Source organism: Triticum dicoccoides, chromosome 4B (assembly GCF_002162155.2).
Source record: "Triticum dicoccoides isolate Atlit2015 ecotype Zavitan chromosome 4B, WEW_v2.0, whole genome shotgun sequence".
Lineage (NCBI taxonomy): Eukaryota > Viridiplantae > Streptophyta > Magnoliopsida > Poales > Poaceae > Triticum > Triticum dicoccoides.
The window spans coordinates 571,312,335-571,384,423 of NC_041387.1; the positions used below are offsets into that span (position 1 = coordinate 571,312,335).

Here is a 72,089-nt window from a genome sequence, read left to right on the forward strand (position 1 = left end):
TCGTCGCCGAAGCAAAGGCGATGAACAACCTAAAAACCTAGACTACGGATGAGTAAAAACGATCCACATGCGCGGATCCGGCGACCCCCCTCATCATCGATGACCGAGGTCGCCGGCGGAGGGGAGCCGCCGGAGAATGGCCTTGGAAGATCGGCCTCTGGCGGCGGCTAGGGTCGCAGCCGCCAGATACGAGAAGAAAACGTATACACGCATTGGTTGGACCCCCACGCAAATATCGTCCCACTAATCATGAAACCAACGACACTGTAAAAAGGAAAATACCTGAACTTATACAAACTAGAGGACCTTTTCCCCGTAACAGATAAATCTGCACCCAATAATTTGCAAATCACTCACACTGATACACACTGTCGGTCAGTCGAAGAAACGCTAAACAAATAGAAACGTGTGCCACTCTGCTTAACACAAGTATTTTGATCCATACACAAGCTACCTATTAATCATCACAAGTCCAGCACACAAATATAACAAGTGACACTCAAGTCCATACACGGGAGGCAACGCCAGACCAGGTGACGTCCCATGTCTGTGGATCAATAGACCATTACAAGAGATACGTACTCGACTCGAATGAATCGCCTTTTTTTATTTTTCAGGGAAGGGAGCACTACGACAATAATATCCAGAGTTCCTGGTCTCCTGGACTCCAGATTGGGCGTACGATACGTGTTGAATCATGCCTGTCTCATCGTCTGAACTGATCATATCCAACCTGCAGTCGATCCAAGGTGTCCATCAAGGCACTGTGGAGCCATGGCTTCGTTGTTCAGCTGGTCCATGCTGGTCTGATGGTACCTTCACATAGCAAAAGAAATCACTTCAATTTTGGACCGATCGAACACTCAGGTTCTGAACAATTACAAATCGGAAGAAAAATAGTTTATGCTTGATTCGGTGGGTTAAACCGATGGCCATGTAGAAAGACACACCCAATTTGCCTGGAGGAATCATGTTCCAGGCGTTCCAGCAGTCCGGGATAAGTAGTCTCGATGGCATGCCACCCACTGGAGCTACCGTGCCCTCCATCTTGCCATGACATATGGAGCGCATTCTCGGCACAGCTGATGTCTTCCAACTGGCACTCCCAAGAAAACAGTCATGAGAAATTTTTTTTTTTGAAACGGAGGCATAAGATTTGCCTCATCTATTAAATAAGGAGATAATAGAGTTTAGAGAATTACAACACACCCATGCTTTCGGCATGACAATTACTCGCCCAGAAAAAAATTCCCTAATTTCTTTGCGCCCGCGGCCATCCAAAGCTTGGCCTCGTCGACGATGGCGGTGAGTAGGACGGTCGGTGGTGCACTTTTGTGGCGGAACACACGATGCATTTCTTTCATTCCAGATGGTCCAAGAGACGAGCATGGTGAGGGAGGCCATAGCTTGCCGGTTAGGTTTGTGGTTGTCGGTTCTCTTGTCCCACCACTGGTAGATGGAGTCGTCCATGAGCCAATCGGAAGTATCCATGTGCGCAAGACCTAGTTTCTCAATAAGAGACTTCCATAGCCGAAGGCACTTGAAGAAAAGGTGGGCTCCTGATTCTTGCTCCCTATTGCAGAGCTTGCAAAGGCCACAATTTGGCCAACCTCGACGCTCCAAGCGATCGGCGGTCCAAATACTATCTTGCAACGCCAACCAAGCAAAAAACTTAACCTTTGGAGGTGCCCATGCCTTCCAAACCATGCGATCCAAGGGGAAAAGAGTCATGCCTAGGAATTGAGCCTTGTATGCGGTGGCCGCCGTGTAGATCCCATCGTTCGCATGCTTCCAAATGATGAGGTCTTTGGTTTGCTCATGAAGGTGGACGTCATTAAGGAGCATCCAAAGAGTGAAGAACTCCCTAATGTGGGCGATGGAGACATCCGTGTCCGTGTTCAGATTGATCTTGAAGATCCAAGCGTTCCCCACGAGGGCCTCACGGACCTTCCAATTCTTCCTTCTCGAGGCCGCAAACAAGAGTGGCGCGATATCCTTGGGTTTGCGACCAAGAAGCCACGGGGAGCCCCAAAAAGGCGTTTTGGCGCCATCCCCTACAGTGATAGTCGTAGAGGCATAGAAAAACTCGAGGTCCTCCTCCGTGCACGGGTTTCCAAGGCCAACCCATAATCTTCGGGGCTCCGTCCATTCATACCATAGCCATCGGAGCCGCAAAGCACGTGCAAACTTGTCGGTGTCAAGCACCCCTAGGCCACCATATTCTTTTGGTCTACAAACCACCTTCCAGTTAACCTTGCATTTGGCTCCCGTTGTCTTGTCCGAGCCGGACCAAAGGAAAGCTCTCTCAATTTTGTTAAGGCTATGGAGAGAGCTCTGAGGCACGATGAGGGGCGTGATGGAGAATACTGCTTGGGAGGTAATGACCGACCTAACAAGTGTCGTACGACCGATCGTAGTGATGTTTTGACCCTCCCAAGTGACCAATTTGCCGGCCGCTTTGTCCTCAAGGTATTGGAAATCCACCTTCTTCAGTTGCCAAACAGATAGTGGTAGTCCTAGGTATTTGACCAGAAAAGAGGCACGTGCCGCCGGCATGCTCTGAAGAATTTGCTCAAGGTCAAGGTGATTGCAGTGAATAGGCACAACTGAGCTTTTTTGGAAGTTGGAACAAAGGCCTGTGACGTCCCCAAAGCCTCTGAGGATAGAGGCAAGATTGTCGATGTCCCGCTTGATGGGGGCCACAAAGACCGCCGCATCATCCGCATAGAGGGAGGTGCGCACCATGGCACCCCGACCACGGATCTTATGTAGGAGCCCTTTTCGCGTCGCCAAGTCTAGGATCTTATGCAAGGGGTGAATTGCCAAGACGAAGAGGAGTGGAGAGATGGGGTCCCCCTGCCTGAATCCGCGGCCATGCTTAATAGGAGGGCCGGGTAGCCCGTTTAGCATTATCCGAGATGAAGAAGAGGATAGAAGCGCATCAACCCAAGCTCGAAATTTTGGAGGGAAGCCCAACCGTTGGAGCAGCTCAAGAATGTATCCCCACTTGACTGAGTCGAAAGCCTTTTTTATATCAAGCTTGAAAAGGAGTGCGGGGTTCTTGCATTTGTGTAGACGCCGGGCAAAGTTCCGAACATACATGAAGTTGTCGTGGATACTTCTCCTTTTAATGAAAGCACTCTGGGCGTTGGACACGAGGTCATCCATGTGGGGCGCAAGGCGTAGCGATAGAACCTTGGCAATGATTTTAGCGATGGCATGTATGAGGCTAATGGGCCTATAATCAGAGATGCCTTCCGCGCTGTCCTTCTTAGGCAGCAGAACAACATTGGCAGAGTTTAGCCATTGCAGGTTGGAGGTGTGTAAGCAATCGAAGCGTTGAATGACCCCCATGATCGTATGCTTGCTGATTCCCCAACACTTCTTGAAGAAGATCCCCGTGAAACCATCAGGTCCCGGCGCCTTGTTACTAGGCATTTCTTTTATAGCCTCCCAAACCTCCTCCTCGGTGATGTCGGCGTCGAGGTCTTGCAAGGCATGGGCCTCAATGCCCAGTTCCTCCCAATTGAAATCCTTATTGCTCGTACTTCCCCGGCCCATGACCTCGGAGAAGTGATCATGGATGATCTTCTCTTTTTCCTTGTGGTCGGTCACCCAACCATGAGCATGCTTTAGCCGGTGAATATGGTTTTTTCTCCTACGGGCATTGATGCGACGGTGGAAGAATTTGGTGTTGGCATCACCCTCCCTCCGATTTGCTAGTCTAGCACATTGGCTCTTCCTAGCCCGCTCAAGGACCGCCAAACTAACCACTCTTCGCTTAAGTCTAGCACACAGATCCCTCTCCTTAGGTGAGAGGGCTCGTTCCTCTTGCGCCAAGTCCAACTGAAGGATCACCGAGAGGTCCGCATGGAGTTGGATCTTGGCCTCGGAGAAAAACTTCTTGCTCCATTCAGTGAGCCGGGTCGCGGTTTTCTTAAGCCTGTGATGAAGAATTTGGAAAGGCTCTGTGTGGTTCACACGCTCATTCCACGCCTTTAGGACGATGTCGTAGAATCCAGGCAAAGATACCCAAATTTTTTCAAATTTAAAGGACCGTGGACGTCTAGGTCCCTTGTCATCGGCAAGCAGGAGAGGGCAATGGTCGGAGAGGGAAGATGAAAGGGCATGCAACACATGTGTGTTGAAAGTTGTGTCCCACTCGGCGTTGCAAAAGAAAGAGTCAAGCTTGCAAAGGGTGGGGTTTTCTCGCTCATTGCTCCAAGTAAAGCGTCTATTTTGGAGATGAATTTCTTTGAGCTCACAAGATTGAAGGGTTGCACGGAAACGGTTTATCCTGCTCCGGTTTACATTTCTCTTGTTCTTGTCTCGTGCTCGGTATATTTGATTAAAATCCCCAAGGGCCAACCAAGCAACACCCGGCAAAGGCTTGTGGGCGACAATCTCGGTAAAGAAAGAATCTTTACTGGCGTGGTCAGTGGGACCGTAGACAGATGTTATCATGAAGCATACATCTGACGCCCGAATGCGAACCTTGCCGGAGAGGCAAAAGGCCGACGAAGAAATGTCGGAGACCTCGACAACGTTGTCATCCCATAGTAATAAGATCCCACCCCTAGTTCCCGTCGCCGGTCGCTGCGCAAAACTTTTCAGCCGGTTGCCACCAAGGAAGGCAGCCACATATTTGTCCACGCTATCTAGCTTCGTCTCTTGTAAACACACGATTTGGCACGAGGAGTTTGCAATCGTAGCACTGACGGTTGCCCTCTGGGTTGGGAAGTTTAGACCACGTACGTTCCAACTCAGGGTGTTTATAGGTTGTGGAGTCATGGAGCACACGAACATACACCTTGACCAGTCCAGGAGGGAGGACAACAACGAACAGACATCAGACTAACAATAGTACTGAACTGGGCTACAAACCCCATTGGGGCACATGAGTACTGGACGTAGCTTAACACATGGACGTAACCTAACACATGGCCGAGCCATGCGGCATTAGACTTACACATAGATGGAACTAAGGCAGCCAACAGGCTGACACACATTACAGTGCAGGGGAGAGCTAACATAATCAACTAAAACAGCCCTGAACGACGAACCGGACGAGCAAGTCGCCGCCTACTGTGCTTCCAGGCTCGGCTGAGCCACACTAGCATCCTGGGACATCTCCAAAGCTCCCTCACCACCGTTATCAATCAGAGCATCCTCGACATCGTTGACAGCCTTGTCGTCAAGGTGAAAAAAATCCCTCATGGCCATAATCAGCTCAGGAGCAAGTTGCTCTTTGAACTTGGCAGTGAAATCAGCAAGTGTAGCCTCTGTTACGTCTTCTCCATCTCTGACTATCCCAAAGGACCGGCAAACTAGCTTTTCCGCCGCCTTGGCTGCTGGGAGCACCATATGGGTGCGCTTGATTTTCTGTAGGGAGAGCCCCCCCTTGTTGGAGATCTTGACGCCGGCAATGGTCTTCCAGCGAGCCGTAGGAGGCCTGGGAGGGGGGGACTCGGGCGGAGCAAGGATGCCCATCTGGCGCTCCTCAAAAATAGGCGCCAGAACATCTTCAGGGCAAGCTAAGGCATGGCTTCGCACGGGGGAGGGCGTGCGCTGCAGAGGGCCGTCGCAGCACAGGGGCGGTGTAGGCGATGTCTGGAAACCGGGCGGCCTGGAGGGCGACCGCAGGGGCAGCACGAGAGACGCGGGCGCACAAAGCTCCAGCAAGGCTTGGCTAGGCGCGTGGCTCGCCAGGGGGGAAGTCGAGGGCACAACGCGCTTGGATATCAGGCATGGTGGCAGGACGGTTGTCGGAGACAGCGGAGGGGACACCGGGGGGGTCCGCTCCTCTTGAGAGCGGCGCCTGGAGGAGCATGGAGAGGTCTGGCGCATCGGACTGCGCCCCCGAGCGTCAATGCCGGCAGGGTCGTTGACGACCGCCAGCTCCAGGGCACGAACAGGCTCGGCACTGCCAGAGCCAGAGCCCCTAAGCACCAAGCCAGGGCACACACGGGGGCGGCCACAACAGCCTGGCTGTTGTCAGCGCGTCGACGGCCGCCGGAGCGGTCTCGTGTGCGGTCCTGGCCTCCCGCCGGGTGCCGATCCCGGGCGCTTCGGGAGAGAGAGCTCCGCACCCTGGCTCCCCAGCTCTCCCGTGCACGCTCACCACCACGGCCACGCCTGCCGTCACGGTCATCCTCATCATCCCGCCTATCATCGCGGCGTTCCGTGCGCCCCTGAGCAGGCCGACGCTCTCTTGGAGTGTAGGTGCCATCGACCATCTTCCTGTACCAGGTAAACTCGTTGACTTCCGGCGGCGGCGGGTTGTCGTCGTCGTCTGCAGCCTTGGAGTGGTCCTCATGTAGGTCGAGGTGGATGATGACGCGGTGACGGAGGCCACGGCGCCCGCGACGACGATGACCACGAGCCGGCAGGGTCAGCCATTTGACCTTGGGAATGGCATTGGGGTTGGAGGTCCATGCCCAGAGCGCCATGTCCCTCGTGTCCTCCTTGCGGAGCGATCGCGGCTCGATGTAGTCGAGGGAGCAGCCGCGGCTGATGAGAAAGGTGGCGATGTAGTGGTTCCAGCCGTGCAGTGGAACACCTTCTAGACAGAGGCGGACGTGGTGGAGCTGGTCTTGGTTGTCAGCATGGGCCTCAAGTCGCCATTCACGCACATAGATGCGATGAACAGAGCCGCGGAGATCACCACGAGACACTGCGTCAACGCAGTGGTGCTGATGCAAGAAGCGCACGAAGAACTGCTCAGGGTAGTGCTTGACGACCTCAACGTCGGCCGGCCTTGCACCCAGGGCCGTTGCGAGCTCGGCGGCCACCTGATGGTAGGGGAAGTCCTGCCTGGCACCCTCCAGCCAGGCCACTGCACAGTTGGAGGAGAGGATGGCCGCCTCCGCTTGCATCTTGGGCGTTGCCGGGACCATGACGAAGTCCTCCTCCGGCCTCAGCGCAGCGTCGCCCATACGCAGCATCACGGCAGGAGCAGCACCGGAACGAGGCATAGGGCGCTGAAGAGAGGTCTCCCAGCCACGGCCTAGGCGCGGGGGTGCTTGGAGGGCAGCAGGAGCCGCAGCAGGACGAGGAAGAGGCGGTGGAGGGACGGCGAGGTTGTCGAGTTCACTCAGAGGCTTCCACTTATTGTGGCAGCCGCGCGACTTGTGCCCATTTTGTAGGCAGCGGGAGCAGCGGATCGGGTCACGGCAAACCGCAGCTCGGTGCCCACGGAAGAGGCACCGACAGCAGCGCCCCAGAAGCCAGCGAGGGATGGGCGCCGGCTTGAATGTTGCAGCGGCCAAAGCCGGGCGGCGCAGGCTTTTACGAGACACGACGAGGTGCCAGTCGCCGGTCACCTCCGTCTCGCGCCCCGCGTCCGGCATTGAAGACGCGCCAGGAGCAGGAAGGGATGAGGAAGCCAGCTGCTCAGCATCGCCATAGTTAATGCCAGCGCCTGCCTGCCCATGAATGCGCGGAGATGCAGCGCCCGTCCGCCCTTGAATGCGCGGAGATGTAGCGCCATGTCCCGACCCAGCCAGGGCCTGACCCAAGCGCGTCGCGACAGCCCGCGAGATGGGCATGAACTCCTCGGAGGCCAGGGCGACAGATCTGCCGTGCCCCGCCAGAGGTGGATCTGGATCCGGCGAAGCAGAGAGCAGAGGCCCTCCCTGCAGCGCAGAAAGGCCAGAGGCGCCACCAGGACCGCGAGCAGGGGGAGGCGGGAGGGGCATGAACCAGGCGGCCGACGCGAGGTCGGGGCAGGGCGCGGCCGCCGCCGGGAGCGCAAGCGCAGGCGCGGGGCGGAGGAGCGTGGACGCGCTCATTTCTTGTACAGATGCAATTTTTCCATTTGTGAACTTTATTAAGTTGTTTCTTCATGAGAAATTTGATTGCCCACACTGGACTCATTCTTTTTATCAGAATGAATGTTTGTATTCCGTGTAGTTTACAAACTTCGTCCAGCAAAGGTATGCAATTTGTGTTGGCAACAAGGTGAAGGTTCAAAATTTGATAAATGACAGAAAGCGTAAGTTCTAAGCTCAGTGATAGTACCTTCTTCCTCAGGTCTTTGTTTTGATCCAGCAATTCTTGCTCCTGTAGAACATCATTTTGCCATTATATATTAACAGAAGGAGCATGAAATATAGGGTGAGGATTATCTGAAGTTCATGATTCATCATTACCTTACTTTTCAGGTCATATAACTCATGAAGTAATACTTTATTCTGCAAAAAATGTATGCTTTGTCATAAAGCAAGGCAAAACCACCTGACATAACTGCGATGTTTCAGCTAACGCTATAAAAATGCCTTAAAAGTTCAGCTGCATATTAACAATAATGGATACAACATCATTTAGATGCTCTGAAGCTAACATTTTTTTCACTAAGACAATTCGAAACTAATACATGCATCATCTTCAACTGATGAAGTATCTCCCTCCATCCCATCATATAAGAGCATTTTCGAAAATGTTCTAAATGAGAAACAACCACCGGAGAACTTTGAGCATAGAAAAAAAATCAGAATCTAGCATAAATGAGGTAGCATTTCAAAGGAAAATCTGAAAACCGTATAACAAAAAATCAATAAAAAGATGATGGTTTGTTATAGAGGGACCCTGAGCCAGAGCGGACCCATGGTGCAGCGGCCAACGCTGTTATATTATGGGACGAAGGGAGTAGAAAAATATCTGAAGTTGCTGAACCTGAGCTTATGTAACATACATTAAATATTCAAATTCTCTACCTTTCTTGTCCTGATATGCTTGAGAGATATGTCTATTTGGTTCTCAATTTGCTCAAGCTCCCTCATGCTAAGTGGGCCCAGATCCTCACCGAGAATATTTCTACAAAACGAGAACGAGGACTGATAAGGTAGAGCAACATTGCAATGTATATACAGCAAGTAACTTTTCACCCCAATCTCCAAAAACTACCTTTGTGAACTTTGAAGATATTCAAGTCTGGTCTTCAACTTCAGATATTCTTGGTAATTTATCTAGTTTCAAAAACAAAAAAGGATGCATGGTAGATGTCAGTTCAAGTGACACAATACTTGCCGTGGAAATGAGAAGCTAAATGTACATGACAACAGACCATGTTGGCCAAACAAACAAGACAGTTCAAACAAAATGTTGCCCCACCAAATGGAAGCTGGGAAAGATTGAAAACAACGACAGACTACAAGAGAGTGCAATGTTTAGCCTGGACCTAACCTTCGACAATCACCTGAATATGTTTCCAAAAACTGGAGTTGGTTAAGCTGTGACTATGTTTACCCGTAGGGCTTTTTGCTTAGTTTTTCTCTGTTTTTTTCCTTACCCTTTTGTAACATAGTTCCTGCGTCCGATAATACTTGTCATTAAAATTGATAAAAATTGATGTATCTAGAACTAAAATACATCTAGATACATCCCCTTTTATCCATTTTGATGACAAGTATTTTCGGATGGAGGGAGTACTGTTTATAGTAATGAAAATTAACCGTAGGTATGCGGCTAAAAAAAATCACCTGAATGTAATGGTTATTTACACACACAGCTGTTCTGACCGAATATAGTGGGCACTAGCGAGACGACTACTGACTATATTTGCTCGGCCGTGTACCCACCTTGCTGCGCCGACCCGACCCTCGCCGCCGCCGCCACAGTCACTGCCGTTGACACCGGTGCCATCCTACAGCCCTGCTGGCTTTTCCCGCAGCTTCCTGTGAGTGCAGGCCGCCAAAATCGTCATTTTCGTCGCTGCACCTCAGGCATTTCTAACCGATACTCTATAATCGGTTAGTGAAGTAGCTTTTTACTCCACTAATCGATACCTAGCCAATCCCCAATCCGACATAATGTAGTATTCCCTCCATCCGAAAATACTTGTCATTAAAATGGATGTATCTAGATGTATTTTAGTTATAGATACATCCATTTTCATCCATTTTGACGACAAGTATTTCCGGACGGAGAGAGTATTATTTTACTCCTCCTAAAATTTTTCCTATTTTTACTTCCTCTTTGCTCCCCTAAGTAAAACAGCGCGACTCTCCTCTGCTGTCTCTCCCGAGCCGCATCTTCGCCCCCGCCGACCCTCCTACCCCCCCTCCTCGCCGGCACCGGCAGGCCGCCAGGGGAGCCTTGCAGGCCTCCGCCGCTGTCCTCCACCACCTCCTCATCCCGCCGCCGACCAAAAATCAAGGGGATCTGCGGCTGCTGCCGCCGCCCCCGGATTTGGCGTTTCCGGCCACTGGCGGCTACGCCTTGTCAAAGGTTGGCCATGAAGCAGCCCACACAGCCCTGACAAAGCCTCTGCGCCGCATGTAGGTACCAGCTCTTCCTCTAGCCACTCTAATGCTCCAGTCGTCGGTTCGTCGGCAAATACACGATCGACCGTCGTCCGGGCTCGGCGCTCGTGCAGCGGCTCACCGGCTTGCAGCTGCCGATCATACAGTGCGAGGCTGCACACGACAAGTGGTACGCTGAGTTTTTACCATGTCGCAACATCCCGGATGGGTGTTCTTCAAATGCACAAACGATGGGGTATGTACTTGTTTTGATTCGGTTTTCATCGGATTTGGTTCAATTTCGGTAGCTAATTGATACTCATCTATGTGTGTAGGATGATGGATGCTCATTTTGGTATTGGGGAGAAGAGTACATCGATATATTGATAGCACGAAAATTAGTAGATGTTCGTGAACTCGTTGCTAGAATTGAGGCTAAACATGAGACTAGATGCTAGATTAAAGAAGAAATTAGAGGGGAAGCAACGTCTACATTTTTAGAATCAAAGAAGAAGAATGAAGTATGCAAGATCGAGAATCCGTAGATCAACAATGAAGGCATCAAGAAGATATTAATCCAACTAGTAGGAGCAGTTATGGAAGTTGGATATCTTCGAAAATATCTAATTGTGGTTCTTGTTTTCTTTGGCCTTACTCATCTAGCAAAGAATTGGTGAATTATTCTGTAATCCAATGTCGTTGAATGAAATAAATAAGCAGAGAAATGTGTTTCCATGGCTGAAATTGAAATGCAAATGAATTTTTTTACTCCGTTAAGTTTAGGGGATCGGCTAGGTACGGCCAAAACTTAGTGGAGTATATATAGTCCACTAAGCCTTTTACTCCATTAACTTTTAGGGGATCGGTTAGAATTAGCCTAAGGGCACCGTCAAATTCGGATTTCTTCTGGAATCGGACCGGCCGACCACGACGATGTGGTAGGAAGGTCGACCACAAGCCAGCGCCGACAGGCGCTGCCAGATCTAAAAAAGAAGCCATCCGATCTGGTTGCCGACGCAACCTTCATCCATGGCGTCATTTGTTACCTCCTTGCTGAAAAACCACGTGCGTGCCCAGCTACGTAGCATCGGCAGTCTCCTCTGCTTCCTTGATGCGCAAGTCAAAGGTCCGTCGTCAGCGCTGTCGCTAGGACCTCTACTACACATATGGTATTTGTCAAAATTCCCCTATGCATTTGTTTACATATTGCATAAAAACGTCTCAGATAGACCGTTACATTTCTCCGTGCTTAGATGGTCTCCTCCGCTATCATGACCTAACTGGTACTTTCAAACTCAAACAGTCCATGGTTCTCAGTTAGGCCGACGACTGTTTCTTTGAGACCAAGGCATGGGTCATGATGGTCTTGTCAAGGATTACTTTGCGTCGAATGCAGTCTAACCCCTATACTATTCTCGGCGCCTATTTAGAATGCATCGACTCTCTTCAACACCATTGAAAAGGCTGTGGAGAGACATGATCCTTGGTTTGTATTGAGAAGGAATGCAACAAAGTAGAAACTGCAAGTCCATTGTTGAAGATAATATCAATCATGCAAGTTCTTGCTTATGGATGCCCGTCTGATGCCATCCATGTCTATGTTCGCTTGGTGAAGATCTGTCCCTGAGTGTGTGAGACGATTCTGCACAACTGTTGTCGAGATCTATGGACCAAAGGACTTGAGGGTTCCCAATGAAGAATATACTCAAAGGCTCATGGTAGAAAATGAAGAGATAGGTTGCCCAGGTATGCTTGGATCCATTGACTGCATGCATTGGACTCGGAAGACTTGTCATGTTGCATGTCAAGGTCAGTATCGAAGGCATTGCCTCGATCCAACCATCATTCTTGAGGCAGATGCATCACATGATCTTTGGATTTGGCATCCATACATTGGTATGCTTGGCTCTCACAATCTTCTCTTTTTGAAAGGATTATTGATGGTGGCAGTCCAACTTGCGACTATGTTGTCGATCATCACAATGTGTACAACATGGGTTACTACCTTGCCGATGACATCCATCCTCCATGGGCCACAATTGTGAATACTATCCACAAACCAAATGGTAACAAGAGATCTCACTTTGCAACTTGTCAAGAATCTGCTAGAAAGGATGTTGAGAGAGCATTTAGTGTGCTTCAACGATGGTTTGCGATTGTCTATGACCCCGCTGAGCATTGGAAGCTCGAGACCCTATGGAAGATCATGGCATCATGTATTATCTTGCACAACATGATCATCGAGGATGAGAGAGAAGACCCAAAGGACTTTTGGCAACTATTCAACGCCCACCTGGTGCAGCTGGAGCATAATCCAAATAGGATCCAAGCCTTCATCCATGCACACCAACAGATCAACCATCGATCTCACAACCGACTTCACGAAGATCTTATTGAACATCATTGGTGCCTTCATAGCACTTGATTCTTGTGCTTTAATCATGTTTATTTTAATACTTAGTTTAGTTGGACCGTATGTTGTCACATCCCTAGCTTCTGGTAATGCTCTAGGCTAGCTTCATGTGTGCATCATGTCTATATTCCAAAAGTTGAAATGAGGAAATTGAAAGCCTCGGAAATCATTTTAATAAAGGGGCAAGAAACCCTAAAATTGCAATCAGTAAATCCAAAATGCCCTAGAAATAGCTCTGACAATTTTGGCAAGAGTTATAAATCAAACCAAAATTTTGGGACATTTCTAAGGAATTATTTGGGCTCTGATTTTAAATCAATATTTTATTTGAATTTGGAGTTATATTCATAATATATAATGAATATATTTTCAAATGCCCTGAGATATTTTATGTTTATGAGGAGTAGACCTTAAGTGACATAAAATTATCCACGGGAGTTTTGGCACTGTTTTCAAATTTGTTTGAATTTGAATTCAGTGGCAATTAAATAGAAAACAGAACAGAAATATAAAACAGAGCAACTTACCTGGCCTTACCTGGTAGCCCACCAGCAGCCCAGCCACTTACCTGGCGCTCACCTGCAGCAGAGCCGGCCCAGCACAGCCCAGCCCACCGCGGCTTTCCCCCCTGTCGTCTTCCTCCCTCGCCAGAAGGACAGAGGCGAGGCGTGGCGAGCGCCGACGCCGCCCCGGCCACCTCCTGCTTGCCGCTTCGCCCTAGCCTCTTCGGGTGAAGCCACGCAGCCCCCTCGCTCCTCTCTCTCACTCTCTCCCGACCCCTTCTCCCTTCTCTGCTCTCCCCCTCTCGCGCCCGAGCGCGCTCGTCGCCGCCGTCCACTGCCACCACGGCCACCGGGCCTCCCTCGCTTCCCCGACTAGCCCAGAAGCTCCGCCACTCCGTCCTCGACCCATCTCACCGAGCCACGCCCCTCCAGAAGCCCCCGAACGACCTCACCGGGCTCCTCTTCTACCTCGGACCCGCCGGCCATCACCGTCAAATTCGTCGGCTCCGGACCGTCCCCGACCTCGCCGAGCGTTCCGTCGTCATCGCCGTGAGCTCCTGCTCCTACCCCCCCTCTCCGCTCCCTCTCTCGCACGCTGTAGCTGCCGCACCACATCCAACCGCACACGCCGCCGCCCACACTCGTCGCCGGTGATGCTCCGGTGACCATTTGGTCCCGGGCATGCGCCCAACACGCTCCCCGCATCACGTAGAGCCTCCGAGGCACCTCGCCGCGCTCGTTTGCGCATCGCAGCCCCATCCCCACTTGCACCCGAGCTTCGGCCGCCGCCGAGCTCGTCGCCGGCGCCGATTCCGGCCGCCCCGACCCCAACCGACTCCACCAGAAGTTGCGGCATGTTCCCAGCTACCCATAGCCACCCTCCGCGGCTCGTTTGGTTGCCGAAATGGCCAAAACCACTCTCGCCGCCGCGTCGGGCTCGCCGTCGGCTAAACGCCGGCGACCGTTGACCCTTGACCGGCGTGGGTTGACCCCACTGCCCGGTTTGACTCTCCCCTCTCTCCCACTGACATGCGGGCCCCGCCCAGCTAACCAAGTTAGTTAGGGTTAATTCTAATTAGGTTACTTAGTCCAGACACTGACACGCAGGGCCCACAGGTCAGTTTGACCTGGACAGCGCCCGTTGACCTGCTGAGGTCAGCATGAGGTCATGCTGACGCAATAATTCCTTTCTGGAATTAAAATAAATTAGGAAATGATTTATAAATTCCAGAAAATTGTATAAACTTCTAAAATTCATAGAAATTCAACCGTAACTCCAAATTAAATAATTTATATATGAAAAATTATCAGAAAAATTCAAGGAATCCATCTGTACCATTTTCATGCATGTTTGAACAATGTTTGTCCTCTGTTTTGGACAAAACAAATAAAGGGCATTTAAATAATCATATATGGAGTTGGAATTTGAATCATGTATTCAAACAAACTTCATTTAAATCATAGCTAGGTGCATTAGCCCAAAACACATTCATTTTGCCATGTCATGATCATGCATCATATTGTGCATTGCATTGATTGTGTTCCCTTCTGTGTTGCCGGTATTTGTCCCCTCTCGATAGACGTGATACCGATGATGTGATCGTTGACACTGATGAAGACTCAATGTTATCTTCAGAAGTGCCAGGCAAGCAAAACCCCCTTGTTCATTCCGATAAAATCCCACTCTCTCGCTCTTGCTCTCTTTTACTGCATTAGGACAACAACGACATATTTGTTACTTGCTGCGGTGTGTGAACATGTCCTACTGTGTGTGAGCTAAGTGTGTGAACACGATTTGGTAAAGGTAGCAGTGAGAGGCCATGTAGGAGTACATGGTGGGTTGTCTCATTGCAGCCGTCCTCAGGAACTGAGTTCTGTGTTTGTGATCCATGATTCAGCTACTACCATACATTGGACCCTGAAATATGACCCCGCTCGACTTCTTATTCACCCTAGTCCTCTGTCCAGGAGTTGCAAGTAGTTTCTGGTGTTTGTAGCTTACTGGAGGCCGTGGACAGCGCTGACCGTAGGGGTGGGCTGTGATGCGGTAGGTACGTGGCACGGTGTACCGGATGCCCGTTTGGTATCTCGGGAACCCTGTTCACATCGTTTGGGGCTGTGAGCGAAACTCCGGCCGGATCTCCTCATGGATGGAACCCGAATAGGCGATAAACCTGGACTAGAGACTTGAGTGTTTAGGTAGGTCGTGGTCTACACCCACGTCGGCTTTCGCTTGAAGTCTGTCGAGCACATGTCGTTTGCAGACGCTAAGTGGTGGAAACATGTATGAAGAAGTACACCCCTGCAGGGTTAACATCATCTATTCGAATAGCCGTGTCCGCGGTAAAGGACTTCTGGGTTGCTTATATCAGTTCATAGACAAGTGAAAGTGGATACTTTAAAATACGCAAGATAAGCGTGAGTGCTATGGATGGCGTTCTCGTAGGGAGACGAGAGCGGTTCCATAGTGGTGTATTGGTTGGTGAATATGTGGATCGTGTGCGCCTCCTCAAAGAGTTGCTTGCAGTTGTAGTTTAGGATAGCCACCGAGTCAAAGCTGGCTTGCTGCAGTTAAACCCCACCATCCCCTTTGTTGATAATGATGCATATGTAGTTAGTTCTGATGTAAGTCTTGCTGGGTACATTTGTACTCACGTTTGCCTATTTTATGTTTTGCAGAGAGACTTCGGTCTCGCTAGTAGTTCCGCGTGGACTTCGACGTTTAGCTTGTTACCTCAGCTACGATCTTGTGCCCTCGGCAGGATCTGGTAGATAGTCAGGCTTCTCAGCCTTTTTCATTTATAGATGTCTGTACTCAGACATGATAGCTTCCGCTTGTGCTTTGATTTGTATGCTCTGGATGTTGGGTCATGAGACCCCTGTTTGTAATATCTCGCTCCTCGGAGCCTAATGAATAAATACTTGAGTTGTAGAGTCATGTTGTGATGCCATGTTGTATTTGCACATATCGAGCATATTGTGTGTATGTTATTGAAATGCTTGGTATGTGTGGGATCTGACTATCTAGTTGTTTATCCTTAGTAGCCTCTCTTACCGAGAAATGTCTCCTAGTGCTTCCACTGAGCCATGGTAGCTTGCTACTGCTCCGGAACACTTAGGCTGGCCGGCATGTGTCCTTCTTCGTTCCTGTGTCTGTCCCTTCGGGGAAATGTCACGCGATGAATACCGGAGTCCTGTTAGCCCGCTACAGCCCGGTTCACCGGAGTCCTGCTAGCCCAGTGCTATAGCCTGGATTCACTCGCTGATGACCGACACGTTCGATGCTGGGTCATGGATGCCTGTCCCTGTAAGTTAGTGCCGCTTTGGGTTCACGACTAGCCATGTCAGCCCGGGTTCTTTGTCATATGGATGCTAGCGACACTATCATATACGTGAGCCAAAAGGCGCAAACGGTCACGGGCCAGGTAAGGTGGCACCCGTGGAAATACCGTGCGTGAGGCCGCAAGGTGATATGATGTGTTACATGCTAGATCGATGTGGCATTGAGTCGGGGTCCTGATAGCGTTGGTATCAGAGCTTGACTGCCTGTAGGATTACCAAGCCAAACTGGTCGAAGTTGAGTCTAGAATTTTTTTAGTTATATAAGGGAATTGATTGTGGGATGGAACGTAAGGCTCTTTTTACTCCTTATACCTCATGGCTTTCTGATCTGAGTCATCATCTTCTCTTCTACGGGGATTAAGAACTAGGCTATCTCTTCTTTCCATCAGGATCACGTGTTACTAATCTGTAGAATTATAAGATTGTTGGATTAAGCCTCAGTTCAATTTCTACCTCTGTATGTTAATTATTGATCTCGAGACCTTGATATTGTGCTTCTGAGTGGCTATGCCACCATTTCTGTAGCATGTCTTAAATCTTTTCTGAGCATTTACAGCCGTTATGCTGTCCGAGTCATCCCAGGTTTCTAATTAGTCTGATGCATTTGCAAATCCTCTCTTTCCGTTCCCGATGTCCCTTATGGTCAGAATAAGCACACTAACCGGTGCGTTGAGGTAATTTATTGCCTTGACATATATGTTGGAGCTATTATTATGACCCTAGATGTTTTAGGGAGTCACCTAGTAAGCTAGCCATGATTTGTGTCCCAGTGTGATGATTCTGGCCTTTATTCTCGAAAGCATTCCGTGATGCTACTTAGTTAGTAGGCATTTCACTTCTGGGTTTTGAACCCGAGATTCACTCTACTTACTTCATGTTGATAGTGTTTGCTAGTTCCTTTAGGATATTAGTAACCTTTGCGATAGTCCTCGAGGTCCGTGGTATATCGTTCTTCCAAATAACATGAACCATTATGGCAGAAGTTTGTTGGATCAAAAGATCACAACAGGAGTGCCCTCGATGAGTTCTCCATGCTATATTGTGACTCTGCCAGTTCTACCTTTCTGCATGGGTTATCCGGAAGAAATATGTTGAACTCGTTCGACATGCTAGTCCATGCATCCACAACTCAAAAAAAAACATATGTTCCTTTGAGTTGTCCCTCTCTAGTTGTCTACTGACCTTCATCTATCAATTGCTAGTCAAGAGTATGCGTGTGTTTGTTTATCGATGCCTATTACTCTTGTGGTCCGTCAAGCCATTCTATCGCGGAATGACTAGGAGAAACAAACTCCAGTACCTCTTCCATATCCAGGATTGGGTCAAAGAAGTTGTGCTCCACAGAACAAATTGCTAATCCAGCTTTTGTTCTGCTCTACCTTGGAGTATTACCATCTTTATATCCGGATTGTTATAGGAATTGCACACCATCCTATGAACTCTTGGTACAGTGATACTTCTTGCCATCATTGTTCATTCCTCGGTTCCTGTGTTATTGTAACCGGAATGCCGACAAGTGAATCGTGGTGTGTGAAATCAATACTCATAGCAACCTTGTTGCTTGGTAGTTAAAGGACAATAATGTCATCCTTAGCGTGTTGGTTATTGAATCGTCACTCTAAGGTTGATTGTGCTACCTAGCCCCTATTTCCGGTGCACTCTTTCGGACGTTGAGTTAGGATTTTGCTAATTCCCCATTCATTTGATCATATCGTCTTGCCCTGAAAAGCAAGATTGTTCTCGAGCTTAGTAACATACCGGTGGCTCGTGATTTTCCGAAGATCTTCTCGGAAGTATTACCAGGTTGTCACCTGACCGCTATGTTGAGCTCGTGATCAAGTTGGGTTCTTGTGAACCACCTTCTCTCCAAGAATCGGTGTTAGATATCCCTGAGCTAGTTGGTTAAGCTAGACAACAACTTGGAGAGTTGGAAGATAAAAGCTTGCCTGACTTAGTTCGTTCCAAAGGGATATTCTTGTGTAGTGTGTGTTGAAGAAAGATGATATCTTCATCGATTGGTCCCTGTGATCAGTTGCTGGACTTATTATCTTACCCAAACCCTTGATTGAGTATGGGCTATCGTCAAATCAAATCAGAACCAACGATATTCGTAATGTTGTCTTACTCGTGGTTTTTCCTCGAGCATACACCATTATATTCTTTGGTCTAACCAATGCTATCACCGTGTTCACTTAACTATGGAATTCCTTTTAAAAGGGAACCCGGATGAATTGTTGTTGAGCCCATTGACAACATCCTTATCTCCTCCATGATCTTGTTGGACAACAAGTTAGTGTTGGAAACTTTTGAAAGCATTTTCTTCATGCTAGCTCATGAAATATTTGTTTGATGAAAGGAGTGACTTCCTCCTATACACGTGCATTTGGTGAAAGTTGCCGCCGTGAATTTGAGAAAGTTAGTTTTGCTTCCTCTGGAATCATCCCAAGTCAGTCATGCATACGTGCGAAGTATTCTGTGGTCTGGAGACTTGCAACCTCCATTCTATATGTGTCCCTAGCACACCAAGCCACTGATTGATTTGTTCAAGGAGAAGAAGTTCCTTCTTAAGAGTATACCTTATGCAAGGACTTCGATATCCTCGATGATGGTTCCCCTCCTGAACTCGGTAGTTTATTATAAGACTACTTTGTGGTCATGCTTGTCTGGGACAACGTGTTCACTTGTTGTAGCAGCACTAGCTCATGTTTTGGAGCTTACTATCGTAGTTCATTTCCCGAGAATCTCACAACGTCATCTCGTCGATTTGTGTTGCAAACTTTTATTTTTCTTCCTAGACTCGATGAGTCTGGAATATCCTGACACCAACCAGATCCGAATCTCAGGCAGATATGATGGTTTGGAACATTTCCCAAAAACTATAATATCGGTCCCTCGGAAACCGGTGAAGTGGATGTCGTGGCCAACACACCCAGCCGGAAGACATGTTATTATAATATCTTGATTGAGGAAGTTGGCCACCTCCCCATAAGGATCTCGTAGAACTTATTCTAGTAGTTGTTCCTTATGGATTTTTGTGCTCCCGAAGTCCGACCTTTCTACTTGATGTTCTAGATATCAAACCATATCTATGGGTGGATTACGCTAGCACATCAAGGAGAACATTAGAAGCGGAGTGCTAAATGTCTCTCGGTCCATCATCCAGATTTTATTTGCTTGGCCTCGCTAAGGTGAAATCTGAGAAAGTGTTATCCTCCTTTGCATCTGCATCGTCCATCGCTATTCATCATGGTAGTATGTTGTGTTGTCAGCACCCTTGACGCGGTTGTTGATAAAACCTTGATGATTGTGGAAATGCTCAAGTTCTTGAGAGCATGCACAAGCGCTACGTGTTGTCATCGGCACTAACTCGGATTCCTCTCAGCTTCCTCGACAATGCTATGAACCTTTCAAACAGTGAATTCACTCTCTATTGTTGGGTTCTTCCCCCAGTTACCAGAATCATTCCCAGCATTTGCATTTTGTTCCCAGCTTGCACCGCCAATGTGCCATTCTACCATGGGTCTCTTCCATTTCCGGTGATAAGCAAATTCATCCATTACGTTGTCTTCAACAAGGTAATCCACATCATCCAAGTTCGGGTATGCCATTCTATCGAACCCCTCTAAATGATCGATTATGAATTGCCTTAAGCTGGTATAAAGAGTTTCAATGATCTTTGAACAAAGGTAATTCTTTTTGCCACTTAAGGGGATATTTCTACGAGTCACCTTCCCTAAGGTGCATCGTTATGGTATCATGGCAACTCAACTCCTCGCTACGTTGACAACCATTCACCACCCTTTTAAGCGTGGAATTGTTGTCTACCTAGTGAACCCTCGTCATTTGTTCCACTCCATCCCTCTAGATGTGTGTTTTATGTCTTAGCTCAAGTGGTGTTACTATGCCTCATTCTGCGAGTTGATCCTAAGTTGTTCGATCTTCGAGAAGATCGATCCTTCTAGAGTCTCCTTCTCCTCTCGTGCTCGTGTTGGCTGGAGTTCTCAGAGCAAGACGACAAGACAAAGATGGTGATCGAATCAACGCTTTTATGAAGTGCACCCTAGATCGTGAAGATTATACTAGTTTGCGTTTCCCCTTCGTCTTACCCTACACTTGAATCTCGGGTCGAGATTCTTGTTTAGTGGGGGTGAGTTGTCACATCCCTAGCTTCTGGTAATGCTCTAGGCTAGCTTCATGTGTGCATCATGTCTATATTCCGAAAGTTGAAATGAGGAAATTGAAAGCCTCGGAAATCATTTAATAAAGGGGCAAGAAACCCTAAAATTGCAATCAGTAAATCCAAAATGCCCTAGAAATAGCTCTGACAATTTTGGCAAGAGTTATAAATCAAACCAAAATTTTGGGACATTTCTAAGGAATTATTTGGGCTCTGATTTTAAATCAATATTTTATTTGAATTTGGAGTTATATTCATAATATATAATGAATATATTTTCAAATGCCCTGAGATATTTTATGTTTATGAGGAGTAGACCTTAAGTGACATAAAATTATCCAGGGGAGTTTTGGCACTGTTTTCAAATTTGTTTGAATTTGAATTCAGTGGCAATTAAATAGAAAACAGAACAGAAATATAAAACAGAGCAACTTACCTGGCCTTACCTGGTAGCCCACCAGCAGCCCAGCCACTTACCTGGCGCTCACCTGCAGCAGAGCCGGCCCAGCACGGCCCAGCCCACCGCCGCTTTCCCCCCTGTCGTCTTCCTCCCTCGCCAGAAGGACAGAGGCGAGGCGTGGCGAGCGCCGACGCCGCCCCGGCCACCTCCTGCTTGCCGCTTCGCCCTGGCCTCTTCGGGTGAAGCCACGCAGCCCCCTCGCTCCTCTCTCTCACTCTCTCCCGACCCCTTCTCCCTTCTCTGCTCTCCCCCTCTCGCGCCCGAGCGTGCTCGTCGCCGCCGTCCACTGCCACCACGGCCACCGGGCCTCCCTCGCTTCCCCGACTAGCCCACAAGCTCCGCCACTCCGTCCTCGACCCATCTCACCGAGCCACGCCCCTCCAGAAGCCCCCGAACGACCTCACCGGGCTCGTCTTCTACCTCGGACCCGCCGGCCATCACCGTCAAATTCGTCGGCTCCGGACCGTCCCCGACCTCGCCGAGCGTTCCGTCGTCATCGCCGTGAGCTCCTGCTCCTACTCCCCCTCTCCACTCCCTCTCTCGCACGCTGTAGCTGCCGCACCACATCCAACCGCACGCGCCGCCGCCCGCACTCGTCGCCGGTGATGCTCCGGTGACCATTTGGTCCCGGGCATGCGCCCAACGCGCTCCCCGCATCGCGTAGAGCCTCCGAGGCACCTCGCCGCGCTCGTTTGCGCACCACAGCCCCATCCCCACTTGCACACGAGCTTCGGCCGCCGCCGAGCTCGTCGCCGGCGCCGATTCCGGCCGCCCCGACCCCAACCGACTCCACCAGAAGTTGCGGCATGTTCCCAGCTACCCATAGCCACCCTCCGCGGCTCGTTTGGTTGCCGAAACGGCCAAAACCACTCTCGCCGCCGCGTCGGGCTCGCCGTCGGCTAAACGCCGGCGACCGTTGACCCTTGACCGGCGTGGGTTGACCCCACTGCCCGGTTTGACTCTCCCCTCTCTCCCACTGACATGCGGGCCCCGCCCGGCTAACCAAGTTAGTTAGGGTTAATTCTAATTAGGTTAGTTAGTCCAGACACTGACACGCAGGGCCCGCAGGTCAGTTTGACCTGGACGGCGCCCGTTGACCTGCTGAGGTCAGCATGAGGTCATGCTGACGCAATAATTCCTTTCTGGAATTAAAATAAATTAGGAAATGATTTATAAATTCCAGAAAATTGTATAAACTTCTAAAATTCATAGAAATTCAACCGTAACTCCAAATTAAATAATTTATATAGGAAAAATTATCACAAAAATTCAAGGAATCCATCTGTACCATTTTCATGCATGTTTGAACAATGTTTGTCCTCTGTTTTGGACAAAACAAATAAAGGGCATTTAAATAATCATATATGGAGTTGGAATTTGAATCATGTATTCAAACCAACTTCATTTAAATCATAGCTAGGTGCATTAGCCCAAAACATATTCATTTTGCCATGTCATGATCATGCATCATATTGTGCATTGCATTGATTGTGTTCCCTTCTGTGTTGCCGGTATTTGTCCCCTCTCGATAGACGTGATACCGATGATGTGATCGTTGACACTGATGAAGACTCAATGTTATCTTCAGAAGTGCCAGGCAAGCAAAACCCCCTTGTTCATTCCGATAAAATCCCACTCTCTCGCTCCTGCTCTCTTTTACTGCATTAGGACAACAACGACATATTTGTTACTTGCTGCGGTAGCTGAACCCCTTTATCCGTTGCATGACCTGTCATTGCCACAGTAAATAGATGAAACCCACTAGCATGAGTAGGAGTTGTTTGAGCCCTGTTGTGCCTACTCATTCATGCTTGTTTGTCATGCCTGCTACTGCCTAGAGTTGAGTCAGGTCTGATTCATCGGGGATGAATCAGAGGCGTGTGAACATGTCCTACTGTGTGTGAGCTAAGTGTGTGAACATGATTTGGTAAAGGTAGCGGTGAGAGGCCATGTAGGAGTACATGGTGGGTTGTCTCATTGCAGCCATCCTCAGGAACTGAGTTCTGTGTTTGTGATCCATGATTCAGCTATTACCATACATTGGGCCCTGAAATATGACCCCGCTCGACTTCTTATTCACCCTAGTCCTCTGTCCAGGAGTTGCAAGTAGTTTCTGGTGTTTGTAGCTTACTGGAGGCCGTGGACAGCGCTGACCGTAGGGGTGGGCTGTGATGCGGTAGGTACGTGGCACGGTGTACCGGATGCCCGTTTGGTATCTCGGGAACCCTGTTCACATCGTTTGGGGCTGTGAGCGAAACTCCGGCCGGATCTCCTCATGGATGGAACCCGAATAGGCGATAAACCTGGACTAGAGACTTGAGTGTTTAGGTAGGTCGTGGTCTACACCCACGTCGACTTTCGCTTGAAGTCTGTCGAGCACATGTCGTGTGCAGACGCTAAGTGGTGGAAACATGTATGAAGAAGTACACCCCTGCAGGGTTAACATCATCTATTCGAATAGCCGTGTCCGCGGTAAAGGACTTCTGGGTTGCTTATATCAGTTCATAGACAAGTGAAAGTGGATACTTTAAAATACGCAAGATAAGCGTGAGTGCTATGGATGGCGTTCTCGTAGGGAGACGAGAGCGGTCCCATAGTGGTGTATTGGTTGGTGAATATGTGGACTCGTGTGCGCCTCCTCAAAGAGTTGCTTGCAGTTGTAGTTTAGGATAGCCACCGAGTCAAAGCTGGCTTGCTGCAGTTAAACCCCACCATCCCCTTTGTTGATAATGATGCATATGTAGTTAGTTCTGATGTAAGTCTTGCTGGGTACATTTGTACTCACGTTTGCCTATTTTATGTTTTGCAGAGAGACTTCGGTCTCGCTAGTAGTTCCGCGTGGACTTCGACGTTTAGCTTGTTACCTCAGCTACGATCTTGTGCCCTTGGCAGGATCTGGTAGATAGTCAGGCTTCTCAGCCTTTTTCATTTATAGATGTCTGTACTCAGACATGATAGCTTCCGCTTGTGCTTTGATTTGTATGCTCTGAATGTTGGGTCATGAGACCCCTGTTTGTAATATCTCGCTCCTCGGAGCCTAATGAATAAATACTTGAGTTGTAGAGTCATGTTGTGATGCCATGTTGTATTTGCACATATCGAGCATATTGCGTGTATGTTATTGAAATGCTTGGTATGTGTGGGATCTGACTATCTAGTTGTTTATCCTTAGTAGCCTCTCTTACCGGGAAATGTCTCCTAGTGCTTCCACTGAGCCATGGTAGCTTGCTACTGCTCCGGAACACTTAGGCTGGCCGGCATGTGTCCTTCTTCGTTCCTGTGTCTGTCCCTTCGGGGAAATGTCACGCGATGAATACCGGAGTCCTGTTAGCCCGCTACAGCCCGGTTCACCGGAGTCCTGCTAGCCCAGTGCTACAGCCTGGATTCACTCGCTGATGACCGACACGTTCGATGCTGGGTCATGGATGCCTGTCCCTGTAAGTTAGTGCCACTTTGGGTTCACGACTAGCCATGTCAGCCCGGGTTCTTTGTCATATGGATGCTAGCGACACTATCATATACGTGAGCCAAAAGACGCAAACGGTCCCGGGCCAGGTAAGGTGGCACCCGTGGAAATACCGTGCGTGAGGCCGCAAGGTGATATGATGTGTTACATGCTAGATCGATGTGGCATTGAGTCGGGGTCCTGACATATGTTTTGTTTGAATTGGATGGTATATGTTTGAGAACATTAAATCTTTTATGCATTTGAATTGTGTGCACTTCATTATTCAAGGTTTTATTTATTTTAATGTTTGGTAAGTTCGAAAATTTGGGAAAACAAAAAAAATAGGATAGGGGATCTGCTAGTTGCAGAATAGTGATTTCCTTAAATAGTTGGCAAAGTGGGATAGGGAGTACTTTTGCTAGTCTTAGTTTAGGGGGTCTACTAGAGATGCCCTAACCTCTTTATATTCAGAAAGGTATTAAGATTCTGAGATGCTTACTTCATTTTCTACTGAAGGGGTTGCTTCTGGTGAGTTATGGTTGCACGTGCGGTATCTCTCAAGTATTTTGTACATGCTGTTGACATATGAAAGCAAATGAATCAATTTTATATTGCTTGACCTGCGAAAAAAGTAGAGAAGTGATGACATTTATAATATCCAAAAGCATTGGAAATGTAAAAAAAATGAATATTAGTATGTGCGCAACACTTACTGACTGAGATGCGATCCTAGTATCATATAATGCATGCTAGACGCCCTCAGAGATAAGCTGGTAATGGCAGATCTTCGTTGAAGCAAAGATGGGTTGTGACCCGCGCAATTTTGTAGCAATATACACTGTGTGAGGTAGAACTTGGGCCGTGAGGGCAAAAACCTTGCACTATAGCTCTGCCACTAAAGCCGTGTCACCTCCTGCTATTGAGATGTGATCCTGGTACATGTATTATGCTAATAGAAAGATGTCCGCTTCAATAGAAAGATGGCACATGATGGTGGCAATAAGTGCCTTGTGGGCCATGCTATAAATTGGGAATTACGTATGATTGAAATAAGCTATCGATATATATGGCCATTCAAAAGTCTTTATGAAAATGATGTTGAGGGAGTACCCACCATCTATGAGAACTTTCTTGACATTGCAACTATTGATGGTTGGGGTCACAATGAGGAGGTGAGCCCCTGGCTGGTCAAGCCCATAGCATGGTCGTACAACTTTGAAGATGATACTATTGTGTGGCCAAGGGGCCGTTCAGCCATAACTGGAGCATACGGCTAGTCTAACGGGTTCTTCCCATGTCATATCACATGTCTCCATTGAATCCAAAGTCGGACCCATAGGTCCCATGGCTGGTCGAGATTGCGGGCTTGATCCCAAAGGATCCCTCCAAACACGACCATCACCTATGGTTGGATATGTTATGTTGTGTCCTCCACATCAAGGGCCAACTGTTGGCAAATGCGACAATTGGCTAGGAGCTGTAATATGGGGTTATGTATAGAGCACCGGTTAGAGTCAAGAAGGGAGTCCTCGATGAAAAGGCGATCTTGGTTTTGTTCTTGAGGGAAGGACTTTGAGGACCTATGGCGACCCAAGGCAACATGCCTAGTATAATGATGAAGGCTCATCAAAGATAGCTTGAAGTATTTGTGATGCATTTACTCATGCCAGAATATTGTTTTCAGCCAGCCTAAATAGCCATCCAAGAAAAGTGTCTTGAAAGGTGAGAGTTTTTCAGATGGTCTCAAAAGGGTTTCAGGAATTCTGGAAAGGTATAATATGGTTTCAAAAAGTCCAGACCTATATATGAAAAGTTCCAAAAGGTTCCAGAATGGGTTCGGGAAACTTCTAGAAAATCAAGGATTTAATATGTGTAAGAAGTCCCTCTTAGGCTGACCCAAGAAGGAAGCCCCCAGTGGGCCATTTGGGGAATCCTACTTGGGGTACAACCCCAATTCGCTCCCCCTATCTACTTGGAGTACAACCCCAAATCTAGTTGGTCTAATTAGATTAGAATCCTAATTAGATGGGAAAGCCGCTAGGATCTCTAGTTTTCTCATATCTCTTCTTCTTGGACGTCTGAGTGCTACTAGATACTACTTCGGAACGCGCGGATACCTCGGAGGGGTCACCTACTTTGACTCTTAATCGGTGCATCATTAGAGAAATTCTCGTGGCTAGGAGGTATAACTTACCTGCGGGAATCATCGCGCTTCAGCGACAAACTACACTACTTCTGCTACTCAGCTTGTCGATGTGTCTAATCATTACCCACACCATCATAGTGTTCCTGGGTGTAATCGTGTAGAATAATTTCGTTGTTGCATAGCACGTTCCCTTCACTTTGCTCCAATGGAGGGCATGTGGAGGTGTGTCTTCGACAAATATTCCTAGATCCAGTCGGCTTTGGTCTCCGGTGGATCCCATTGGATTCGGTAAAGGTTTGTGGTCTCTGGAGTATCTACAAGCTCTTTTCGGTGTCTTGTTCTCCGGGACAGCGATTTGCTACACATATTGTGATCGCTGATATCTTTTGGTCTACATTGACCACTCCCCGGTTGCTTATAAAAGCTCCTGGGTTTAAATAAATTAGCTCCGCCGAGGCGGAGGCCAGAGGAGGCATCGAGCTTTGCTCATGGCGTGCTGTTGGTGGATTCGGGAGGACGAAGATTTTGGCACCCCTAAGAATTTGGATGTAATCTTATTTTTATGTAAATGTCATTTTTGTAAGGACTTGTGTTATTTAATATATGACCACGCCTCCCCCAAAGGATGAAGCATAAAACGATCTAAAATGGCAGATCTAGTTAATTTGGACCATCAATTCGTGTCAATCCAGTGATTTGGATTGCTCCAATGATGACCGTTTAACATGTTTACCATGCAATTAGTATAATACCAAATACCAATGTCAATACAAACCATGTAATTAAGGCATAACTGATGTCCTACCGAATATCAATGTGCAATTAATTTCCTTCACAATATTAACGTGAATTTTATTTTGGACATGAATAGTGACGTGCATTGCATGTAACAATTACTGGTAAGGGGAAAAAGAATCATCAGATGATCCGCAGATCCAATTGTCATAGAGTTATCCCATGAAGTTTTGCATGTGGGAAAACTACCTACGCTTAGTCATTTCACAGGTGGCAAGAATCGGCCGAGATACGAGTTATTATCTTATTCCTGGTCATCGATCAGAGAGACTCTATCCTATCCAGTTCATCACCAGTTCACGAAAGCCCCTGGAATCACTAACTGGTTGCCACATTACACGTATACACACCAACAATGGGATTTGTAAGCTAACTGAGATGGTCTATTTTGTAGTAGCGTCTCTGGTTTGTCTGCGGGTCAAATATGGTGAAAGGGGGTAAATTTTAATCTGTGCAATTAGTCAAAGCAGGGGGTCCCAAATGTCAGGTTTTTTCTAAACTACCCAAGACTAGATTTTTTTTTCCATAAATGAGGTTAAAACCTGTGGCCTCTGCATCATTGTGATGCAAACAACCATCCCTAAGAATATACTTCCTCCGTTCCAAAATAAGTGTCTCAACTTATATTAACTTTAGTACAAAATTGTACTATGATTAAGATATTTATTTTGGGACGGAGTGAGTATATATTCACAATATTCTTCCTAATACAATGTCATGCACGATTCTCGGTCACTAGCAAAGGTACAATAGTGTAGCTGGAGCTGGTGCAAGCAAGCATTTAAAAGTTTCAATCTCTCAGTTTTGCAAAGATTTATTCATTTTTCTTGTTCACACATTTTAACGTGTACGTAGCTCATGAGTATTTCACAACATTTAATTAGGGTCGAAGAATCAGGAGCGACCTAGGTTCTGTAGCGCTACCTCCTCCTTCCCCGCTCCCCCCTAGCCACTGCCGGTGGAAGCCGACGGGATCCCCGCGCGGCGGTCCTTTCTCGCGGGACTTCACAGCTGACCTGGTGGGTGCTAGTCTAGGAGCCTTTGTCTGAGGAAAACCCTTGTCGTTTATGGCGGACATGACGTTGATGGCATTTCAGGTGCCATTCTTCCCCTTGGTCACAACAATCAGGTACAACTTCCAATGCTCTCTCCTTCCCTTGTGCCCCAGGTGAAAACACCAAATCCCTGTGATTGGGTGGTGGCGGTGCTAAGCATTGTTCTCTCCTTGGAGGCTCCGTCTTGGGCAGTGGGTTGCTGGTTGTGCAGCGACAAGCTCGGTTGGTTCCTGATGGGGCTCGGTTTATCTTCGGTAGCGGCATAGATCTACGGTGGGTTGGATTGTTCCTCAGGTCGGTACGCTCTTGCCCCCGTGTGGTCCAGATTGTCCGGCCATACGGTTCCCTCAAGCCTGGGCAAGAGGGGACTGGGCTCTCGACTTTGACGGTTGTGAAGCGATGATGGTGTTGAGAGTTGGCGATCCTAGAAGTTGCTCAGATTAAATATATTACCATATGATTCAATATATTGACGATACGGTTTTGGTCCTGCCGGCATGCCCCCCTTCAAGTTGTTCGGGTTAAACACATTTTGACTTGTTATGCTATTTCAATTAGGCTTAGTATCAACTTCCATAAGTCATCACTCATTCCAATCAGCACTGAGGCTGCCTTGATCAGTCCATATCTAAGATATTTGTTTGTGTCATAGTGTGACACCTTTCACATACCTTGGCCATCCTTGCAGAACAACTTGCCCCACAATTCAAGATTTGATGCCCTTAGTTGTACGTGTGGAGCAAAACTTTCAGTGACATTGTCTATGATCTCCTATGGTGGAAAACTGTCCCTTCTAAACGTGCCATTACTTCGCTAACAACCTTTTCTCTATGCATTCTTGTGTTTACTCCAAAAATTATAGAGCTCCTAGTCAGAATCGGAAGGAGAAGTCTATGTAAGAAAACCGAGCAAGGAGACCAATGCAATTAATTAGCAGCAGGATATGGCATGTCGCCTTAAAACTCACGGTGTCCTTGGTGTTATTAATCTTCAGGTTGGATGTGATGCCCTCCTCATGAAATATGTTCACAAATTGTATAACCGTATGTAACTCCCAAATCTTATTTGGTCAATCTATCATGCTGCAAAAATTCCGCATGTTGTTGACCCTTGTGGGTCCTTTTGGTGGCGAGATATTATGAATCTTAGCCCTGTATTCCGAGGCGCCTCTCGGATTGTTGTGCATTGTGGTACTTCTATACGACTTGCTTTGTGTCCCACCCTTTTTCATTTATTTATTTTCCATTTTTTTGTGTCCCACCCAACGTCCTACTCTTTTGCTTCCTCGGAGGATATCTATGTCAATGATTTCTTGGGGATTGTGGCTGTTGGGGAGGCATTTCACCTACAACTTTCCATACATGCCCATGCAGAGGTTCGTGAACTTCAACCCTTGACGACCCACATAGTTCTTGAGGAAGCCATGCATGATATATGGCACTATGTTTGGGGCTCAAGAGAGTTTAAATCTAGTCACTAGTACGCCTTTTACTTTAAAGTTGTTCAAGCCCACTAGGCATATAGATGGATCTAGAATTCTAATTAAGTGTCCTAAAGATTAAGGCCTTTGGTTGGCTCCTGCTCTATGGTAGGTTAAATACCCTTTACATGCTTAATCGAAGACACTACAATATTGGCGGTGACATGGATTGTCTGTTATATGGATTTGCACATTGCAGAAACGATTGAGCACATGATCTTTGGTAACCAATTTAGCAAATCTTCTCGGGCTAGCCTAGATATTTGATCGGTCCCTCTACCTCAAGGTTCCATATGATCACCCAAGCGAAGCAACTTTGGAGCAAGCCCATGTTTAAGGACATCTTTTTGGTTGCGTCCTGGACTCTGTGGACAGAAAAAAATGATAAGTATTTCAGGGGCATTGTGTCCACCATTGCCTCTTGGAGATCAAGATTCAAAGATGATTTTTCTATCCTTACCCATAGAGTACTAAAATTTGAATTCTCGCATATTTTTAAAGTTGCTTGACATAAGCGTATTTCTGTTCGAGAGGTGATGGGCAGTGCCCAAGCTAATATCAAGTTTCAGTCTCCTATTGTTGTCCCATATTAAGGGAGTGGGAACTATACACGATTTGTAAATGCTCAACTCAATGAGGCCAACTATGTCTTTAGATGTCTTATTTATCAGGCTAGACTATACAAGGCTCCAAGAGGTTCATCTTTTTGGTCAGCTCAATGTACAAGGCTCTTCTTACTACATCGGTCAACTTTTCCTTGCTTGTCATTTTGCTCGTCTAATTTGATTGCTCATTTTGTTGGCTTGTAATTTAAAATCCCCCCTACCCCCTAATTGTATTCCTCATGTGTTTGGAACTAGCATCATAAGATTTTGGGGGCTCTAAGATCACTTATTTTGTATTGGTCTTGGTGCTTTGTGTTGGTCCATTTTTTTTAGAATCGTGTTGGTCCATTTAGCTTTGCCATAATGATGTTTTGTTTGAATAAATGATTGTTTTCAATCCTTTGCAGGCTATTTACTTATCTATCAACTAGATGAGGTTATGGTCAATGTTGCAGCGAACAGACCAGCAAAAGGTCATTATGGAGGACATCAACAAGTTATCACGGGATTTATGCCCCAACATGGGTGCAGGTATAGCAACAGGCTTTGTCATGACTGCGTGTAAGGTGCAAACGAAAGGAGAGCTAATCTTCCATTATCCAAAAAACTATTATCTGTCAATACTTCTAATAACATTTAGACTGAACACATGATATTGTAGTATGTCACCTTAGAAATGATCTAAGTAGTGAAAGAATGTCATCGGAGTAGAAAATGATCTTTAAGCTGAAGAAGAAGAAAACAAAGATGAAATAGAACTTTATTAAAATCCATAAATACAAACTGAACTGGAATTTGTCTTGCGTGAAAAGCTGTAAATTGTCACCACACTGAAAGAAAGGCTCACAAAAGTTGTTTACAGATCGAGTAAGTTCCACCGTGGATTTTTTAGATGAACTTCCGGGGATTGAGCTGGTGGCAAGTTGAACTAGATTTGAAATTGTCACCACACTGGACCAGATTTTGTAGCCAAAAATCCTGATTTTGAATCTATTTCAACCTGTTAGTGCAGAGGGGTTTAGGACTCTATGTAACACATTCCGCAGCAAGGTTATACACATGTTTATGTCTAGCTAGTACGTAATGTTCTTTTCACAAGTATACACACGCCATCTGGTAGAACAGCATAATTGCTCCTAGTAATAAGATCCTCGTGAGAGAGCAAAGTTAACCGTGTATACATTTTCTCGCATGCATGTATATCATTTAATGTACTGTGCATGCATCAGTTCACCCAGTTTAGCACGTGGTGGAGTAAACACTACTCACATATATACCTACTTCAATCGGTATATTGCATGCAAGCTAAGCTGGGTTGCTTTGACGACATGACGTGCAATAAGAAAGTTCACTTGATATCTTTGACGGTTCGGCAGTCAGTGCGCGGAATAACGGGTAGTTCTACACGGGGCTCGGCTCAGTGAAGATAGTAGATCAACTTCCGGGGATCGAGCTGCTGCTGCCCTCAGTGGAACAGCAACTAATGGAACAGTAAATGGATCACAGATCTCAGCTTCTCACCACATCCTAGAGTAAGCCAAACTCTTGAGTATCTTTTCTGAAGCGATGGCAAGATGTTTGCCTTCTCATTAAAGCAAGGAGAGTTTTAGGTACAAGAAACAAAGGTTCCGGCATCAGCCAAGCCCCAAAAGGACAGGAAACAAGATCGAAATTACTTGCGGCATAAAAGGTTCCTAAAGGTGCTTATATTAGCTTATAGTTCCAGCCAAAGCCCACATCTCGCTTCTTCTTTAATTTTGTTGACGACATGAGCCCAGCCGGCGTTGTGTACGTGTACTAGATTTACCATTTTGGGTGAGAAATGTATGGATCTGATGAGCATATGCGGAGGAGATAGAGATCTTGTGAGTAGAGCATGGGCCAGCGAAATATCCTCTAAATATGGAAGGAATAAGCAGCAACTTCATGGACCACTTTCTTGTTCTTGCCGAGTATAGCAAGTAATGTTTTTTTAAATGATTATATATATAGCAAGTAATGTGAGTAATTATGATAGGGTGTACATGTACTGAATAGCTGTCCGTCGCGAACTCCAGAAATCTACCTCAGGATCGATGTGGTCAACAGATCCGACGCTTATCACTATCTAGTTCAGTTGTCCTTTCCGGAGCTGCAACACTCCACGCACAAAAAAAGGAAGGGACACTCGCTCGTCACGCAAAATAAGGATGTTTTCTCATGTTCTTGGTTAATTGAACTGAAGGCAAGAAAATCAGAGTTTTGTTTGACCAGATCTTGACGAACGCATAGATCAAGTGAGACCAAAAGAGAAGGAAAAAGAAGATGAACGGATAGGGTTGGTTTAGTTACGTACCATGAGGAGCTAGAGAACTCGAAGAGGCGGCCGCCGCCGGAGAAGATGACGAGGGCGACCTCGGCGTCGCAGAGCAGCGAGAGCTCGTAGGCCTTCTTGAGCAGCCCGTTCCGGCGCTTGGTGAACGTCACCTGCCGGGTTGTCTTGTTCTCGATCCGCCTGATCTCCACCTTTCCCCGACCCATCTTCCTCCTTCCTCTTCCTCCCTTTCTTTCTCTCTCTCCTGTTACTTCTTGCCGCCAGCAGAGGGATGTCTGATCGTATGCTTTGCTTGCTCGGTGCTCAAGTCTCTCTCGCTCTCTCACAATTACTGTACCAATGATTTACTAGCTCGTCCACCCGTTTGCGTCTCTCTCTCACTGTAGCTCTGGCGAAGGTGGTGGTGGAGGGGGTGATTGATGACTTGATGTAACGTTAGTCCCACGCCCTCGCTGGACACGCAACAGTGCCGATCCGGACCGGAATCCATATCCACAGCGAGGAAATGGGGGCCAGTAAAGGTGGCCGCACATCAGAGAGCAGACGTGGGAGATGGATAGTTCGGTCGAGGCGGGATAGGACGGGGGCACGTGTCGACGGCCGTGTGGATGAATAGACGACTTCATTATGACATTGCTGCTAGCGGCTAGCCTTCTAGGGCTTCGTAGGACTTCTCTTTCCTGTCAGCTTTCTCAAGTCTCAACTATCTTTACTTTCGCAGCTCGCTGAAGTCTGAACAAGTGTTCCTTCATTTTTTTCAGTTCTCTGAACTATCTTAAATTTCGCTCTGGCTCTTCCTCTCTTTTGCTGCGGTTCGTCAGGGACCCTTTTGCTTGTTTTTATACTGGAAAATAGAATGAAATGTTGGGCAACCCCTTCACAGGCTCAAAGGTAGCTAGTGCTGGATTCCTGGCAGGCTTCCTGTATTTCGGTCCTTGAGTTGGAGCACGAAGGAATCTAAGTTAGTTTGAAAAAGATGGAATTAGGCCCTGTTTTTTATTTTTTGAATGTGGGAACGAAGAAACAATGCATGATTCGCCTGAATATCCTTCAAGAATACTCCAAAACAACCGTTTGAAACCGCACAGAAAAAAGCGTGAGTTCTAAACATAAGGAGAAAAAGAACATTAGGTAAAACCTCACGTTTGATTTCCTCCCAAATTTCTATAAATCGCTCCATTCCATAGATTTCATAGGAATCTTGAAGAACCATTCCTTTGTTCCGAATGTCATTGTAGAAATATTTCCTATACGAATTTTAATTCTTCGAAACTCCAAGATTTCCTTTTGCTCCAAGCGGGACCTTAGATTCACAATGTTATGACATGATATCAATTTCTTAATTCAAATAAATTGACAAATAATCATTTGCCTTCAATCAAAATATGGTACATCTACATCCCACCTTGGAATAAGCTGAACAATATTTACATAAGGCATGGACATATTTTATTTTGCACGGGCCATAACACCTCCAATATAGGTTTCTATAAACAAATAATGGTTTCGGGCCAAATTGTTGGCTGATCATACAATATATTCCCCAAACCTTGTGAAAGACCGTCGAACAAAATCCTCGCCATGACTTTTGATTGGGATCCGAAGAATCTCAAAGGCAATGTCATTCCTATAGAAGGCACACATTGTCTCTTCATTCGGACCGATGTCCTCATCAATTATGCACTGAACTTTAGCATTGGCAGGAATAGGAGAGACCGGCTGAAGAACACTTGGCGAAGATAATGCAATCCAGTGGTCAGCGAGAATGTGGGCGCCACTGCCGTCCCCAATCCCCCATTGAACTCCTTTCTTTAGCAGGTCCAAGGCAGCAAGAATGCTGCACCAAGTGGCAGAAGCCAACCTCAGGGCCGAATTCGTGTGCGGAAAATACCAGCCTTTTAAAACACAAGCACACAAGTAGTTTGGATCAGTAAGTAATCGCCACCCTTGTTTGCCCAGCATGGCCATATTGAAGATGTGCATATCTCGAAAACCCATCCTGCCAAGTGACTTGGGCGTTGAGAGCCAGTCCCATGATCTCCAGTGTATCTTATTTTTCTCATCCGCCCCACCACTCATCCACAATAATTTGTCAAATCTTTCCACAAGTACCCTTTGGGAGTTCAAAGCAGCTCATGATGAAAGCCAGGATCACCTGGAAATGAAAGATTTCAGCAATGTTTCTTTCTCCGCTCTTGAGACTGGGCGATCAGACCATTCAAGAACACATCGCCAAGCCCTATCCGATAAGAACTTGAAGATACTAGTACGGGATTTACCCACCTCGGTGGGCATACCGAGGTATGTGTCATTGAAACTTCATTAGAGATTCCCGGACTAGCTTCCACTCTTTGTTTAAAACTCTTCGAACAACAATGACCAAAGAACAAAGAAGACTTGTCGTTTTTTATTAACTGGCCAGAACAAGAGCAATACAGGTCGAGAGTGGACTCCAGAGCCACCACACTACGTGCATCAGATCTTGCAAATAAGATACTGTCATCGACAAACAGGAGATGTGAGATAGGAGGACCAGAGTGACCATTCCAAATGCCATGTAGCTCGCCACAACTCTCCTTTCGAAGTAGCAGACTAGGCATTTGTTTAGTGCAGAGCAGAAACATATAGGGCCTGATGGGATCACCCTGAAGAATCCCACTCGATGGAACTACAGGTGTAGTAAGCTCACCATTAACCTTGACAGCATAGCGGACATTGGTAACACACCTCATCACCGAGTTGATCCAAGTATGGTTAAAACCAAGGCGGGAGAGACAGCCATGAAGATAACTCCACTCAACTCGGTCGTAAGCTTTTAGCATATCAATCTTAAAGGCAAAGAAATGTTGTTTAGCTCACTGTTGTCTGATAGTGTACATGTAGAGATTCAAAGGCAATGATAGATTTGTCTGTGATCAATCTTCCAGGCACGAAGGCACTTTGAAACTCAGAGCTGACAACATGCAACAATAACTTCAAATGGTTGGCCAAAACCTTGGAGGCAATCTTGTAAAGAACATATCATAGACTAATTGGACAGAAGTTCTTGAGGTGCTTGGGCCATGTGACTTTAGGAATAAGATCACCGAGTCAATAAAAACCCTTCGAAATTGAACTTCCTTCCAAAAAGCATCTCACAACATGACAAATCTCCTCTCCTAAGAAGTGCCAATGCTTCTGGTAGAAGAGTGCTGGAAAACCACCCGGTCCTGGAGCCTTTGTAGGTCCCATCTGGAACCAAGCAACCTTGATTTCCTTGTTAGTGTAGGGCTCACTTAAATCCTCATTCATCTTAGGAGAAACTTTTTGAGGGATAGCATCAAGAACTGCATCAGTGGCATCACAAGGTTCAGAAGTGAAAAGTTTCTCATATAATTGTTGCACCATACGTTTAATCTCCCCTCGAGTGTCACAATAAGACCCATCATCACAGACCAGACACTGAATTCTGTTGGCTCGCTTGCGGTTAGCAGCCCGAGCATGGAAGAACTCGGTGTTGCGTTTTCCTTCACACAACTAGTCCACCCTTGAACACCGATGAGCTATAATGTAGGCCTTACATTTTAATTTGGACCAAGCGTGTAAATATACCATTAGCGAGAACACATGTTCAAGATAAATCTAAATTCTTTCCATAGACATTTTGCGGTGATATTAATAGATAAAGTAAATGTCTGGCGTGAAGAGTTTGCTTTAATGTGTATCTTAATTATCATGTTAAATTATCATGTGATCTCCCCCTCCGCCATTTGTTGGATCCCGCTACTCGGATATGTGTGGCTAACATGGAGGTGCAACAATAGCTTCCCGACGAATGTATTTAGCAATGAATTTTGTGGATGCTTTCTCTATCCTCAGCACACGCGCGATGTCAAAAGCTACATGGGTTTGGTCACTCTCAGGCCTTCTTGGCTTAGTGTGAGTTGTGCCACCAATGTTTGTCCCGAATCTACAGGCTAGATCTAGCCCAGCGGAGGCATCTCCGGTTATCCTCGTGTTGCATCAATGTTCTCTATCTTGATATTGATGGAGATGGCTGCCAAATGTAGCCAGGGTCGTCTACTCGTGCAGGAAGGGTAGAGGTCAAGGTAGTTTCATGTGAAAACTCGCGTCTATCCTTGGTTGGAACCAATTGCAATGATGCTTGTAAGTGCCATTCTCCTCTAGGATGCACTCTCATGGTGCTCTTCTCCCCACCCATAGAATGTTGTGTGCTTGTGGGTGCCTCATGTGGAGCATCTATGGTAGCCTAGTAGCATTCTAAAGCCTGTATCTCACCTTGAGCTGCTGCTTTCAGGTCCCTCTTGCCCGGTTTGAACTTGGGAACTTTTGCATCGACATAATCTTACTTCGTTATCTAGTTGGGTGTGTGGATCTGGCTTAATGCTTAGTGACGATGAAACTTGAGGGCAATGTCTCCTTCCTGAGGTGTTGCGTTGAACTATCTTTTTCTTGTGCGTAGGGTGGTTTTGGGGCTAGAATGGGTTGCATGTTGTGACATACCGATGCCCTACGACTTCATCCTAAACAAATTCACGTCCATCTCCTGATCGACCTACTAATGTTGGTGTGAGGTTGTGATGCCACTTAGCTCATGCCCTCCTGGAGATCCGGTTGCAGTGCCTCATGGATCACAAGGATGTCGTTCACTCATCTATAGGCATGTGATGCCTCTTATCTTCATCAACATGTTGGTTGAGGTTGGAAAAAAGCTAGGCGTAAGCAATGCGGTTGGCCTTCGCCCAGCGCCTAGGTGGCCCTTAAGCGGCCCAGACATAGCCTAGGCGGACGTATAGTTTTGGCTATCAGATGGGCTCTTATACGTGTATCAATATTAATTTATTTCTTATAAGTGAGTAAACTATCATCTACTGCAATTGAAATATAGCCCATTTGGCATGTATGTGTAATATGACATGATTTATCAGTTGAGTGGATAATTTCTTGCATGACCTACCTAGAGCTTTGCCTATGCCCTAGGAGAGACGTTTGGTCATTGCCTAGCGACTAAGCGTGCCTAAGCGCCTCCTAGGTGCCGCCTTTTCCAATAGAGTGTGCAGGATCGAGACTATCCCATAGCTTTGTTCAATACTATGCATGTGAGCTTTGTTCTCAAGATAGAACTCTCAACTAAATGGAGCGCTTCAATGGCCAAAAGGCACACTCGGTCTGCAAAGTACTAGACATCTGGCTTGACTAAATTTGCATCCATTTATTTTTATTTTGCTCATCACATGTACCTGCACATTCATTCAGGTGCAGATCTCTTCCCATATCCATCACCCGAGCAGGCAAATCGCACCGGTACCCGCCACCCCTAGTAGTATTGCCGTCAATACTGACCCTTGTCCGGTCACTAGCAATACTGACCATCTTATGGTGGAACGCCTTTACCTAGATAGCCAAACGCATTGGATAACATTCTCTAACTTATGCAGTATAATACTCATTTGTGTTTTGTTGCTAAGTACATATGAAGGTACCCCCCCCCCGCCCCAAATCCTGGTTAAAATGAACTATGCTGATGCGACCGCCATGATCACAATCACCTCTTGCGATCAATTCTAACATATGACTCTACTCAGTGATATCCAACTACTAAAGTTTAGAGGGTGAGAGAGAGAGAGATTTGCCAGGTTAGTCACACTTTTAGGATTGATACGTATTTCTAGAGGGGGGGGGTGAATAGACAACTAAGCCAAATATGAACTCCTTTCTTCCAAATTTAAATTTCTTGAGCAATTGTAGGATTTTCTAGCAATTTATCAAGCACCAAACACATGCGTATCTACAAGAGTATAAGCAAGGGAATATAGAAATATTCAAGTGAAAGCAAACAAGTAGAGTTAGATATTTGCAAACACGGGTTGGCTCGGTGAAGATTTTTTCCATGGTTTAGATGGTCGATGCAATCTTACATCCATGTTGATGGAGGTCTTAAATCACGAAGGGTATAAGATCACAAGGATCTCGGTTGCAACATTCCACAAAGGAATGGTACATGAAGGACACTCACCCACAAATGGTCCACGAAGGAGGAACCAACCTATTCCAACATGGCTTATTCCCATAAAGGACTAGCCTCACTAGGGTAGACCTTCACAAAGTAGGTGATCTCGAGCCCTTACGACTTCTTCGGCTCTTCACAAACTTAAAAGACTTCTTAGCACACCTAGACGATCTAGGAGGCGCACACCCTCCAAAAGTAATAAGATAAATGTTGCTTGGTGATGAATCCCTTGCTCTTGTGCTTCAAAAACTAATCCCTATAACTCTTAAATTATCTTAAGATTTAGTTATTAGATTGGAGAAAGTGGGAGTGAAAGAAAAAGAGATTAGTTCTCAAAGGGGTTGACTGGATGATTGGAGTAGAAAGCCCTTTCAAATCACACAATGAGATGGAGTTCTCTGTCAGAACATATGTTGATATTGGATTTTTATTCGAGTGAATGGGTGGAATAGGTGGGGTATAAATAAGAGTGATCGGAAATCTGACCGTTAACAACGTAACCACACAACTCGATAGCTCCGAAGTAATCATCTCGGAAGTTCCAACATATACAAACATAGAAACTCTCAGATGGTTCAGATGGTCAGATCAAAAGCATTTGAAATATTTGAGGTGTACACTTGCCAAGTGGCACACTCTTTGTTATCACATTGGAAATCAGAACATTTTGCTTCAGAAATTCGGGCGAGGCAATAGAAGGTTTTCTTGTAGCTTCGGTGATTCCGAGAGGGACACTTGGAGACTAGAAATAGCTAGGGTTTATAACGGCTATATCTAGTTGAGTGGTTCGACGATTCTATCTGTAAGAGCTTGGATGCTCCGAAGTGAATGGAACTGGGTAGACATAGTGGAACTTCAAAGGAATTTGAGGAGGTTTGGAGTTTGATCTTTAAGCACATGGAGCAATAAGCTCATCACAACATTTGATACGTTTCGAACGTATCTATAATGTATGAAGTAATCATGCCATGTTTACAACAATTTTATATGGTTTTGGTATGATTTGCATGGAACTAACCCGGACTGACGCTGTTTTCAGCAGAACTACCATGGTGTTGTTTTTGTGCAGAAATCAAAGTTCTCCAAATGCAGCAAAACTTTTTTACAATTTTTTGGAACAAAAGAGGCACTAGAAGCTTCATGGGAGGGCCAGAAGAGCCACGAGGTGGGCACAACCCACCAGGGTGTGCCAGCCCACCCAGGCGCGCCCTGGTGTCTGGTGCTCACATCGAGGCCCATCTTCGCGTGATTCCAATGCTGAACATTCCTATAAATAGAGAACCCATCATAAATAACCCTAGATCAGAAGTTCCGCCTCCACAAGCCTCTGTAGCCACGAAAAACCATTCTAGATCCCGTTCTGGCACCCTGCCGGAGGGGGAAATCATCACTAGAGGCCATCTTCATCATCCCGACGACCACCATGATGAGGAGGGAGTAGTCCACCCTCGGGGCTGAGGGTTTGTACTAGTAGCTATGTGTTTAATCTCTCTCTCTCTCTCGTGTTCTTGAGATGGCACGATCTTGATGTATGTGGGCTTTGTTAATATAGTAGGATCATAGAGTGTTTCTCCCTCTCAATCTTGTGTTTTCCCTTTGAAATTTTGTTCTTATCGGATTGAATATTAATATGGATTTGAGAGCACTTCATATATGTCTCGCATATGAATACCCGTGGTGACAATGGGGTATTATATTGATTCACTTGATATATGTTTTGGCACTCAACTCGCGGATTCCCGAGGTGACATTGGGGTAAACCTATGCATAGGGGTTGATGCAGGTTTTCATCATACTTTCTCCGGTAGAAATCTTGGGACACTCTTTGAGGTTCTTTGTGTTGGATTGATTATTATGAATCTGAATTTGATTTGGTGTTATTTTAGTACGAACTCTTTATAGATCGATCAAAAAGAATAACTTGGTGTTATTTTAGTACGAACTCTTGATAGATCGATTGGAAAGAATAACTTGGTGTTATTTTAGTATGAACTCTTGGATAGATCAGTCGAAAAAAGAATAGCTACAAACAATTTCTACTTATGATCTCCGGTAGATAAGAATTTTGGAGTGATTCTTCATCGCACTTTGAGGGATGGTTATATGATCCAATTAGATTAGCATTGTTGAGAGATTGCACTAGTGAAAGTACATACCCTAGGCCTCACTTTCAAGCATTGCAATACAGTTTGTGCTCACTTTTGTTACTTGCTACCTTGTTGTTTTCATTTATTCAGATTATAAAAATATATTTCTACCATCCATATTACACTTTTATTACCATCTCTTCGCCGAACTAGTGCGCCTATACAATTTGCCATTGTATTGGGTGTGTTGGGGACACAAGAGACTCTTTGTTATTTGGTTGCAGGGTTGTTTGAGAGAGACCATCTTCATCCTATGCCTCCCACGGATTGATAAACCTTAGGTCATCCACTTGAGGGAATATTGCTACTGTCCTACAAAACTCTGCGCTTGGGAGGCCCAACACGAGTCTACAAGAACAAGTTGTGTAGTAGCATCAACCTCTTTTCTGGCGCCGTTGCCAGGGAGGTGAGTGCTTGAAGGTATATCTTTAGATCTTGCAATCAAATCTTTTAGTTTCCTGTTTTACCACTAGGTTGGTTTATAAAAGAAAACTACAAAAAATGGAATTGAGGTGGCCTCATATTATTTGTCTTTATCATGTCTTTCTTGAAAATGATGGAAAGGAAAATTGTGCTCAATTGATAGAATAAGAATTCAATAAAATGTTTGGCATAAAATCTTTGAATGATGAGCATGATTTCAATGTTGTTAGTATGAATTCTTTGAATATCCATGATTCTAATGATATGCAGAGCCATAAGCTTGGGGGTGTTATGTTTGATGAAGATGATATTTTTAGTCCCCCAAGTTTTGGTGAGAAAATTTATTACGATGATTGCATGCCTCCTATTTATGATGATTATATTGATGAAAGTGGGATTGGAAGAGTATCAAATTTATGTAATAATGATCCCACTATTCTGGGGGGTGTTGAATCTTGTTGGAATGATGATAAAAGTGGATTTGGAGAGGTCATGACTTTATTTAGTGATGAATCCAATATTTTGGAAGAGATTTCAGTTGACTATGAGAAAAAGGTTGCTATCTATGATGATTATGGTGATGACAGGTATGTTATATTGAATAATGATAACCATGAAACTTTTTATCATGATTTTAATTGTCAATCTCATGATAGTTATTTTGTTGAGTTTGCTCCCACCACTATTTTGGATGAGAAGAAATTTGCTTATGTGGGGAGTAATAAAAATTCCATGCTTGTGGATCATGAAAAGAATGCTTTATGTGAAAGTGATATTGTTGAATTCATTAATTATGCTACTCAAAATTATTATGTGAGAGGAACTTGTGCTTTTACATATTGCAATAATATCAAGCTTTCTCTCCATGTGTTGAAAATCTTGAAGTTTTGCTTGTTTTGCCTTCCTATGCAAGTTGATTCTTGTTACCATAAATTGTTTGCTCACAAAATTCCTATGCATAGGAAGTATGTTAGGCTTAAATGTTCTTGACATGTGATTCATATTGCTCTGTTTGTGTTTCAATTCTTTACTTCTATGTGAGCATCATTGAAATCATCATGCCTAGCTAAAAAGGCATTAATGAAAAATGCTTGTTGGGAGAGAACCCAACACTTACACCTATTGTTTTTGTGTGTTCACATGATTAATATATTGTAGTAATCATGTTTTATAACTTTATTTCAATAAAATGCCAAGTAAAGCCCTTCGGATAGTGTGGATGATAGTTGACTTGATTCTGTGCAAACATAGAATTTTTTTCGCTCAGTCCAGGAATTTTCAAAATTCACTGGAACGTGCTTTTGCTCTGCAACTTTTATAGATGATTAATATATAAATTCCCTATGTTTTCCTATTTTTCAGAACTTTTAGAGCTGCAGAAGTATGGTCCTTGTTCAGATTACTGCAGACTATTATGTTTTTGACATATTCTATTTTCAATGCATAGTTTGCTTGTTTTCCTGTTTCTATGGCTTATATTGGTCAATATAAATTGTATAAATGATAGGTACATTAGGCATTGTGTGATAACAATTATGAATCTTGTCTTGACAGTACCAAATTGAATAATTTGCTCTTTATCATACTAACGCATCTCACGAAGTTCCGTTAAGTTTTGTGTGATTGAATTTCAAGTTTTGAGTGAGATAGCGATATGAGGAGAATAAGGAGTGACAAGACCCTAAGATTGGGTATTCCCAAGGAAACCCAAGGTAATATTCAAGGAAGATACACGCAACTAAGCTTGGGGATGCCCCGGAAGGCATCCCCTCTTTCGTCTTCAACATTATCGGTAACCTCACTTGGAGCTATATTTTCATTCGTCACATGATATGTGTTTTGCTTGGAGTGTCATTTTATTTTGTTAGTATTTGCTTATTATTATTTATAATAATGTTTTGTATCTTTTACTTCAATAAAAATGTCAAGTACAGCCTTTGCCATGCTTATTTTGCAAGTCCATATGTGGCTATTTGAAAACAGAAAGTTGCACGCTAGTGCGTGAATTCTTGAGAAAATTTAGAAAGTGATAAAATGTTATTTTTTTCAGAATAAGATATGATAAATTTTCTACAGTGTGGTAATTATTTTTGGAGTTAGAGAAGTATGGATCTTCTTGCATCCTTTACAGACTTTCCTGTTTAGACAGATGGCTGTTATTTTTGCATTGTTTGCATATGTTTTCTTGTTTAATGATTCTATTTGAGGATAGGAGTATTAAACACGCAGAGGGATTTAGTATGCAATGTCAAATTATAATTTTAGTGATTTGCTACAGTAGAGAATGATAAGTTTTATTGCATTGATTTATACTAACTTATCTCACGAGTTCTTGTTGTGCTTTGTGTGGATGAAGTTTTTAAGATTTTAGGGAAACTGTGATATAAAAGGAATTAAGGAGACACAAAAGCTCAAGCTTGGGGATGCCCAAGGCATACAAAATTAATATTTCAACAAGTCTCAAGCATCTAAGCTTGGGGATGCCCCGGTAGGTGTCCCACCTTTCTTTTTCAACAATTATCAGTTAGTATCGGTTGAGCCTTCACATGATGTATGCTATTCTTAGAATTTCATTTTATTTTGCTTTGCTTGCTGTTTTAATAAAATACATAGATCTGAAACTTTTAAATAAGAGAGAGTCCTCGCGTAGCTACCTACTTACTTAACTACTCATTTGATCTTCACTTATATCTTTTTGGAGTAGTTTGTCATTTCTCTCATGCTTCACTTAAATTTATTTGAGAGCTTGTTAGTAGCAATGGTAATATATAAATTTAGTCCCAAAGTGATCGACATTCAAGAAGGATATAATAAAAACTTTCATGTTGATCATTGAATATTATAAGTTTGATTCCTTGCAATAGTTTTGCGATATGGAGATAATAATATGTGAGTCATGTTGGTGAGTAATTATGCTTTAGTAAGAATATTAGTGTTAAGGTTTGTCATTCCCTATGCAAGCACAAAAGTCAAGAGTCGTGCAATGAAATTACATCCTACTTGTGGTGCATTATTCAGTGTTAGTTATGCTCAATGCTCATTTATGTGAGTTTTTGTTTCTTGGTTAGTTGCTTCTCAATCTATTTGCTGGCCTCCATTTGTACTAAGTGGGAATACTACTTGTGCATCCAAAATCCTTAAACCCAATTTTGCCACATGAGTCCACCATACCTACCTATATGTGGTATTGCCATGCCATTCTAAGTAAATTTGTATGGGCCAGCTCTAATTTTCAAAATGAATTTCCTTTTTGTGTGCTTGTATCGCTCATGAAGCGGCATGCGGTGGCTAATATTTTCCATGCTAGATGTGTTATTCTCAAGATGAGTGTTTATTCACTTGTCATTGCACAAGCGTTCAGAGCTAATAGGGATGCCCAGTCCCGAAATAAAAAAGAAATTTACTTTATGTTGTCAAATAATAAATTCATTGGAAGGTGTTGGTATGGACAACACCCGTGGATACGGCTAGTCGTGGAGTGTGAAAGTATGGTGGAAAAAGGAATAAACTTTATTCTCTGTTTGGGAACCGCCTATCATATATCTAGCATGGGAAGTGTTGGGAATTACTCGGTCATTTTCGTTGACGGGAAAAGTATGCCTCCCAAAATATTTTATCTCTCAATTTAAGCTTTGAGCTCTGGCACCTCTACAAATCTCTGCTTCCCTCTGTGAAGGGCCTATCTATTTACTTTATGCAATTTTTATTTTTATTTGAGTCTCCATCTTCTCTTATAAAGCACCAACCAGGGAGCACTATGATCATACTTGTGCACTAGGCATAGTTAATATTTGAGTGTTTTTCATCAATGGATCAATGATTGAGCGTAATGGGCTAGGGATAGCTTTCTTTAGTTTTGATATTTTGAAAGACATGGTTGATTGTTGATATGCTTTAGTATTGATGTTTTCATGGCAAATTATAGACTATTGCTTTGAATCATTCAAGTCCAAATGTCCATGCTACAAAATAAAAGAGTATATGATGAATATGATAGGTAGCATTCCACAACAAAAAATCTTGTTTCCAATTGCTACTTTATCATGATGAGCTTTATGAGAAAGAGTTGCTTTTATGATGCTAGGAAAAGTGATTGAAATTATCATTGATCAAACTTATGCAGTATGCTAGCATTCACACTTCATAAATTATTTCTTTTATCATTTACCTACTCGAGTATGAGTAGGAATTAAGCTTCGGGATGCTGATACGTGTCCCATGTATCTATAATTTATGAAGTATTCATGCCATGTTTACAACAATTTTATATGGTTTTGGTATGATTTGCATGGAACTAACCCGGACTGACGTTGTTTTCAGTAGAACTACCATGGTGTTGTTATTGTGTAGAAATAAAAGTTCTCCAAATGCAGTGAAACTTTTTGATGATTTTTTTGGAACAAAAGAGACACTAGAAGCTTCATGGGAGGTCCAGAAGAGGCACGAGGTGGGCGCAACCCACCAGGGTGCACTAGCCCACCCATGCGTACCCTGGTGTCTTGTGCTCACCTTGAGGCCCATCTTAGGGTGATTCCAACGCTAAAATATCCTATAAATAGTGAAACCATCATAAATATCCCTCAATCGGAAGTTCTGCGGCCGCAAGCATCTGTAGCCACGAGAAACCAATCTTCACCCCATTCCGGCACCCTGCCGAAGGGGGAAATCATCATCAGAGGCCATCTTCATCATTTTGGCGGCCACCATGATGAGGAGGGAGTAGTCCACCCTCGGGGCCGAGGGTTTGTACCAGTAGCTATGTGTTTAATCTCTCTCTCTCTCGTGTTCTTGAGATGGCACGATCTTGATGTATCGCGGGCTTTGTTAATATAGTTGGATCAGATGGTGTTTCTCCCTCTCTATCTTGTTATGATAAATTGAGTTTTCCCTTTGAGATTTGTTCTTATCGGATTGAGTATTTTTATGGATTTGAGAGCACTTGATATATGTCTTGCATATGAATACCTGTGGTGACAATGGGGTACTATATAGATTCACTTGATATATGTTTTGGCACTCAACTCACGGATTCCCGAGGTGTCATTGGGGTAATCTATGCATAGGGGTTGATGCACGTTTTCATCCTACTTTCTACGGTAGAAATCTTGGGACACTCTTTGAGGTTCTTTGTGTTGGATTGAGTATTACGAATTTGGATTTGCTTTGGTGTTATTTTAGTACAAACTCTTGATAGATCGGTCGGAAAGAATAACTTGGTGTTATTTTAGTACGAACTCTTTATAGATCGATCGGAAAGAATAACTTGGTGTTATTTCAGTATGAATTCTTGGATAGATGGATCAGAAAGAGTAACTACAAACAGTTTCTTCTTATGTTCTCCGCTAGATAAGAACTTTGGAGTGATTATTCGTCGCACTTTGAGGAATGGTTATATGATCCAATTAGATTAGCATTGTTGAGAGATTGCACTAGTGAAAGTACATACCCTAGGCCTCACTTTCAAGCATTGCAATACAGTTTGTGCTCACTTTTGTTACTTGCTACCTTGTTGTTTTCATTTATTCAGATTATAAAAATATATTTCTACCATCCCTATTACACTTTTATTACCATCTCTTCGCCGAACTAGTGCGCCTATACAATTTGCCATTGTATTGGGTGTGTTGGGGATACAAGAGACTCTTTGTTATTTGGTTGCAGAGTTGTTTGAGAGTGACCATCTTCATCCTACGCCTCCCACGGATTGTTTAACCTTATGTCATCCACTTGAGGGAAATGTGCTACTGTCCTACAAAACTCTGCGCTTGGAGGCACAACGCGAGTCTACAAGAGCAAGTTGTGTAGTAGACAACAACATCTTCTTCCCCTTTTGATATTATTGGCATGTTTACGGACTCAATTTGGTCTTGGATCACTACAGTGAAAAAAGGGAATTTAATGGCTTTACCACACTAGCCTTTTATGTGATTGAGGGGGGTCATCTTCCATTCCATAGTTGCACCCACAAGGTACAATTCCTGAAACAAGCTTGTAGGAGACATTAATTCATTGAGTTGCCATTGATTACCAAAATCAAGTGAGGGGATTACATGCACTTTCATACCGAGAATAGAGTTAGCCAAGAACTTACCACCTATGGGTGCAACGCTTCAGGCATTGTAGTATGGTTAGGCTCGGGCATGGAGAAATCCAAACCCAGGAAGCATTTTACAATTTTATGTTCCTCTTCCAGGTATGCCCCCATGTGTTCATCCTTTGGCTTGTACTCCTTGTTGGAAAAATTGAGGAGGAGTTGGGAGTCACCTTTAACGGTGAGGCGCTTGACCCCCAGGGCGACAACGGCCTTTAGGCCAGCGATCAATCCCTCATACTCCGTGATGTTGTTGGAGACCTTCTCTTGATGCTGGAAGTAGAGCTGCACGGCATAGTAGAGCTCGTCCTTGGTTGGCGAGATGAGTATAGCTCCAGCCCCCGTGCCCCGCCGCGTGAAGGCTCCGTCAAAGTGCATGACCCAGCCGTCGGGCACCTCAGTGCCAGGCGCGAGGGATTGTCCCTCATCTGGCCCCCGGTCAGGGGCATTCGTCCACTCCACCATGAAGTCAGCGAGGGATGCGCCCTTGATGACCCTAGTCATGCTGAACTCCAGCAGGAAGGCATGTAGTTCGATGTTCCATTCCACCACCCTTCCAGTAGTGTTGGAGCTGCGCAGCACCTTATCCAGGGGGTATGCAGAGACGACCTTGATGGGGTGGCCTTGGAAGTAGTGGCGCAATTTTTTCGAGGTGACGAGGAGCGCGAGCAGGAGCTTCTGGTGAATAGGGTAGCACGCATCACGTAGCACCATGCTGACAAAGTATACCTGGTGCTCGATGAGAGGCGAGGCATCAATGACGCTCTGCTCTGCTTGGGGCGAGGGGGCCTCCGGAGCCTCGCTGTCCGGTGATACGTCTCCAACATATCTATTAATTTTGATTGTTCCATGTTGTTATATTATCATTCTTGAATGTTTTACAATCATTTTATAGCAACTTTATATCATTTTTTGGGACTAACCAATTGACATAGTGCCCAGTGCCAGTTGTTGTTTTTTGCTTGTTTTTTACTTCGCGGGAAATCAATACCAAACGGAGTCCAAACGCAACAAAAGTTTTTGGTGATTTTTTCTGGACCAGAAGACGCTTGTTGGGCTCCGAGGGGAGCACAACACACCAGGGCACGCCTGAGGCATGCCCTGGTGGGTTGTGCCCACCTCGACCGCCTCCTGCACCGCCTCTTTGCTCTATAAATACCCCAATATTCCAGAAACCCTGGGGGAGGCGATGAAAAACAATCCGATCGGTTGCTTTAACTGTTATTCCCTAGACTGGTGAAATGACCTTTCGTCTTGCTTCCATAAAATAATAAAATGTGCTTTCGCTAGAAGAAAAAAAATAAGATAGCTCAGTAAATGGCATTCAAGTAAAGTCGGGAAAGAAGCCTTGCTTTCGCACAGGAAGGAAATAATTGACTTGGGTAAGTAAGCCCTATTGGGGGATTAAGGGCTCGAGTACGATTAGAGCGCCTTTTTTTCTGCTGCACAGGCTGACCATTTTAAATAGGGGGGTTTTCCTCAAATGACTGGAACCAGAATAAAAAAAGAATGAAAGAGTCAATCTATCTTAGTCAAGGCGCTCGCTCTGCCACAAAGGGAGGCACTGGCAAAATCTAAATAGATCTACGACAGCTCCGCTTCCTCGTCTTGCTTCTACTTTGCTTGTTTGCGTGAAGGCTTAGAGTCCTTTTTGCTAGGTCCAAATTCGTCAAACTATTAGATGGGGTAAATAAATATGAGCAGCCGCCGCAAGTTCCGAAAACCACAGATCCAATCTAGACACCATCATGGAGGGGTTCATCATCCTCATTGGTGCCTCTTCGATGATGCGTGAGTAGTTCATTATAGACCTACGTGTATGTAGTTAGTAGCTAGATGGCTTCGTCTCTCTCTCTCTTTTGATTCTCAATACAATTGTCTCTTGGAGATCTATTTGATGTAACTCTTTTTGCGGTGTGTTTGTTGGGATCCGATGAACTTTGAGTTTATGATCAGATCTATGTTTTTATCCATGAAAGTTATTTGAGTCTTTTGATCTCTTATATGTATGATTACTTATAGCCTCATATTTCTTCTCGAATCTTTGGTTTAGTTAGGTCGACTAGATCAATTTTTCTTGCCATGGGAAGAGGTGCTTTGTAATGGGTTCGATCTTGTGATGCTCGATACCACTGACAGAAGGGGAACCGACACATATGTACCGTTGCTATTAAGGATAACAAGATGGGTTCTATTCCTATCTGAGTAAGTCTTGTCTACATCATGTCATCGTTATTATTGCATTACTCCATTTCTCCATGAACTTGCATGATGGATAGCGGTCGATGTGTGGAGTAATAGTAGTAGATGCAGGCGGGAGTCGGTCTACTAATATTGGACGTGATGCCTATATAATGATCATTGCCTGGATATCATCATAATTATTTGAAGTTCTATCAATTGCCCAACAATAATTTTTTTACCCAGCGTATGCTATTTTTCTCAAGAGAAGCCACTAGTGAAATCTACGGCCCCCAGGTCTATTTTCTCATCATATACTTTCAGATCTATTTTGCTGTTTGCAACTTTTATTTTCAGATCTATATTATCAAAAGCCCAAAAATACCTTGCCAAATTTTACTTGCTTTTGTTTAAATCTATCAATCTACTACAATTTTATCTCGTCAACTTGACAATTTCTGGCACTGTACCCGAAAGGGATTGACAACCCCTTTAACAGGTTGGGTTGCAAGTATATGTTCTTTGTGTGCAGGTACCATTTACGTAGTGTTGCGTGGTTCTCCTACTGGTTCGATAACCTTGGTCTCATCACTGAGGGAAATACCTACGTTGTTGTACTGCATCATCCCTTCCTCTTTGGGGAAATACCGACATAGTTCAAGCCGATATCAAACGGAATTTCTGGTGCCGTTGCCGGGGAGACATCATCAAGATATACCAGGTTCCTAATCAGAAATCTCATCTCCTTGCAATTTACATTATTTTCCATTTGCCTCTCATTTTCCTCTCCCCCACTTCACAAAAAGTTGCCATTTTATTCGCCCTCTTTTTCGTTCGCCTTTTTCTCGTTAGATCTGTTTTTGAGTGCACTCTTGTTGCATAGTCATGATGACTCAAGAGAACACCAAGTTGTGTGATTTCTCCAATACCAACAACAATGATTTTATTAGCACTACGATTGCTCCTCCCGCCACTAGTGCAAAATCTTGTGATATTATGCCACTTTGTTGAATCTTGTTGTGAAAGATCAATTTTTCGGTACTCCTAGTGAGGATGCCGCGTCCCATCTTAACACATTTGTGGAATTATGCGATATGCAAAATAAAAAGATGTGGACAATGATATTGTGAAGTTGAAATTATTCCCGTTTTCTTTGGGAGATCGTGCAAAAATTTGATTTTCTTCTTTGCCTTGCAATAGTATTGATTCTTGGGATAAGTGCAAGGATGCTTTTATTACTAAGTATGTTCCTCCCACAAAAATTAATTCCCTTAGGACACAAATCATGAATTTTAAGAAACTTGAGCATGAACATGTTGCGTAATCTTGGGAAAGAATGAAATTGATGCTAAGAAATTGCCTTACTCATGGTTTAAATCTTTGGATGATCATACAAAAAATTTATGTGGGATTGAATTTTGTTTCTAGAAATCTTTTAGATTCTGCCACAGGTGGTATTTTAATGGAAATTATTTTGCGTGAAGCTACAAAGTTGCTAGACAATAGTATGGCAAATTATTCACAATGGCATACAGAAAGAGCTCCTGCTAGTAAAAAAAGTTAATTTGGTTGAAGAAATTTCTTCTTTGAGTGAAAAAGTTGATGCTCTTATGAAATTGGTTGCTAATAGAAATGCTACTATTGATTTCAATGATTTGCCTTTTCTACTTTGCGAGCAAAATAGTGATGCCATAGATGTGAATTCTATCTTGTGAAACAATTTCAATAACAATGCTTATAGAGGCAATTTTAATCCTAGGCCTTTTTCCTAGTAATTCCTCTAATAATTATGGTAATTCCTATGGTAATCCTTCTTACAATAATAATAGGAAGACCAGTGATCTTGAGAATAATATTAAAGAATTAATCAATACTCAAAAATTTTTTATTGCTACAATAGAAGAAAAGTTGAATAAGATTGATGATATGTCTAGAAGCATTGATAGAATTTCTCATGATGTAGAAAATCTTAAGATGAAAATTTTTGTGCCCAAGGTTGAGGAATCAATTAAAGCTTTATATGTTTCTATGGTTGAAATTAAGAAAAGAACCGCTATCCTTAGAGCTAAAAGAGAATTTTTAGAAAAAGCGTTTTCTAGCGATTGCTTTCGTAAAAATGATGAAGATCTTAAAATTAAAATTGATGATAAAGGGACTGGAGAAGAGTCAACTATAGCTAGAAGACGTCCTGATAATTTGGAGGGTGAGAATCTTGTTGAGAAAAATGATAAAAGTGGGTTTAGAGAGGTCAAAACTTTAACTAGTGATGTGCCCGCTCTTTTGGATTACAAAGACTTTAATTATGATTGTTGATCTTTGATTGATTGTATTTCGTTGTTGCAATCCATGATAAATTCACCTCATGCTTATGAATGAAATAAAGCTTTTACTAAACATATTGTTGATGCTATACTCGTACATCGAGGTGCTATACAAACGGTTTTTAACCCCTTTCCGCGATGGCGTTCTGAACCGTCACCTAGTGAGTGACTGCGATAGGCGGGGTCCTTCCCACACGAGCCAGAAACCGTCGGGGATATGCCCTCCTGGCACACACGCTCAGCAAAATGAGGTCATGTGCAACCGGCGAGCAATCAAATACGGTTATACGTACAGTAGTGCTAAAAACTACAATTATACAAGCGAAATCATTTCACATCGTAAGTACATCCCACACAGTCAGTCCCCGCTAAATGTTTTCATTCGAATATACATCCCATGCAGTCGCTCCAAGGAAAACATTTCCGTTCGTAGCTACATCACACACAATTTTCCCCGTTAAATTGTTTGTGATAGCGTTGCCATTGCACATCATATTAACAATTTTATCGTTTGTGTTATTGAATGCATCACACACGGTGCGTAGAAGAAACTATGTGGCAAAGGTTGTCCATCACACACAGTTTTTATGTGGTAAACGTTTGCGCAAGGTGGCCTAACGCAAACAGTTTTCAAGGGAATGTCATGTGTGATTGTTTATTGATCCAACATGGTTTATTCCTAGAAACTGTGTGTGTTGCCTGAGGTCATCACCCACGGTATTTTCTCAATAACCGTTTGAAATAGCAAAACCAAATTAGCAGGCTAATTCTCCATTAGCAGGCTTATTACCCTATTATTAATAATCCATTTATTAATCTAATTGACATTCATATTAAGCACATACTATATTTCATTTCCATATTAAGGAAGCAAGATTTCATAATTGAAATACATCAGAGTACAACATGATATAGCTTCAGCACTCAGTTACCACACTACACAACTGCACCAGCACCAAGTTTCACATGCAACCTCTAGAACCTTTCGAAATTAGCATCATAGACGGTACATAGACAGATGCATCTCATTTGGAAACCTGCTGAAACGAAAGGCGAATATTGAGCCTTCATTCATGTTGAAGGTCTTTGCAACTTTAGGCCAGTGCCTGTGGATGATTGACCGTCCATCCTTCATCCTCTTCAGGAACAATTCGATATTGAACCGTGGGTGTTGTATGAAAACCTTCCTCTCCTCCTAACCATAGAGGTGGTTTGAGAGATAATCATCAGTGAACTGCTTTGCAAAGGCCTAAAAACAAGGATGTGCATAAATATCTTCTCTATATTGGAAATGGGGCAAAGGAATAAAAAAAGCAAGGTATAATAGTTAGTACCATCTTGTAGTGAACTGATGTCTTCTCCATTGTGCAGACAAAGATCTTGTTGTTTTTTGTCACTAATTTCTTTATCCTGACGATCTTTCTGAGTTTCTTGACTTGTTTGATATTCATGGACAACTCATTTCCCCATATGCAAAAAGGGTCGAATAGTGGGCTAAAACCTATGACAGCAGGACCTACATGTGCAAGACCAAATTGTTAAAAACCTAAATATTAAAAAAAATCCTATAATTGCACAACAACGTGATATTAGACAACAGAACATGCATGTGCTAACCTCGATTGCAAACCTCAGTGCTTCCCATTGTTTCCCTGCAACACATATAAGGTAGTTAGTCATCAGCTTAAGTAAGGGTTCGCATGCTATTAGTAAAACATGTTGATGAAAAATAAGCACATTGCAGATTCATCATATTAATTCAAGCCACATGAAAACCCCATTTATCCAAACCAAGCATGATTAAGAACTAGGAAATATAGCACTTTTATATGTTCCTCATGTATTAAGTGCAGCCAAATTCGATTTATTCCTCACATGCACAACAATACAAAATTCTACCCACAACAATTGGATAGTTTCACAATATAACATAGTCCTAATAGAAGATCAGGTAGTTAACCAAACCAAGCATGCTTAACGACTTGGAAATATAGCAATTATATTTGTTTCTCATGTATTTAGTACAACCAAATTCGATTTACTTCTCACATGGTATACAATAATAGAATGCACCCACAACTATTGAACATCACATTGCAGAATTGAACCAAACAGTTAAGTAAACACCAAAACAAATGAACGAAATGTTAACTGGGCACCACATTGCACAATGTATAACCAAACCAAGCATGCTTGACAACTTGGAAATATAGCAATTGTATTCGTTTCTCATGTATTTTGTAAAGGTAAATTCGATTTTTTCTCACATGGAAGACAATCCATAATTGCATCCTGAAGAATTGAACATCACATTTGCAGAATTGAACCAAAAAGTTAACTGAAGACGACAACTAAGTAACCAAACAGTTAATAAGTGAGAACCACACTCCACGATATATAGAACATATACACTAGAGCAACAAATTGCATGGTAAAATTAGATAGCACAATTCACTAGAATTTGTTAAGGAAAGGCAGGAGCAACACACGCAACGGGTAAACCGAGCATGCTTAACTGGCGTAGCTAGAAAATGGCAAGGTGATCCTCCAAGATCTGGAGGTCGGCACGAATGGCAGCCATCGTGACCTCATCCGCGCATGCGGACGCGATTTGCTTCTCCGTTGCCAAATGCTCCTTGAGCTCCTAGCTATACTGCATGCACCATGGCTTAGGGCGGCGCTTATTTGGTGGAGGGGTCGGTGATTTGGGTGGAAGGTCTCGCGCCGGTGGTCGGGGCATGTGGGATGTGGAAGGAGGAGGAGGATGGAGGTCGGGTGTGGATTACCTGCCTGGATAGACAAGCCCGAGTAGCGCGAAGGAGGGTCGCCGTCGAGGAGGCGGCGCTGCAAGAAAGGAGTGAAGGTTTCAATTTGGAAAGGAAAGTGGAAATAGGGGAAATGTGGCCTTTGGTTAGGGGGGGGGAGGTCGACATTTCCGCAGAAGTCAATTTTTTTGAATCGATTCAGTGAAAAGACTGGCGCACAAAGTGCCATAAGACACGGCCCCTTATTCAGAACTATGTACGCTATGTGAACATCACAAACGATTCAGATAGCTTAACCCGTGTGCGATGAGTTTGAACGTCAAAAATTTCGGTTCCAATTTCCCTAGTTACAGTGGTCATCCACGTCATTGCATAATTTGGGTACACAAAGGAGACTACAACACACCCACACTTCTTAATCGAGCAGGTTCAACAATTAAATAGAGCTAGCTGACCTAGACATTACTCTCAACAAATTAAAGATCGGAGCTCTTAATTAAACAAAACAAAGAGTACTATTACGGTTGGTGCTCGTCGATCTCTGCCACCTCCTCCATGTCTAGCTCGCGCCCGACGGTCTCCTGGGGAAGGGGCTCCATGGCATCCATCGCACCATACCGGCAAGCATGTCGCCATCCGCGTTCGCCATCTCTTTGGAAAAGGCTACCACGAGCTGGGCGTGGCCGGCCGCCATCTGGGCTTGGATGGGCTCCATCGTGGCAAGGTATGCGGCGGAGGAACAGACGGATACTCGAATGCTCTTGGTGATTGCCAACTCTCCGGCCGTGGGTTGCCGACCGTTATCGGAGAAGCTTCGTTTGATTTGTGTGGTGACCGCCACGAGCTGGGCGTGGGAGGCCTCGACAAGGTCGTGGGCGGCCTCCATCAGGTCTAAGGCTGCCGCTGCGGAATGGACAGCTGTAGTGCCGCTCTCGCCAGTTGCTATCCTTGAGGCAGATGTTGCTGCCGCCACCTGAGAAGCAATAGTGGCCGTTTGGGCTACCTTGGCCACCCGGTCGTAGATTGTGGCCGCACTCATGCACCTTGTTAACATGTGCATGGAGGCTGCGGCCGCGCTCTCGTCGGGGTGGGCCGCCGAAGTTGTCCTCACGATGCTGGTCCACGTCCCCATCTTTCACCAGTGACATTTGAACAGTGAAATGATATTTGGGGAGCGAGCTAGTGTGCTTGACATGCCGGCTGTGGACTATAGCCGACGCACCTTCTCGCGTAAGCCATAGGCGTACTATACACCGATGATGCTCCAAGATATTTTGTACTGCATCTCACAAGGTTGCTGATAATAAACTGTGTGGGATCTACTTGATTTTTCATCTTGATTTGAATTACATAGTGGGGTCACAGCGGCAATGGATGGTGTTTGAATTGCTAGACCTTTTATCTGCAGTGAACATGCAACTATATGTGTGTCGTAGAAAAATTGGAAATATTCAGGGTTTGTTTGGACATTTTATACATTAAATTGGTTTTCTAGCCATTTCAGGTGCACAATTCAAAATTAAACTACACGCACATGCTCCGGTGCACCAACATGAGTTATAAAATCATATATGTGTCCATGGGTTTATGCTTATGTACCATGCAATAAATGGGGATGAATTTCGAACACCATGGCACTATGGCTCTCCGGCAAATGTTGAGGTATTTGCTTTTGTAATTCTAGTAAATCCAAAACCCGTCTTAAATTCATGAACCTTAGCATGCTATCATGGAATGGCATCAACATGCTGGGGTAAAAAATATTATCCCATTTGGGGCAGGTTATGTTATAAGCTTCTCACAAAACCAGAGCTTCTCATAAGAAGCCTCATGGTTCAATTTGGGAAACGTGTCACCTTTGTGGACAAAACGATATCCATCGCCTCTTCTTCCTTTCAATTTTTTTCCTAGTGTCAACATAGAACAACAGGAGTGTCATGTTAAATTTGGGATTTTTTGGGGGGTTTGTTTGGACATTTTTATACATTAGTTGAGTTTTCTAGGAATTTATGCGCATAATTCAAAATTGAACTACATTCACATTCTCCAGTCCATAAAAACAGGTTGCAAAAACAAATTTTTGTCCTTGGTTGCAAGCTTAGGTCACATGCAAGAAATGAGAATGAATGTCAAACACCTTGACACTGTCACTCGGCCGCTAGCATTGAGATACATGGTTTTAAAATTCTAGTAAATCGAAAACTTGTATGAAATTCATGAAACTTGACATGATATCATGGAACGACATCAACATGCCGTGGTAAAAATATTGTCCCATTTGGGTAGGTTTGGGTATAAGCTTCTCGCAAACAAGAGCTTCTCTCACAACAAGCCTGATGGTTTCGGTAGGGAACGTGCCACCTTGGGGGATGAAACAATATCTGTTGCCTGTTCTTACTTTCAATTTTTTCTCGTGTCAACATAGAACAACACGAGTGTTGTGTCAATTTTAGGGATTTTTCGGGGTTCCCTTGGACATTTTTATACATTAACTGAGTTTTCTGTGCATTCACATGCACAATTAAAATTTGAACTACATGCACATGCTCCAGTGCATATAAATTGTTCAAATTTGGAATGTGTGTCATTGCTTACATGCTTAAGTCCCATGCTCTAATTTGAATTATGGAATTTTCGGGGTTCGTTTGAACATTTTTATGCATTAATTGGGTGTTCAATGCATTTATGTGCATAATTCAAATTTGAACTACAGACACATGCTCTAATGCATATAAATTGGTTGAAAAATTCAAATATGTGTCCTTGGTTGCATGCTTAGGTCCCATGCAACAAATGGGAATGAATGTCAAACACCCTACCACCTTCACTCGGCCGCAAACATTGAGATACCTGGTTTCTAAATGCTAGTAAATCCAAAACTCGTCTGAAATTCATGAAACTTGGCATGCTATCATGGAGCGGAATCAACATGTCGTGGTAAATGTTTTGTCCCATTTGGGGCAGGTTTGGGTATAAGCTTCGCACAAACCAAAGTTTCTCACAACAAGCATGATGGTTTCGATAGGGAACATGCCACCTTTGGGGACGAAACGATATCCGTTGCCTCTTATTGCTTTCAAAAAAATTTCTAGTGTCAACATAGAAAATAGGAGTGTCGTGTTAAACTTTGGACTTTTCCGGGATTCATTTGGACATTTTTATACATTAGCTGGGTTTTCTAGGCATTTCATGAGTATAATTCAAATTTCAACTACAAGCACATGCTCGAGTCCATAGAAATTGGTTGAAAAATCAAATCTCTGTCCTTGGGTGCATACTTAGGTCCCATGCAAGAAATGGTAATGAATTTCAAACACCATGGCACTATTGATTGCCGGCAAAACGTTGAGATACTTTGTTTTTAAATTCTAGTAAATCCAAAACTCGTCTGAAATTCATGAAACTTGGCATGCTATCATGGAATGGCACCCGACATGCTGTGGTATTTTTCGTGTCCATTTTGAGAGAAGGCGCACTCGAGTGTCAGCCAACAAAGGCATTTTGAAAAAAATAGCTGCCACTTTAATATATCAAATGTTTGTATAATTCAAATCGTGTGCATTATGTTACCATTCATGTGATGCCACGTGTCTTGGTTTTAATGGCTATAGGAGGTGCCGTGCGGACAGCTGCTTGACTGAACGGGAGGCGTGCGAGCGAAGTCCAGTGTGCAGGCTGACCGAGAAGCGTGCAAGCTTTCCTCCAGTGCGCAGGCTCACTGGAAAGCGTGCAAGTTGTACGGTGCGTAGGCTCACTGGGAAGCGAGCCCTTTGACTTCCGTGGTCGCCCGCCTTTCTCTCCATTAATGGCGCCCGAGCCGCTGTTTAATATGGTCGGCCTTACTGTTCGCCTCCCATTCCCCTCCCGCAGACCTCCACCAACGCCATAGCACAGAAGGATCATCTGCCACTAGTCTTCAAGTTTGGTGAAGTCGACTCCAAGCCAGCGGAGATAGAAAATAAGGAGGAATGGGGCCTCATGGACATGGCCCTGAGCGAGCTGGCCGCGGCGGTTGCTGCCCCCGCTCCCGTCCCAGCTCCCATCCCCGTGCCTGCACCAGCAACCATCCCCGTAGCATTGACAGGCTGGTTGCCAAGCACTATCGCAGAGCTGGAAGCCGCAGACGTCAGCGAGGTCTATGAAGACCTGAGCGAGCTCGTGTACATGCCAGTGCCATTGCCCGTGGCCATGCCCATGTACGCCCCTCCACCCACCGTGGCGCCGGTCCCTGTGCGTTTGGCTGCACCCGCCGCGCCCGTGCCCATGCACGCACCCCCCTCAGCGGCATGGGACACCGCCATTGACCGCTACTTCGCAGCGCTCCCAGTTGCCGTCCTCCTACGCCCCGCCCGTCGATCGCGCGATGACATGATGTTTGATTTACATGTGAAGAACATTCGGTGCTGCCTTGAAGACTTCAACAACGGTGTCCCTGAGGACGACAATGACAACGATGGCGGCGCACGCCGCCTCCACCGCCGCCAGAAATATTTTTTTGCAGTTTAATACTGTATCTCAATCATATGAATATAAATTCATAGTGTGACTAAATGAAAGATATGGTTTGAATGAACTTGCGTTTTTCTCTCTTAATGTAAGACTTATCAAACAAATTTCTTTTGAAAAAAACGTCAATCATTTTTAAATATAAAACACTCATCGCAAACGTTTTAGTTAGAACAACCGTATATAAACCGACAGCTTCCCTAGGAAGCCAAGGGAAAATGTGCCGAGCAGGATTTGTGCAGCTCTTGATTGCAAACGTTTTAGATAGAACACCCGTATGCAAAGTGAGAGCTATGGTCTTCCCCCTTAAGTCAAGGGAAAATTCGTAGCGTAGGATTTGTGCATCTCTTCAACACAAACGGTTCAGATTGAATACAGTATGCAAATCCAGACTTCGGCGCCAAGCCAAGAGAAAATGTGTCGAGCAGGATTTCTAAATCCCTTCAATGCAAACGGTTGATTTGGATGACTCGTGTGCAACCACTTACAAACAATTTGGTAAGATTTTCATATGTCATATTGGGTATGTTGCCATTTGTCAAACTGGAAAGATTGACATTTTTTGATCTAGTAACATTGCCATTTGTCAACCTTGTAACACTGTGATTTATCAAAATATGCAGCTAAAAATCACTAGCAGTATCTAATTTCTGCAACTAAAATTCAGTAATTAAGCATAGATTTCATTCATAGATTAAACAATAATTCTTTATACAAACAGTTTAACTCGACAGCTAAACCGACCAAACTTTTCCCCAATTGTTGGCAACCACGTACTGAAATAGCTAGTTCAACTATATATACTAGCTAATTTTAAGTACGATGTACAGTTCCACCACATCTATATTCAAATGAATTGAACAAAATAGCCCCTAAATACTACTACTACGGAGGAGATTTGTACTACTTCTGGCAGCCTCTCCTCTGCCGAGCGTGCTCAGTAAGAGGCAGAGGAGGAGGAGCCTACCGACGAGCTGGACAACTGCAATACGGTGCCTGACGTTGCTGCACCTTCAGCGACGCTCACCTCGAACGCCCTCTGCCACTCCAGACGACCCCTCTCGAAGTGATGGTTCTCCTCGTAGATCTCCTGATTCCTCGCCTCTTAGGCGGCGTGTGCCGCGGCCACGGAGGCGGTAAGGCTCTTCGCATGCTCGAAGAGGCGCTCCTCCTCCTCCAGCAGGAACTCGGTGTAGCGCGCAAGGTCGCCGACGCACGTGCGGGCCTCCACCTCCACATCCTGCCTTTGGGCGGCGATGGCAGCGTGGGTGATGACCCCGGCGGTCGACGGTGGGCTAGCATCCACGGCGGCTGATGATGGAATGGCGGCCACAACCACCACCTCCCGCCTTCGGGCCACTGCGGCGGAGCGGGTGATGGCCACAATGGCCAGCAGTAGGGTGGCATCCATGAAGGCCACTCCCCGCCTTCGGTCCACGGCGGCGGAGCGGGCGATGGCCCTAGATTTGGACGGTGGTGTGGTGGCAACAGCGGGCGGCAACAGCTGCCGACGGGCAGCGGCAGTGGAGCGTGTGGTGGGTGTTCCGCACACACCCAACAGGGATGCCACGCGCACTACAATACGTCGGGCACTGCGCTGCCGCCGCGATGTAGCCTCCCAGCTGGAGATGTCCTTTTATGATGGCGGAGTGGCTGAGCAATGACGACGGACCGGTGCCATTGGCGATTGTGGGAGAAGCAGACGAGCTAAGCTATAGGGAGGGAGGAAAAAATGCGACGTAGGACTCGCCAGCCATGAGGGTTTATATACCAGGCCGGTAAGCATTGGGATTTTGGGGGATTTCACCGAGTCGGGCGAGAAGCTTGCGCAGGAACCAGTGAGGTTGTGTGGGAATGGGCTCACCAATGATTCATTGGCGCTACCGTTTGGCCAAAAGAACGCCCCCGCGCGCTGCACAAGCACATACACATACGGTTAATAAAAAATGTTTGCGATTTAATTACCTACTCTACCCCCATCCTGGTTTTTAAGTAGGATTTAACAAATAAAATATGAATGCATGTCACCAAATATTATATAGTTGGATTCCTATTTGAACATAGTTTTCAATTATATACTTTTCATAACATGCATTAACATTTTATTGGTTAAATTAGAGGGAAAAGTATGGCATAGAATATAAAGGGGACTATAGACCAAGACGGAGGTAGTAGCACACGGCCGCTCTCTACGCAACGAGCAACTGTCGGCCGGCTTGTAGGCAACCACTTCCTGCGTGCTCAACTGCTCTATGTGTGTGGTTGATTGCGGTTGAGGCGGCCGTGGCGCACTCTGCCCGCGTCCCACCGCGCGTGCTCTGCTCTCGTGTCCCTCCGGGTGCTTCTCCCTCGTCCCTCCACACGTGCTGCCAGTGTTTGGGTCCGGAGCAGGATCACGCACGTTCGTGTGCATGCGGTCGCGCTGGGCGTGGCGCGACAATGCAGTTACCCGCTGCGAAAACTGCCATGAGGACGCACCGAGAATCCAGGCCGCCCGGCCCCCATTTATTCCTGCGGCCATTTACATTCATCTCTCGCGTCACACGACACAATAAGCACACCCATCATGACACATATAGAGAGGAAATCCAGTAGTTCCAATGTCTCTACCCGTGGCTCCAATGGCGCTCCCAGCGGGCGATGACGACAATGGCGGGCAGTTCACCACGCATCACGTAGTGGACACCCACATGAGGGGGAAGGCCCTCTCGGTGGTGTACACGAACGATCCAGTGTCGGTGGAGAGCTCCATACAAACTATGGAGCAGTTCCTTGCCGAGGACAAGTACCAAGTGGTCGGCTTCGACCTTGAGTACACCATCGATCGTGCCGGGCATGATCAGAAGGTTGTCATCGCCCAGTTGTGCATGCGACATGACGTCCTCGTCTACCACTACCACCTGGCCACAAGGCCTTGCGAGCGTTTCTCCAGGTTTATCAACAACTCTGACTATAGTTTCGCTACGGTGGACACCACCAACGATCTAAAAAGCGCTCAAGGTTTCGGGCTTGAAATGCCGGAATCTTGTCAACATTCAGGACCACTACAAGGTCTGGGGCAGCGACAGCAACAAACTGAACTCCCTGGCTGACCTCGCCTTGGACATCATCGACCCCTACTACATGAAGATGAAGGATGAGAGCAAGAAGGACAAGAATGCCTGGCATAGTGTTTGGCATGAGAGACTGGATAACAACACGTCAAGTACGCGGCCAAGGACGCGTACACAAGCTACGAGATGTACAAGCGGATCATTGACATGAGGAAGTGTCTTCTTCCTGCCCCAGTCGAGGGGTCGATCCAGAGAGCAGTGGCGGGAGCGTCGCAAGAAGTAGATGACTAGACGATCATTTCTCCTACTTTAGAATGCATGCAATTGTTTATTGAGGTGTGTGCAAATGATCTGTATAGTCACTTATGTAATTGGATGTTTATTTCAGTTATATATATATATATATATATATATATATATATATATATATTCTTCTGTAGACAGAGAAAATCACATGGCTTATTAGTAGCAATTGTCTGTGTTATTATTGGTCTTCGCACACATTTTTGATTACGGACCTGTTTGCCGCGTATCACACACATCTTGTTCAGTTGAACCATTTCCATTGTGTTGCCTAATCACACACAGTTCATCCTAGTGAACTGTATGTCATATATCGCACATACCCTCATGTGGTTGCCCGTTTCTGTTGTTCTGCATCATCGCGAACAGTTCTTTTGGATTAACCGTTTGCCACTCATCCAATGGAGGGAAGCTTCTACATTCGCGGGGGACATGGCATTGACCATTTGGCAGCAACAGTCGGTCATCCGGGTGCGTATTAAAGGATGCAAAGAGGGATCCTACAGCAGCAAGGACCAGCTTCCCTACCGATAGCTCATCTAACAAAACTCGCAAGTTAATTGTGCTGAGGCTTGAGTAGTCATCAGATGGGTGATCGGATGTGAAGTGGCCTTGATGTTAAATTAACTGATGGGATGGGTCACTGTAAACATTTAATTGTCTTAAATGTATATAGTGCTCCCTCCTATTAGTTGAATTAACCTCGAGGTCCTTATTTTGTAATTTTTGACATTTTTTTGTTTTTTGAACACATGTTGATTGGCTTGAATGAAGGTCTATCTTATTACTTTTTGATAATTTTTATTTCTTGAGAACATGTTGATTGGCTTGAATGAAGGTCTATCCTGTTACTTTACGACATGTTTCCAAAACTTGGACCTCGAGGTTAATTCAACTAAAGGACGGATCACTATATACATTCAATGCAATTAAATGTTTACCAAAAAAGTGATATGATTTTTGTGAAACTTATAAGTCATGTATGTCAAATTAACCTCTGTGTACTTGTTCTCAAATTAACCTCCGGGCTTGTTTGTCGCGTATCACACACATCTTGTTAAGTTGAACCGTTTATGTTCTCTTCCCTAATCGAAAACAATTCATTAGAGTGAACCATTTGCCGTATATCACTCACACCTTGATTTGGCTAACCATTTTTATTGCTTTCCCTAATAACAAATAGTTCATCGGAGCAAACTGTATGCTGTATATCGCACACACAGTGATATGGTTGCACGATTCTATTCTTCTATCTAATCACAAACAGTTTGTCTGGATCAACCGTATGCCCAGCACCGCACACACAAGTAAAATCTGAACCGTACTTGATGTACCCACCATCACAAATGTTTTGCATCTTTTTTGATGGTTTTTTACATCACCCGTTTGCGATTAATGCATCACACACAGTTTTGTCAAAGGGTCTCTGATCATAGTGTCGCGTTAGCAGCATCCTGTAGTAGTGCTATGATGAAAGCCTTGGAAGAAAAGTTGGAATTAGAGGTTTCAATTCCTAGAAAATTATGTGATGAATGAGAACCCACTATCAAAGTCAAGATTAAAAATTATGAGTGTTTTGCTTTATGTGACTTGGGTGCTAGTGTTTCTACAGTTCCAAAATCATTATGTGATGTGCTTGGTCTTACCGATATTGAAGAATGTTCTCTAAATTTGCACTTAGCAGATTCTACTATTAAAAAGGCTATGGGAAGAATTAATGATGTTTTTTTGACTATGTACTACAAGGCAACAACCTCATAGTCTTTTATTAAATAATAAAAAGAGTTCAAGTTACAACTTTACAACTGTACAGGAAGAATAAAATACTTACAAGAGAAGAAACTAGGTAAGGTTAGCTATCCAAGACATAAGACTATCCTTATATTTGCACCGAATCCCGTGGGAGAGAAGAGAGATGTCATGAATAAAGTTTCTCCTCCAAGCTCTAAATGAGGGCTGCTCATTTCTGAAGATCTTCCCATTCCTTTGAATCCAAATATTCCAAGTAGCCACAAAAACCACCTCAGAGAAGAAAGGGAGACCAAAATCCTTTCTAACTGCTTGGGCCATATCATAAGTGGTTTGGTTAGGTAGGACAGTCCAAGATATCCCAACATAGTTCCAAACCCTTTGGCTGAAGTTGCAAGCGAAGAAAAGATGGGCCCGATCCTCATGATGTGCAAGGTTGCAAAGCACACAAGTATCATCCTAGATGATCCACTGCCGACGTTGCATCATGTCCCTGGTGTTCAAACTATCCATTAGCAGAAGCCAACCAAATTTTTTTAGCTTTAGGGTGCATGCACACTTCCAAATCCACTTGAAAATGGGGTCAACCACAATGTGCGTGAAGCAAGAGTCATAATATAACTTGGCCCTAAAGTCACCAGACTTCGAAGGCCACTTCCAAATATCCTTGCTCCCAGCATCCAGGTTGATCAAAGGCAGGAGGGCTTGTAGTTGAGTAAATTCTGAGTAGGCCTCTTGCGATAGAGGCAGATGAAAGTGCTCCAAGATATCCGGCTGCTCCAAAAAATCCTTAACTGTGATTGCCTCATCAATAGCAAAAGAGCGAAGCCTCGGGAAACATTCATGCAACAAGACCGCACGATTACCCAGTTGCCATCGGTCGAGCCAAAAAAGCACTGTGTCCCCAGCGTGGACATGTGGGATAGCTAGTTTGCAGAAATTGGGATATAAGCGCATGACATCACGCCACCAAAAAGAACCACAAATCTGCGTGCTTTGAGGTGGAGACAAAGCATAATATGAATCCCAAATTAAAGATACCGAAGGCACATCCACTTTGTTGAAAAATTTGAAGAGATGCTTAAGAAGTAATGCCTCATTTTGGATGGTCAAATTAAGAACACCCAAACCACCAGAAACCTTCGGGCGACAAACTAGATCCCATGCAGCAAGAGACTAACGTGGATTATCCGTGTTGCCTCGCCACAGACATTGTCGCATGATCCGCTCTAACTGCTGAATAATTCCTTTAGGAAGGTGTAAAGTGCACAGAAAATATATAGGCATGGATCACAACAACGACTGAAGAAGCTGCAGACGGCTTCCTTGGTTAAGCAAGCATGACGAGGCGGATAAACGACGCTCGATGCGATCGACCAGAGGCAACAGATCGTAAATGGTGGGTCTAGAAGTACCCATAGGCAATCCAAGGTATGTGAAAGGCATTGTGCCAACATCACATCCCAGCCGAGAGGCAACTCTGGCGCCCTCCTCATCAGACATATTTATAGGAATGAGGGAGGACTTACTAAAATTAACACACAAACCAGTAGACTCAGCAAATGTGACAAGCATTTCCTTGAAGGCCACGAGCTGCTCATCAATCGCAGGCAGAACAATTAATGTGTCGTCGGCATATTGCACAATTGGGTAATCATTGGAGTTGGTTGCAATTGGCAGAGATAGAATATTCCTGGAGCACATCTCATTAACGACAGATTGCAGTAAGTCAACTGCAATCACGAAAAGCAACAGTGAGAGAGGATCCCCCTGCCACACACCAGATTTGCATACAAAATGCTTTCCGGGCACGCCATTAAGAAGGACTGAAGAAGAACCCGACGACAAAATATTATTGATCCAACCAGTCCATCGAGAGTCAAAGCCCTTGCAATGCAAATTTTTGATAATTAGGTCATGCTCGATCGTGTCAAAAGCCTTCGTAAAATCCAGTTCCAGCAGGACAATTGGCCGCTTGGAGGCCTTGCATTGATGAATATACTCGAAACACCAAGCGAGGCAATCTTGAATAGACCGACACCGGAGAAAACCATATTGATTACGATGGATGCATCAAAGAATCACTTTCTGAAGTCGATTCGCAAGCAACTTAGTCAGAAATTTTAAGCACGTGTTGGTCAAAGAGATATGCCGAAAATCTCCGACCACTTCAGGGCTAAGCTTCTTAGGTATCAGAGTAATTAAAGAGGTGTTCAGACATTCCAGGTTGCAATTACCCACATAAAACTCCTTCAAAAGTTGCATGAAATCCTCCTTAAGGATTGGCCAGCACCTCTTAAGAAACAACCCCGAAAAACCATCTGGGCCAGGGGCGCGGTCGGGAGACATGCCCTTAATGACAAGATCAACCTCGGAATCAGAGAAAGGCTGGGAAAGTTCCTCAAGACCATCAATTCTCTCAATTAATGTGTCCAAGTCAAAACCCATAGTAATTCCTTTGGCATTACCCATTCTCTGATTAAAATCAGCCCAGAACATGGTCGCAAGTTGATGATGATCGGTGACCACATCTCCATTAGCATTCTTGATTGAGGAAATTGTATTTCTCCTATACCTTTCCATGGCCATTGCATGGAAAAACTTCGAATTTTCCTCACCAACTTTAATGCTGCGAATAGTGCAACATTGCTTCCAATAAATATATTGCTAGTGCAAAATATCCTCCAAATGCAACTTAACTATCCGCCTGAAATTGAACTCCGGCCTTGACAACGGCCTGATCTCCTCCAACTCATCAAAGAAGAGAATCACCTTGTTACAATCAGAAATTAACGCCTTAATTGTGGATAAATTCATGTGCCATTTCTTGAGAGCAGACCGTAGAGCTTTAAATTTAGAGGAAATATTCAGAGCAGCCGATGGTCTGGCCACAGGCTTGCTCCAAACTTGATCAACACAATCATAAACCCAGGCAAGTCAATCCAGTAATTTTCAAAGCAAAAATTTTTAGCCTTAGGAATAGCAGTAGCAATTGAGACCACACACGGGACATGATCGGAGGTCGTGCGTGCAAGGGGCAGAACAAGCGTGTTAGGATGATCCGTGGTCCATGCAACTAAGGTAAGAAAAACCAGTCTATCTGTTCAAGTAAAGGATCAGTTTGCATATTCGACCAGGTAAACTGCCGTCCCTTAATTGGTAACTCAACGAGACCCAGATGGCCAATCACTTTGTTAAAAAGAAAGATATCGCTGTCATTACCCCCAGGAAGGTTACGATTTTCCAACGATCGCATGAAATTAAAGTCACCTAACAACAACCAATTATCATCAGGGTTAATATAAAGATTATATAACCATTGCACAAAATCATCTCTGGATGGACCCTGACATGGACCGTAAACAGACACGAGCGTCTGATTTCAGAAGTATGCTTTGAGCGGAATTCCATAAGAATACCATATCATCTTGCCTCAATTAATTTTCCTTCAAAGAAAGCAGAATTCCAAATGACAATCATACCGGCCGATGAACCCTCCGAAGGTACATAGCAAAAATTATCAAAACGCCGAGGACAGAATTTCCTAATGAATCTATGATCAATATGCATGCACTTCGTTTCTTGCAGACAAACAACCGAGCAACCACTTTCATCAATCTTCTGCTTAACCGCTAATTGCCGTGCTTCGGAATTAAGACCACGCACATTCCAACATAACACTTTCCAATCTCTAAACCCTGTCTGATTCATTACAAACCAAAATAAAAGAGCAGCAAAAGTAGATCATCCAATGACCTACACTGACCAGCTATACATAGAAGGTAGAGTCCAAGCAGGAAATAAAAGAGCAGATAAATGGCGTTTATAGTGGTACGCCATAAACCAAGGAAAGACCCGGAGCCACTATTCATCAGAACCCTTGCTGCAGGTGGAGGTAGACGGGTCAGCCTCAAGCTAATCCTTGGAGATCTTCTCAGGTGCAATGTGCAAACATGCCCTGATACGCTGCAGGTCGGCAATTGGCATTGGTGGAGGCGCTGACGGGTCGTTCTCCTGCTGAGTTGAGCTAGTACGGCGCCGCTTGAAAGAACCCTGGATTTTGACCTACTTGGGGCCTGAGCTTGGTGATGCACAGTAAACATCCCGTAGGGCACTTAGACGCGCACTGCAGCGTACCTCAGATTCAACAACAATCCTAGAAGATCTGGACTTCCTGCTACGCTTGGGATTAACTTCTGGAAGTGCAGAGAACTCAAATGATTCACTGACAGGTTTAGAAAGGTCATCAAAGCAGAGTGCACGAGCAACTGGCCTTTTAACTGGAGCAACATGAAGCGAAGGACAGATTGTAGGCTCAGGATTAGGCAGAAGAGAGAGACTGACTTCCTTCCCATTGCAACGGATATCCCAGGAGCTTTTAGACAGTAGCAGAGCATCAAGATTAGTTCTGAACAGACACTTTAGAATATCAGCAGAGAAGATAGCTGGCATAAACTTGCAGAAAGTTCGCTGCCAATGCATCACAGGTGGTAAAACAGGGCCAAAAACTGTTAAAACTGGACCAACAAGCAGAGGGGGCTGCAACTAGGCAGCAGGTTGCTGCAGAACTACTAATTCCTGAACTGGCTGATCATTAACAGAGTCATTAGAAACTTGAAGGACAATGGATTCTTGGGAGTGAATGACCTCAATCTGATTTTCCTCCACAAACTCCTGTTGCACATTCAGATCATCATTATGAGCATCCTGGTGATGATGAGCATTCTCCTGAGCAGGTGGTGGCAGCTCATCCCACCCAATCTCTAGGAATTTAGGCACAACCCAATTGTGGTTGTTAAACTGCAGATGGCCAGGTAAGGGATGAGGGTTGCCATCGAAGGGCATTGGATCCTCGTCCGGAGGTAATATATCAGCAAAATCAGCAGAGAAGATGTATATGGGCGCAGACCAAGAAATGCGAGATCCTCCAAAATCCGCAAACTCCCTATAAACCACATCACGCGGCACTAAAGTAGTAGCCGGGAACGAAACGTACGCCAAAGTGCGAACCAGAAGCGGGTCATCCTGATGCCAGTGGTGAAAACGACCAAATGTACTGATCGCATCAGCAATATATTGAGTACGCCTATAATCCAGGGGTATTCCCACAATCATAACCCAACCCCTACGAAAACCTTGAACAGCTCTGAAATTAATTCCTTCATCATGAGGCACAAATCTTACAAATCTGTCAATGTCCAGCTCAAACGGAGGATGATCTACCAGAGCCTGCCTAGCAATCGGACTACGGAAACGGAAAAGTCCAACACCTTGGATCCAGGGCTGAGCATCAAGAACGGAACGACCAAGAGTGTTAACCACAAAATCACTGACCATGTTTCTGAAGATAGAAACTTCTTCAGGCAATGGAGCAGGCTCGACGATGGCGATGGCGTACTCCTCATGCTGCCGATCTGGAGCCACATCGGGGGAGAAGAAGGTCCGCGGCAACTTCCTCGGCCCACCATCGATGATCTCAAAACCCTGCGGGACGAAAGGCGTGGGGTCGAGCTCGGAGGTCACCATTACCGAATGCGGTGCAGGGGCAAGGGGCGATGGTGTCGAGGAAGGTGGTGGCGGTGTGATGGGGGGTGGCTCGGCAGGCAATGGCGGGGGTGAAGGTGTTGGTGCAGGCGTGATGGGACTTGGAAAAGACCCAACTTGGCTAGCTACGAGGGAAACCGAGGCGACGGGCGATAAAATCTCAGCTGACCGGCCCGAGGAAGTAGGATTGACCCGCGGGACACACTTGAAAGTCAGAGAATGCGCAGCGTCGGAGCATCCTTTGGCTCGGTGGCCCAGGCGAAAGCATCTATGACAACGAATTTGATTGGTGCACATATTGGTGTAATGCAACAGAGATAAACAATTCCGACATTTCCAAACATTGAACACCATATCATCAATAAGATCATTAAATTGAGCCGCATCATCCTAAAAATCCGGAGGCTGGTCCTCCAAAACAACCGAAGCAGGAGATTCTACTGTGCCAGAGGATGAATCCAAAAGATCCTGAGACGGTTGAGCCAAAACAGACTGGGCCGAAGTAAATCCACCTGAAGCTGGCAGCCCAATGGGAGCAGTCGCGTCATGTTGGGCCGGGGGCCTAAACTGGGACATGCATCCATGCTAGGTTGAAGAAATCGGTACAACGCAATCACGTGCCACCGAAACTGGCTCAATTCGCAACAAATTAGAGGTTGAAGATCCGAAACGAGCGGCGTTGTTTTTGCCAGGAACGTTGATCGCCCCGAAAGAGATGGACGGCGTTGCCACCGTCCACTAAAGTTCGGTCACCGGCGGCGGGGGCAAAATCACAGTTTCACGTGGATGAACAACATATCCAGCTTCAGAAACCGTATCAACACATGATTGAGTCGCCGGATATCTATAACCCTTACAAGCAGGGTATTGCTGAAACATGGCAAAAGAAATCCTCTTCGTCGATGAAGAACTCGATCTAAAAGAAGATTTAGCCGGAGATTTATGCATGGCAAGCAACCCCAAAGTAGCACGCTTCTTAGAGGGACTCACAAGGATCCACTCAGCGTCAGACTCTTTTTTCCAGATCTTAAATTCATGGATCCAATTAGGACCACCATTTCCCCAGAGATGAAAGAAACATTTGAATTGCGGACACGTAAATGATCTCAACTGGAGAATGCAGAGACCAACTTGCTTTTAGGAGACAAAAAAGGAGAATACCTTGTCTCGGATGTTTTGCACCGAAAATTCAATTTCTGAACCCCCAATCGCTGATTCCAAAGCAGCCGCCATAGAGTCATCCTCAAGACGAAAAATGTGTCTGCTGAAAGACACAACCATAATGAAATGGCCCGAGTCATCTGTGGGATGAATAGATCTCCCACAATGATTGAAAACCTTATCCGCAAAGATGGCACCCGCCGAGAAATCCAAGTCGAGCGTTGATCCACCAGAAGAGCCCATATGAAATGGGTATAGCCGTGTAGATCAGGGGCCGCCGGAAAGGATGGGTGGAGGGGGAACATACGTCATTGGCTAGAAAAGAAGATCGCCAGAAAACCTAGGCCGGAGGTGGGAGGGGTGGGTGGGAGTCGCCATCCTCAGTTTCTGTCCGTTACTGTCATTTTCTGATTAAGAATTAATGATGTTCTTATTCTTTCAAATAGGAATTATGTGCCCATAGATTTTATTGTCCTTGATATTGATTGCAATCCGACTTGTCCAATTATTCTTGGTAGACCGTTTTTACGTACTATCGGTGCCGTGATTGATATGAAAGAAGGCAATATTAAATTGCAATTTCCACTAACCAAGGGTATGGAACACTTCCCTAGAACTAGAATTAATCCACCATATGAATAAATCATGAGGGCATCCTATGGATCTAGAAATAAAGATGACAACACTTAGATCTTTGCCTTATGCCTAGCTAGGGGCGTAAAACGATAGCGCTTGTTGGGAGGCAACCCAATGAATAAAATTTATTTTTGTATTTTCCTTTATGTTCTTGATTGCTTGTACAATTATGCCTCTATTATGATTGTGTCTTTTGTGTTTGAATTAGTGTTTGTGCCAA

At 44.9% G+C, this 72,089-nt stretch overlaps 1 protein-coding gene across 2 annotated transcripts; it reads right to left on the bottom strand.

The window, feature by feature from the left end:
* Nucleotides 1-316: 316 nt before the first annotated feature.
* Nucleotides 317-33,314, bottom strand: LOC119291495 (MADS-box transcription factor 1-like). 2 transcript variants are annotated; one of them, XM_037570259.1, is made up of 8 exons: nucleotides 33,001-33,314; nucleotides 25,084-25,159; nucleotides 8,905-8,966; nucleotides 8,715-8,814; nucleotides 8,151-8,192; nucleotides 8,020-8,061; nucleotides 951-1,096; nucleotides 317-816 (listed from the first exon to the last, which is right to left on the bottom strand). In XM_037570259.1, exons 1-8 carry the CDS (start codon nucleotides 33,183-33,185, stop codon nucleotides 723-725), a joined length of 747 nt encoding a protein of 248 aa, XP_037426156.1. In that variant the 5' UTR covers nucleotides 33,186-33,314; the 3' UTR covers nucleotides 317-722. The 2 variants fall into 2 exon arrangements, with proteins under 2 accessions (XP_037426156.1, XP_037426155.1); XM_037570258.1 differs by lacking the exon at nucleotides 8,151-8,192 and having other exon boundaries at nucleotides 33,001-33,298.
* Nucleotides 33,315-72,089: the final 38,775 nt, after the last annotated feature.

Coding starts and splice junctions, on each gene's coding strand:
- LOC119291495 (XM_037570259.1), bottom strand. CDS start 33,185: ATGGGTCGGGGAAAGGTGGAGATCAGGCGGATCGAGAACAAGACAACC. Junction 25,160..33,000: donor GAGTTCTCTAGCTCCTCATG/GTACGTAACTAA, acceptor ATATGTCAACAG/CATGTACAAAATACTTGAGA. Junction 8,193..8,714: donor AGCATATCAGGACAAGAAAG/GTAGAGAATTTG, acceptor CATTTTTTGCAG/AATAAAGTATTACTTCATGA.